Source organism: Gigantopelta aegis, chromosome 10 (assembly GCF_016097555.1).
Source record: "Gigantopelta aegis isolate Gae_Host chromosome 10, Gae_host_genome, whole genome shotgun sequence".
Taxonomy (NCBI): domain Eukaryota; kingdom Metazoa; phylum Mollusca; class Gastropoda; order Neomphalida; family Peltospiridae; genus Gigantopelta; species Gigantopelta aegis.
Genome location: NC_054708.1, coordinates 66,823,525 through 66,884,472, shown reverse-complemented (window position 1 = coordinate 66,884,472; position 60,948 = coordinate 66,823,525). Strand labels below are relative to the sequence as shown.

Below are 60,948 nucleotides of genomic sequence, written 5' to 3'. Positions count from 1 at the left end.
ATTGTCGATCGAGTTAAAGTTAAAGTTTCGGTTTCAACAGTAAAAAGAACTGTGAAAAATCTACGCTCTACGAATCCAAGCACAGAAATCACTGTTAAAAAACGCGACCGAAAACTCGTCGATTTATTTGATAAAGATGTTATTAGACGACGAGTATACAGATTTTATAGAGAGGGCGAATTACCTACATTACATAAGATTAACGTGGCTTTAAGGGAGGAATGTGGAATCAACATATCCATATCAACTTTACGAAGAACACTCCATGACCTCGATTTTAAATACCAACATATGTCTACAACCGGAAAAGTGATTTTTGAGGACGCCAATATATCACACAGGAGACTGTCCTATCTCCATGAAATATCCAGTTTACGAGAACAGGGGCATTTAATATTGTATCAAGATGAGACCTGGGTGAATGTCAACCACACAACATCCCACCACTGGACAGATATCCACCCGGGCACAAGTACTGCCAATCACCTGCCGAAATCAGACGCTGCTGATCGAGTTCCTAAACTTTGTTCGGTGACTGGGAAGGGAAAAAGACTTATTATTTGTCATGCTGGCTGTGCTAAATATGGATTGATAGATGGCTGTGAATTGATCTTTGAGGCTAAAAAACAGACGGAGACTATCATGGTGAGATGAATCATGACAATTTCATCAAATGGTTTGAAGAACAACGTATGCCTTCTCTACCAGAACCTTCTGTTATCGTCATGGATAACGCAAGCTACCACAACAAATTAACTGAGATTACACGATGTCCTGCACTAAACGCTAAAAAGGAAGAAATTCAGTCGTGGCTACGAAACAAAAATATACCTTTTGAGAGTAACATGACAAAGCCAGTTCTTTATGAACTTGTGAAAAGTAACAAATGTGCAAAGCAATTTGTTACTGATGGTATTGCTGAACGCCATGGGCACTTGTGTCTAAGACTGCCGCCAAGACATTCTGAACTCAATCCGATAGAACTGATCTGGAGTCAAGTCAAAGGGCACATAGCTCGTCATAATGATAGTAAAATTACCACGGTGCGGAGAGAACATGCACATGCATTGAACTCTGTCACACCTACACACTTCTCTGACGCAGTTAAACGTGTAATAAAGATCGAAGAAGATTTTAGAAAACAAAATAGTTTTATAAGAAATAAAATACCCCCTGTGATAGTCCCCCTTAACGAAGATAGTGATGAAGAAATGAGTTCGTCGACTGATTAAGTTATTTCTCCATACCCATCAGGAGTATTACTTTAATGTATGCATGAACTCTTTAAGACCAAAAACTATTTATTTCCATATCATATCACTATCAAACAACCTATAAACTAATCGACTAGAAATGCATATAGACTACACATACATACGAGAGAAATGTTTATTTAACGACACACTCAACGCATTTGATATACATTTATGTGGCGTCAGACAAAACGGTTAAGGAGCATTACGACAGTGAGAAAGAAACTCGCTACCGCCACATGGGCCACTGTTTCCGATAAGCAATAAGGGACGTTTTATATGCACCATCCCATAGACAGGATATCACATACCACAGCCTTTATACATCAGTTGTGGTGCACAGGCTGGAACTACACACAACCCAATGGGTCCACCATGTGGGATCGATCAGTCGACCTACCATGAGCGAACGCTTTACCTCTGAGCTACGTCCCGCTCCATATACAAAAGAAGCCTTAAGCAGGGTTGGGATTGTGCAGAGGGTCACACCTCCACCAATCGCATGCATACCATCTTCTTCTTCTCTCTCTCTCTCTCTCTCTCCCTATAACCATAGATTAAAATATGTTGAGTGCGTCGTTACATAAATGACGTCTCTCTCTCTCTCTCTCTCTCTCTCTCTCTCTCCCTTCAGCGCGCGCGCTTGTGTATTCCACAATATAATTATAATATTTGATACATATTTTTTTTTCAAACTGAGGTTTTGTCACTTGAACTCCCCACCTGAATCCGCGCCTGCTTCATGTTTACAGATATTTTCTTAAATATAGGTCATACTACGATTTGTGCGGATAGGACGATGGAACCGAACATTAGTTTGAAACGCACTATAGAATGATGCTTTTGATATGCAAATGACCGTAGTTATTTATAGGAGAAATAACGTGCATTCAAACGACACAGAGATTTTTAAAAAGTGGAATTAAGTCAACTTCGTGCATTTTATATGATGATTTGTATATAACACCTGTCGGGGTTTGGGTTTATTTTCATGTAAATGCAAAGAAAACAAATATCGAATAGGAAATAAACGTAACATTTGCAAAAAACTTTGGGTCTAAATAATTGAACAGGATAATAGTTCTAAAGCCAGGCCTGTGCATGGTAAAACTAGAAATGTAGCTCAGTGGTAGAGCTTATGCTAAAAACAATACAATATGTGGTGCTAACATATTTTTTTTTCTCTTACATTGACAACCTTAAACAGTCTTGAGCAGGTAGTCCAGTTGTATTCCACTTGATTTAGTCTTGGTTGAACACGGGTAAAACAAACTATGATTATCATATATATATGTATATGCATCGCTGATCAAAATCTACTAAAATGTTTAGAAATCATTTGTGATCAAAACAATACAACATTAGCCAAAAAAATAAAAATGTCTATTGACTGATTAAAGATTTTGACTTGACATGACGTGACATGCACAGCTACATTACAAGATTGCTCATTTGATCTCTAGGTCATCGTACAATGTAGCTAAAATAACAGAAATAATAATAGTTTTTCCCCCTTAATTTTTATGAACTGCTTGATAAAAACCCGGTCACCCATTTTTGGTCCGCGCACTGGATTTATTACATTGACATGTCCGCGATGGGTTACCTAAAAATTAAATGGGTTACCTGAATTTGTTTTTGTGTAACTCGTAAAGAGTTTTGAAATTTTTTAATTCTTAGAGGCCTGTATAAGAAGACGTGAGTGATAATGGATAACAAGTTTGTTTTATTAACATTCTAATACACAAAGCTGAATATTTAAACCTTTAATTCTCATATTATAAAGTACATAAAACATCAGTGACAATACACATTGTATAAATACAAATATTGTTTCAATATGACATTGTGAGGTATACATGGAAATTAATATGGTCTCGAGTCGAGGAAAATTGGGTACGTTACTGCTCTTCAATTGATCATTAAAACAAATGGGTGAAAAAGCAACTAAGCATACTGTTCAAAACCCTAGTTCAGTTATTGCAGTAGCAATATGTAGGTATAACTACCAAATAAACAACAGCATTGCACATTACATCACAGATGTATCATCAAGCAATCTACTGGATATGCTGTTTCCACCAACTGAATTTTTTAGATGCAGCTTGTTCAGTAGGCAACATCAGGGACCAATTTCACAAATCATTGTTAATCTAATTTTGCACGTAAGCGTAAATTTATTACTTAACCACAGTTCATATTTCTACTAACAGTACAACTTATATAGTTTTAAGTATATCTATATTTCTTCCATAATGATGCAATTTCTGGTGTGGAATGGATGTCCAACACATTTAAATATAACTGCTAGAATGGAATGAAATGAAATGTTTTATTTAACGACTCGCTCAACACATTTTATATGACGTCAGATATAACTGCTAGATTTACGATGTTTTGTAAAACAGGCTCCAGGTCTTGACAGAACAAAACAAAAACACAAACAAACATCCCATAACAAAAACTGTTTTGGCAATGGACTGGAATTTAATGTTTGCAAACACTAATACTGTGTTAAGATTTTTGATCTACACTTGACCTTATGTTTCAATTCACCCAAACACTATGCTTTGTGTGACAATACACATTTTATCAGCGGAAGAACTACACTGTACCTGTATCTTTATTGTCATATTAAGAATATAAATATTTACTAAAACAAATTTAAAACATATAACACTAAAATAAACCAATCAAAAAGTAAGATGTAATCTTAACATTTGAAAAAATGTACATCTGCTACAATATTTTATCTGTCTTGTCTTGTGGGTTCCAGAATTACTATATTGTTTTAATGTTGCAAAATTCATAGTTGATCACAATGTTATGCTTACAATATAGTTTTTAAAGAATAATTATGTGCATGGATCGGATTTACCCTCCTGTTATAAAATATTAAAGTAACTAGATATGAAAGTCCAAATAGGACGTACAGTTTGCATTCCAACATTTAGCAGAATATTCCATGTGACAATAAACATTTTGTCCCACTATAATTCAATATTTTACATTAATAGTTTTAACAAATGTGTCATAAACGGTCAAAATGAAAAATAGTCAACAGTACAACAGTCATTTCACAGATAAAAGTCAGACCTGTTTACACAGGCCACTGGAGTTGCTGAATGTGTTTTTATCAAGTTGGTCACTTTTACAAGAAAATAAAACAACTCAACACAAACATCTGATTATGGAAGGGACATTTGTGTTTGGAATGGTCATGCGTGTATGGAAGGGATGTATTTGTATATGGAAGGGACATATTTGAGTATGGAAAGGATTTGTGTAAGGAAAGGATTTGTGTAAGGAAAGGACTTAAGTAACATTTTAGCATGGAAGGGACATTTGTGTTTCGAATAGACATATTTGTATACGGGACATATTTATTTTTGTATGGAAGGGACATAAGTAAAATTTGTAAACAAAATGATGTTATACATAAGTGCCCTTTAACAGCCAATTCAACTGTACAGAATACCCTAACACACGTCATCCCAGGACTAAAATCGTTTTGGCAATGAGTTGACTAAGACAATTTCGAGACATTCGAAGACGGTGTGCGGGTCCTGGTCTGCATCACCCCAAACCTAAAACCGTTTTGGCAATGGGTTGACTATAACACTTTCGAGACACTCGAAGACAGTGTGTGGGTCCTGGTCTGCGTTGACGTGTTGCCCGTCCACGTAGAGGTCTCCCAGCTCTTCCACCTCCAGGTGGTACATGGCCAGCCTGCGCCGCACCTCGTCCTCATTGTCAGTCGGGTGCTGCTCCAGCCGCTCCTTCACCTCCAGTGACAGCGGCGGGTTGTACAGCAGGTGGAAACGGTCGCCCGTCACAGGGTCCGTTCTCCGCAGGGTCAGTCGCTCCAGGACAGAGTCGTTCGGAACGTCCAAAAAGAATATCCTGAAATTTATAGAGAGTTCCTAAAATCTGCACATATATATATTTTTTTAATTCTGGAAAAGACTGGTAGTATTCTCATAAAAACTACGTCAGCAAGACGACATTTTATTTGAAGGCAGAAAACTATCTTCACAAGGCATTGGAAAATGTATTAGCAACTATTACTGTAGCCTATCACAATAATTATGATCCCCCCCCACACCCCCACCATTAACCTTCTGACTACTGCAGGCACTATATCTCACCTGATATCACGCAGATGGACATAGTATAACTGTATATAGTGCATTCCCCAATTCATATTTCCCACTGTTTTGCACATGACACTCAGAGGAAATGATAATAGAACACAGGAAATAGATTAACTGAGAGTATGGCATCTTTTGTTTTTCATTTTTCAATGAAAAATACCTGGGAATTTTGAGTTTTGGCAAGTATTTTCATTAGACAACATTGGCAGAACGTCTCGGTCATTTTGAGGAATCAATAGCTGATTGTGACAGCTAATTTCATAATAAATTTAATAGTTTTACCAACTACGAAACTCACCACATTAAACAAAAATTCTGGTCAGAAAAACACAGATATTGAGAATAATGAACATAAATACTGGCCACAAATGCTCGTAAGTAAATGTGACTTTTAATGTTTTTTGCCTAATTTTAATCAACATTAACTGATCTAAAATGTAAAAATTAGAAAACCCCACAAAAATAATACTTATCAATTCAAATATGAAGTTTATGTTTTTTTTATATATTATCAAAAATTTAATATATATGAGTAAAAGTTATACACTTGTACCCACTCAGTGTTTTTTCAAAAATTAATCCTGTAGTCTGAAGGTTAATAAGCATTTTGCTGTAAATGTTATTTACCTATTTGGTGTAAATCCTGCCCGCTGAAGTTGTTCCCCTTGATCCCGTGTCCTTGGATATCCGTGCAGGACCCAGCCTCGTGTGACACAGTCCAACTGACTGAGTCGCTCTTTCAAGATGCTCATTACAATGTTATCAGGAACTGTATGGAAATCAAACAATATAGTCACTCAACAGGTAAATTTCAAAACCGAGCATTGTTTGCTGTAACTTAATCAACTTACTACACATTATTTTTCATCGACTATTGTTTTTTTATTTTAATTTCTTTCTGGTTTTGGTTATAATATGAAAATCACAATTGAAAAACCCCAACAACTCTAAAAGGACTTTTAAAATAAATAAATAAATAAATAAATAAATAATAAAGCCAAACAAGTAACTACATACTGAAATGTTTGGTCAGATTACAGAAAGTTTGTTAAAGGTTGGTCTTCACAGAAATATAACCAATGAAGAACAATGACATTGCTATCGATTCCCTAGATAAAAATACAATGCAGCACGATAAAAGATTTGTCGTTTAATAGTGAATACAATACAAACTTGGAAAATGTTTCTCTATGTAATTCTTTGCAGCTAGTCCAGATTTCTTCTCATCTACAATTGCTTGTTTAATCAGCTGACCACAAGAAACTAAAATAAAAAATACAAACATTAAACCCAACAAGCATTCTGAGAGTACTGCTAAAGCAATACATGTCTCCTACAGGGCCCAACAAATTTTTGTATCTCCTAAATTCAAGGGCTATCAGTGTTCAAGATTAAAATTTTTGGGCAGTATCCCAGTTGGATACTAACATTTCAAAATCTGGTATCCCACCTGAGAATTTAGTATCTCACTTAAATGAAATTCATAAATAACATCGTAACAAACTTGGACGAAACTGTTACTTAACTTCACCAGTAAATTACTACTTTCATTGTTTCAGCAAAAAATAAAAACTCAGGATTAAAAAACCCAACAACATTATAGGGTATCCCGGTGGGAAACTGGGTTAATGAAGCCTGGTATCCAAAATTAAATTCTGGTATTGCCGAAATATCGGGATACCGTTAATCTCGAACACTGGCTATAACTGTGCAAAAAATAGGTAAATTGCCATGAAAGTTATTCTGGATCTGTAACAGAACATGATAAAGCTATACACAAAATTAACGCATTGTCCCCCAAAATCTGGAAATTTTGTTCTGTAAAAATGTGTAAATCGTCATAAATCTCAAACTTGTTCTGTAATAGAAACTGATAAAGCTATGCACTAAATTTCAGCTCAATATCTTGAGGTAGTCTATTGCAGCAAAAAAAACCACTTCCAAGGGGACGGGACGTAGCCCAGTGGTAAAGCACTCACTCGATGCGCTGTTGGTCTAGGATCGATCCCCATCGGTGGGCCCATTGGGCTATTTCTCGTTCCAGCCAGTGCACCACAACTGATATATCAAAGGCCGTATTATGTACTACCCTGTCTGTGGGATGGTGCATATAAAAGATCCCTTGCTGCTAATCGAAAAAGTAGGCCATGAAGCGGCTACAGCGGGTTTTCTCTCTCAATATCTGTGTGGTCCTTAACCATATTATGTCTGACGCCACATAACTGTCAATAAAATATGTTTGGTGTGCCGTTAAATAAAACATTTCCTTCCTTCCTTCTTCCTAACTTCAAGGGACATAACTCTGTCAAAAATGGGTAAATTGCCATGAAAGTCCAACTTGATCTGTAACACCGGCTTTGGTGGTGTCGTGATTAAGCCACCCAGAGAGGGTTTTAACGACTCAATAGGTAGGTGTAAGACCACTACACCCTCCTCTCTCACTAATCACTAACAACTCACTGTCCTGGACAGACTGCCCAGATAGCTGAGGTGTGTGCCCAGGACAATGTGCTTGAACCTTTATTGGATATAAGCACGAAAATAAGTTTGAATGAATGAATGATCTGTAACAGTACATGATAAAGTTATATACAAAATATCCGGATGGACAGACATACAGATTGGCCAAATATTTGTGTTAAGTGATTGTGGAACAGCACCTATTTTTCTTTTGAAGACACTTACACTTGCGCTTACATATCATTCAGTACAACCATACAATCAAAAGCTAACATTACTGTAAAGCAAGTATTTTTCACTTTTAAGTAATATTCAAGATTATGACTGAAATATGAAACTATTTTGACATGAATAATAACTAGCTTTATTTTTTTTTATAACCTAAAATAAAATACAGTGAAAGAAACTACTATTATTATTCTAAAACTGATTTATATCACATGTAATTAAACAATATTTAAATCTGAAATTGATTATGTCATTAGCAAGAGCCTGTTCATTGTTGCTTGCAGTTTTAATTTATTAGTACGATGATTATAGAACAACTAGTGTAATAACAGATTCCTTATTTACTACAACTGTTGGGCCAAAAAAAAATTTCAGTCTCTGATCAGACCAAAGTTCCACAATTGATGCAGAGATGCGGCCTTTTTTTTTCTTCAAAAGCATGGATTGCACAGAAAAGGTGGATATATTTGATACCGAAATAATGAGCATATTTAAATTGAAATCAGAATGCACGTCCTAGTTCATGTGTGATGGCAATTTCGCTCCAAATTCAGTTTTACATCCTAGCAAGAAAAGCCCAGCAAAAATCGACGTCATACCGTGGGAAATAAAATAAAAATGTACAGATGCGAGGGTCAAAATCGATGTGGACCAGAGACCAGAAATTTATTTTGTTTGACCTTACTGTAACATTTTTTCCCAACAAGACCAATGAAATATTTGATTTATTTAAATTTGTTTACACAAAAATTAGTTTCAATTAAATTTCCATGACAGAATACATTCTGTGAAAAATGCCACAATATCAAGAAAAACATGAGATTCCAGTTTCAGGAAGCACAATTACTTGGTAGCTAATCAATAAATGTTGCCCATAAAAATCAGAGCATCACCTCATTTTGCTGTTACGTAACTTACAGCATTATAAAATCCACTCGCAACAATTTTATTAGTTAAAAGTTTTCTACTTCTGGTGATCAACATTATTTATTTTTTTTTAGTGTATTGGCAAAGCTATCGATGATAATAAAGCCAGATGGGTACTGGGATATATTGTTACATGCAAATATAATACTAACAGTTCACACATTACTTATATTAATAATAAAGAATAGTTGAATCCTGTTGGCTCGAACCCCCATGATGCTCGAGAAAGTGTTCGACCCATTGGGTAGTTCAACCTAACCATTCGGTCAACAGTGTGTAAGTGTAACTCAGGACTTCTTTTTTGGTTCGAGCATTGCGGTGTAACCGACCCTTCCGAGTTCAACCCAACAAGATTCTACTGTAGTTAAGGATCAGGTTCAATACTTACATCATGTAAAAGACTGAAGTAAAAGGTTTAGGTTTCTTGTGTTTACAAATAGTGCACATGAAAACAAATGCAGACTACCTGCTAAATAATAACACGAAACATACAATATGTACATGTAATTCCTCACCCTTAACAATATTATATTTAGATGCCAATAATGCTGCCTGTACACCCTTGCCACTTCCAGTTGGACCTAGCAAGATGATTCGTGGAGTATGTGGGGCATTTGTCCTTGGCTGACTGCACAAGAAGGTATATGCTAAAAAAACAGGAAATAAACTTTTATTAAATCATTGGTATTTGAACAGAATAAGTGACTTGAAACATGATAATGAGTCGCAAAAGAAATCTGTTCTAAGAAAAACAATTCAAATCAAAAGAGAATACAGGTACTATGACTGCTACCTATGTTTCGTATAACACCACCACTAGAGCACATTGTGACTGTTACAAATTCTTTATCAGTCTTCCACCCAACCCTCACTAGTCAAGATTTTACTTTTATAGCTTCTCAGAATTTAATACCATGCTAATTTAAATGACCATATTTCTAACAAGTAATGGTCAATGACAGACAGATGGAAAGATACTCTCGTAACAATGACCTAATATAATATGTCCAAAATACAATATGTGTCAGTAATCAATAATAATTATTATCTTGGCCATTACTGAATTAATAAGTGAATTAGTAAGTGAATTATAAGTGAATGATAAGGAGTAAATTATTTTACAGTAAGGTCTCACTACACAGATCACTTCCGGGTGAGAGTTCATTGATCAGAGTCCACTATAGTTCCTAATCGTGGCACATGTTATGGTTCACATATTCACTTCTAGGAAATGGTGAAGAATTAAAACAATATGTATGTTTAACGGTAAGCCTTCTGGCTGTATTTTGCCCATGTTATTTTGTAATATTGTGCATCGACCTTTTGGGACATGGGTATATAGCGCAAGTGACAGCCGGAGTGAATCGGTTGATGAACCACCTGTTCGGACCGGTACTACAGCTAGATGCGGTCATATAGCAAAAAACTGAGACGGAAATGTTCACAATTTTGGAGTGAATATAAATGCTTATATAATGTATGTTCACAATGGTGTATGTTGTTAGTGCCAACAAGAACCCGTTCTATGGGCAATCTTCGCTTGAAGTTGGGCAGTTTAACATGGGTTTCAATGGCAGATGACATCTGTGTAGTGAGACCATATACAGTATTTACAAAATGGTGCTAAAACTTGGTCAAATAAATGATCCGTATCAACAATCATACAATTATCAGTTTAATAAAACAGTTTAAAGGTCCTTCACCCTTAAAAGAAGGGTTAAAAGTATAGGAACACTTTTTTTTTTTTTAACAAGACCCCAATTCAAGATTCAATTTATGAGAATGAAGTTGGCATTACTATAAGTGCTGTTCTTTTTAGTTAGCTGAATATTTTAAACAGCCATATTCAGATGGACATACTATACCACTTCTCTAGATCCCACTCTACAATAAGTGTTATGGTGAAATACACACATATTACATAGAGTATAAACTTAAAGCAGAAGAAAATGAAATATCACTGAAGCCATCAAACATACCCTGAGAGAAGACATCAGCCTTGGGCTGATCAGCGTTGATCGTCTTGAAAACAGTGCTAAAGCAGCGCCGTATCCCGTCAATGTAGCGATGGTAGTTAACAAGTCTGTTAACAATTTCCTCCTCAGTGTTACCGACCACTTCCTCCAGCCGGGCCTGGACGATGGAGCTTGTTGGCCAGTCAAACGTGGTGTGGTACACATCTACAGCAGAGACCAATACGATGTGATATAATCAGGTATTCACCTCCATTTATGGTTTAGAAAATCAACAGATTTGGTAAACATCTACAATAGTTGCAATATACAACATAAAATAATTTGATATAATTAGGTGTACACCTCAAATTTTAGCAAGGCTGGAACCTAATCATACAGGCACCCATGAAAGTACCTTGTTCCAACCCTAACATCACCTATGTTTCTGGGGATGATAAATATTTATAATTGTTGTTTTTTTAATTACCTTATTCCCACCCAAATTTACATGGACGTTATATTAAAGTGTAGATGAGTTTCAGAATAGACACTATCCTCCAGTGTGAAAGCTTGTAAGCCTGAACCACATTAACAACTACAATAATTTACTCACCCACCTTTAATTACCTTTAGATTTCGCCAACATTTTGTCCAGACAGAAATTATTAAAAAACTATTGCAATGACAGATTCTACATACTAGATTTATGTCACATCGTTTGGAAGCTTCCATCTTTCTTGAAGAAGATTCCATAAAAAAGCAAAGGGGCAGAGAGAAACAATTCAGGCCTACATGCTTTTTGGTCCAGAATGATCTCAAGCTAAGTCGATATAGGTGACATGACTGATGTTTTTTTCATGATTTTTGTCTGGACAAAATGTGGGGACAAAGTAACAGTAATTAAAGGTAGTAGAGCAATTTATCATAGTTGTTAATGATGTGGTTCGGACTTTAGTCTTGTTTACCTACCTCCAGTCACTCTATCGAACCTCTTCCCTGCAGCCCGTTCAATGAAAACTGTATCTGGAGCCTCCAGTATAACTAAACAAGAAATAGGTAGATGTCATGAATTAGGTGTTATTAAACTGTATCTGGAGTCTCCATTATAACCAAACAAGAAACAGGTAGTTGTCATAAACTGAGTGTTATTAAACTGTATCTGGAGCCTCCATTATAACCAAACAAGAAACAGGTAGATGTCATGAATTGGGTGTCATTAAACCTGTATCTGGAGCCTCCAGTATAACTAAACAAGAAACAGGTAGATGTCATGAATTGGGTGTTATAAAACTATATCAGCCTCTAGTATAACTAAACAAGAAACAGGTAGGCTACATCATTTGATCAATTAGGTGTCTATGTGTTTGTCCACCTTTGTCTGTCTATACCATACATGTCATATTTATTTAAGTTGTAAAATATATCTGGCACTCATTCTGTATTTTAAAATTACTATAACTTGAGACATAACATATTAAGTGGTTTGATAATGATTTTGCTTTATTCTTATCAGGAAAAAACAGGAAAATGGAAGTACATTATTTGAAACAGAGATCAGTCATACTCAAGCAATAAAGTTGTCCAATTTTTTTTTTTTTAAAATCTGTTATACAGTTAAAATCTTCAACAGTACTAACTGCAATGTTTGGGATAGATGCCGTTCTCTTGAAGAACCTGAGCCTGATCTCGAGTCTGTGGGAAGCCCTCGAGAACCCAGCCTTTCTTCACACAATCAAACAGCTTCATTCTGGATTGAATTATCCTCAACCACAACCGATCTGGCACAGCCTAATAAAACAAAACACAACAATTCATCTGGCACAGCCTAATAAAATTAAAACCCAATTTACAATGTTTTTCCTAAGAAATAGACAGAAATATCTACCTGGTACTCAACATTTCAATTTTAGAATCAGCTACATCTGATCGAATAAGTATATTAAAAAAAAATTGTTTACAATAATAACAACATTGATGATTATCAATTCTTCAGAAACACAACTAAAACACATTGATTTATTAATCATCAGCTAGTGCATGTCAAACATTTGGTAATTTTGACTATCGTCTTAGAGAGGTAACCCGCTACATGTTTCCATTAGTAGCAAAGAATCTTTTATATGCACCATCCCACAGACAGGATAGCACATACCACTGCCTTTGATATACCAGTCATGGTGCACTGGCTAGAACGAGAAATAGCCCAAATGGGCCCACTGATGGGGATTGATCCTAAACCGACTGTGTATCAAGCTAGTAATTTACTACTGGGCTACATCCCACCCTTTCTTTCTAAGACAATGCTTACTAAAGACAAATAACTGACCTGCTTCCTGCTGATGAATTGTTCTGCTTGTTCTTTAACATCCACCTCTGCTTCTGCCACAAGATTCTCCATAGTCAGGTGTGCTGCACGGGTCTTGGCACAAACCAGTTTTGCAATGGATCGCTTGCCAGATGCAGGAGGCCCAAGAATAATCACCTGTGGAACTAAATAAATGATAGCCACAATTTAATTAAGTAAACAGTATTTGGCAGTAACAAAAATACAAATACTACCAAATCTGAAGAAAACCCCAAATACATGTTAATTAAGTAAACAGTATTTGGCAGTAACAAAAATACAAATACTACCAAATCTGAAGAAAACCCCAAATACATGTTAATTAAGTAAACAGTATTTGGCAGTAACAAAAATACAAATACTACCAAATCTGAAGAAAACCCCAAATACATTTTAATTAAGTAAACAGTATTTGGCAGTAACAAAAATACAAATACTACCAAATCTGAAGAAAACCCCAAATACATGTTAATTAAGTAAACAGTATTTGGCAGTAACAAAAATACAAATACTACCAAATCTGAAGAAAACCCCAAATACATTTTAATTAAGTAAACAGTAGTTGGCAGTAACAAAAATACAAATGCTACCAAATCTGAAGAAAACCCCAAATACATTTGTACTTTGTACTTTTGTATTGAGCTGCTGTTGTGTAATCTACTTCTGTTTTAAAAAATATGTATTTCTGTTAATATTAACAGATATATTGAGATCTTTTACTACATTATACAAATGAAGTAATAATTGGTCAACATGGACCGCTGCTTAGGCCTATATCTATTATACAAGAAGAATCTTATTTGATATGTTCAAGGATGCTAACAGAATTATTACTTAATTTAGTGATCTGTCACAATGCACAGCTGACAATATTATCATCACAGCATTTGCCATAAAAAGAGTTCCATATGAACACTAACAAGACAAACATTATCAATAAATAAGCAAATGTTTTACAATGAGTCCTACATATCAATTGTTAAAATTTGTTTTGTTTAATGACACCACTAGAGCATATTGATATATTAATCATTGGCTAATGGATGTCAAACATTTGGTAATTTTGACATATAGTCTACCAGCCTCGGTGGCGTTGTGGTTAAGCCATCGGATTACAGGCTGGTAGGTACAGGGTTCGCAGCCCAGTACCAGCTCCAACCCAGAGCGAGTTCTTAAGAGCTCAATGGGTAGGTGTAAGGCCCTCTTGTCTCTTACTAACTGCTAACCAACTAACCCACTGTGCCCAGGACAGCGTGATTGAACCTTAATTGGATATAAGCATGCAAATAAGTTGAAATGAAATGAATGACACAGTCTTAAACAGGAAACCTGCTACATTTGTCCATTAGTAACAAGGCATCTTTTATATGCACCATCCCACAAACAGGATAGCACATACCACAGTTTTAATATACAAGTCATGGTGCACTGGCTGGAATGAGAAATACCAATGGGACCACCGACGGGGATTGATCCTAAACAGGCCATGCATCAAGTGAGTGTTTTACCACTAGGCTATGTCCTGCCCCTACATATGAATTGTAATATGCCAAAATAATGTGAAATGACCATTTAGAATGAGACAGTGGAAGTGAAACTAACCATCACTGACTGTTCTACCTTTAACATAGGACTAGTACAAAATCCTCTTGGCATGCAGGTCAGAGCAGAATATCATTCATCAAGCTGCCAATATGTATCAAACATGGTAATTATGAACATGTGATCTAGAATATTAGATGAGAAACCCAGTTGCCATGTTTGCTACTTCTGTTGTGCAATAATACATTTTTATATGCATTATGGCTTTTGATATGCAGGTTGTGGTGTACTGGATGGAATAAACAATGACAAATAGCTTTAATAAGGAAAAAGTATTTTATGACCCATCGTACCTCAAAGCACTATTCAAAATAAGATATAAATGCTTTTAGGTTGTATGTTATTTATATGCAGGTCACCAATGTACTACCACAAAGTCTTACCATCATCATTTTCTCTTTTCAGTTGTTCAATTAGAAATGCTATTGGATCTTCTGGTTTATTGATAATCAACTGTTCAAGCAGTTTCTAAATTAAAAAAACAACATTACACAAAAAAAGAATCAAATAATCACTACTGGAACAAGAGTTTCTGTACTAATGGAATTATATAAAAATTGAGAAATTATATCAAGACTTAGTATATAATTTGTCTAAATTAAATAAACCATAAAATTATTTTTCTGTAAAATAGCTGCTCATTCCACTCCCACTCCCTAAATACTTATTAATCCATTTGTCTGCAGAAAAAAAAAAATAACTTTTTTCCCCCATATCATTCAAATGATTATGTGATGAATAGGGGGTGGGGGTGGGGGTGGGGGGGGGGGGGTTACACTGGCATATCCACCCATTTGAAGTACCCTTTTTAGAAAATTCATCATCCACAATATAGTGTAAACTTAGTGAAGAGACTATTTACAACTGGCCACGTGTAGTTCACCAAGGTAAACATCTACGGTCCTTTTTTTTTACATTTTGACATCTATTGGTCCACACAACAATAAACATCACAATAATAAATATCGTTTGGACCTAGTTTATCTTGATAAACTAGGTCATGTGATGACATATAATGTGATTTTTCAATAACACAAATTTTTATCACACAAAATGATCCAAATAGAACAGTAGCAAACAACACTAAATGGCCCTGAAAACGGACTTTAGAAGTTCACCTCATTTGCCTTTGACAAACTCAATCTTGCTCTTTATAAAATTTTGTGACCCCCCCCCCCCAACCCCCTTTACAAAATTTTATATCCGCCCCTAGGTCAGGATACTTATTTGTTCTGAACCCTGTCACAGCATCAAATAGTATTAAGTTCTAATATATTTTTTTCTAATCAGTTAGATTCTACATTATTTTCAATAATAATATTTTCAATAGTAAAACGCAAAGACAGCGTTTCAAAATTTTAGTTTTATTATTAAAACCTATAAAAAAGTATAAATCAAGGCTACGGCTACATTCGTTTCCAATGTATTTATTGTTACCTTATACATGTCAAATACTCCATTCTTTTCTGCATAATTAGCAAATTCTGGCGGAATTAACAATGGGCGTTTGGTTTGATCCATTTGTGCAAATAAAGATTTCGAAGAAAACCACCATACAATAAATGTTCAAGTGACAGAGTATGTTGTTTTGTTGCTAAGCCCTGCCAAAGATCTTTCTGCAAAATATAATTTGATAGGTTAAAATATCAGTTGGTTAACACAGGCGTCCTTTCATTGGTTAATTGTTATTATGGGGAGAGAACTCCGAATAGTTGAATGTAAAATGCTAACCAGAACGCGACTCCCGATAAATGTTTTACACAAGACAACGCCTAGTATTCCTAATTAACGTATTGAGTAATACAATGCATATACAAATTAATTAAGTTTCGTACTATTTGTTTTAAAAACAATGACTTTTATCACTGAATTTTAATTCAATTAATTTAATCATTTAATTTAATTACTAATTTATTTTTATTTATTTAATTAATTTTTACATTTATTCATTTAACATCTTTGAAGGATGCCAGAGGAAACCTTTATTTGGTTTTCATATTTATTTAATTAACTAATTTGGTTTTTATAATTAATTAATTAATATTTATTTATTTAACATCTTTGAAATACGCCAAACGAAACCTTTATTTGGTTTTCTTATTCTACATACAGGGATTTATCCTGGATTTTTTGCCAGGCTCCCGTATCTGATGAGATTTGGAAAAGTTAGTAAATCATTTGCAATATTTTTTCAGGCCACTGAAAGATGCAGTACACTACTGTTATTATTATTTTTTTTTTTACAACAGACATAATTATATATATATATATATATATATATATATATATATATATATATATATATATATATATTGGTGCCACTGACATATGGGGTTGAAATATAGCTCATATACCCTACAGACTTCTTCAATCCCTCTCTTTCTCTTCTTTTTTCTGCAAGCATATGTAGGTCTGTCATTAATGTTCTACATGTATGTGTAGTCTTGTTCAATAAATATTAAAAAAAACACCCCGAAATTAATTAGCTTGAGGGACCTCTACCGGGATTTATCCAGACGTTCTTTGATTCTAAACATAGGCCCTTTACCAATAGAAAGTTGCACTGAAAAATCCCAATACACATACATAGAGGTTATTACCAGTGTTTTTCGGTATCGTCAATATCATATATTAGGAATAAAAAGTGTATTATGCGAGCCTCTGGCGAGCATAATACATTATTTTTATTCCTAATATATGATATTGACAATACCGAAATACACGACGGTAATAATCTGTTTATCATATAAGCTCAAGCTTAATACAACATGTTTTTGTTAACTGTACACGCAACTTTAATTCCAGTCCGCCATTACTAGATATTCAAATGACATAAGAATATGTGGCGCGGTGTATTTTTTAATGGAAATGACGTCAAACTCGAATGACATCATTTTGGATGTCCTTACATCAAAATAAAGTTATGCCTAATCTTTTCTGTTTTCTGAACGCTGGACAGCTTTCAGTGTCAAATTGCCATTGAAATGTTTTTATTTGATGACTATGAATGCATACGTCAATCATGTAGTGTCACCCAAGTACGTTTGCTTAAATGTCAATAAACCTAGTGCCGAGACCTCAACTAATTTACGTCTAATTTGCAAAGTTATCAAATTCTTAAAGTATGTGATCTGAAAAATATCACATACTTTGATTGCACTGAAAATGTAAGATATTATATATGATAAAAAGCCGACAAAAGTTCTACCATTGTAATTATGAACAAAGACAGTTATATTGCAGAAGTCAAGAGACAGCTATCAGACGAACGATTTTACAAAAAAAACAGAAACAGACTTAACTGAGGCTCATATAAAAACTGTTAGCAAAATAATACATCAAATGCGCAATAATAAAGACATTACAGAGGATGTATTTAAATGTTTAAAACACGAGGAACGTCAGACTCCACATTTCTACATTTTACCTAAAGTACACAAAACTGTTAATAAAGACCTCCCTCTGGGATATCCAGGACGCCCAATCATATCCGGATGTAATTCACCAACAGAACGTATTTCGTGTCTTATAGATGACATTCTGAAGCCACACGTCAAAAAATTAGACTCATATGTACGTGACACATCGGACTTTCTTACAAAATTGCGTAATATACCAAATGTATCCAAAGAATCATTCCTCGTAACTATGGACGTTTCATCTTTATATACAAACATTCCTCACAACGAAGGGATTGAAGCAATAGAAAGAACTCTAACTGGTGATATTACAACTCCAACATACCCATTAAAACAATTAGTAAACTAGTTGCAACAAAATTAGAATCAAATAATTTTCAATTTAATGGTGAAAACTTTATCCAAATACAAGGCACTGCAATGGGTACAAGAATAGCCCCTAGTTATACTAATTTATTTATGGGTTGTTTTGAAAAAGTTCTGCTGAGCAAATGTGTTAGATCGCCGCTACTTTGGCTTAGATATATAGATGACATATTTTTTATTTGGGACCATTCTGAACAAGATCTTAATAAATTCATTGAATCTGCCAATCAACAGCACCCTACCATTCAATTTACATACACATATTCAAGGAATAAAGTTACATTTTTAGATGTCGATGTCATTAAAACAGATAGTGGGTCTTTTTCATCAACTGTTCACACAAAAGTAACAAACACACACCAATATTTACATTTCAAATCAGCTCACCCCAAGACATGTAAAAAAGGAATTCCTTTCAGTCAAGCTAAAAGGTACACTAGAATCATTTCAAACAGTGACACGTTACAAACTGAACTAAATATTTTGAAAAAAAAAACACTTCTTGAATAGACTTTACCCTCCTGCCATTGTAAATAATGCTATAGAAAAAACATTAATTGGACCCAAAGAAAAACATATCGAATCTCCTGCATCTACGTCTGAACAAGAAACAATAATACCTTTTGTCGTAACATACAACCCATGCCTACCAAATATTTGCCATATATTACACAGATATTGGGGAATTCTCGAACAGTCAAGTAAACTCAACATACTAGCACAAAGTAAACCAATTGTTGCTTTTAAAAGACCACATAATCTTAAAGACATGCTTGTTCATTCTAAACTACAATCTAATGATGATAATAAAAAGCACTCTGCATTAAAATGTGGTAAAAGCAAATGTAAAATTGACAAATTCCTTGAAGAAAAAACGCACTTTGAAAGCAGTCAAACTGGACGCGTTTATCCCATAAAACATACTATGACATGCTGTTCTTCAAACGTGATTTATCTTATCACTTGCACAAAATGTAGTATGCAATATGTAGGACAAACAGAGGGTAAGCTGTCTTTACATATGAATGGACATCGTAGCGACATCAATTTATATCCTAGCAAATCTACGTTGGTTAATACCCACTTTAATACGAATTATCATTCCATAACTTTTCTTTTATGCCTATTGAACAAGTATTTAGCAATGATGAACAGCATCGACTAGTTAGAGAAACTTTTTGGATACACGAACCGAGAACCAAAACGCCACATGGACTTATTGATAACGTTATATTTCATGTAAACACATCTTAGGCATTCAGTAACGTTATAAATATCCAATGCATTACAGTGACATTACTTTGTGTTTCCATGTTCCATAATTAATTAAATAATCTTGTCTTTATAGTAATTAAACAAAATTGCTATAAAATGCATTTTTACACTTATTATTACCTTTTTCTATTTAAAATGTGACATTGTTCTTTAAATTTTCAATATGTACAGTTAGTGGTCTAATGTCTGTTTTGACGGCTACTTTTCAATGTATTAACCTGCTGTTTTTAGACTACTGTTGTATCTACGCAGATCCTGTACAAATTGATAAAACAATATTACAATAATGGAAATGTGTATAAAAAATAAAAAATAATCTGTTTGTCTCAATGACGTCATGATGAGAATGACGTCAGGATGACGTTACGTCATCTTATTGTTAATTTGAAAAAGGCAATATGCCGAAACATGTCATTATTAAATAACTGAACTGTTGGTAGTAGTTTTATTATTATTATTTTTTTTAAATGTAATTTTGTTATATATATATATATATACATACATACATACATACATACATACATACATACATACATACATACATACATACATACATACATATATATATATATATACATATATATATATATATATATACATATATATATATATACATATATATATATATATATACATACATATATATATATATATATATACATATATACATATATATATATGTATATACATATATATACATACATATATATACATATATATATACACATATATATATATATACATATATATATACATACATATATACATATATATATATATATACATATATATATATATATATAATATATATACATATATATATATATATATATATATATATATATATATATATATACATGTATATACATATATATACACATATATATACATATATATACACATGTATATACATATATATACATATATACATATATATATATATATGTTCTAATAAATTAAGTTAACAGTGGTGTACTGCATTATTCAATGATCTAAAGAAAGATCCCAAGATTTATGTGCGCTAATTTTGCTAAATCTGTCAGACATGGGACCCTCACAAAAACTCCTTCATAAATCCCTGCCCTGTTTATTTGTATTTAAACAGAATAGGGCATGGTAATACTTGAGCTAAAAAGAATCACCTAACAGTAACAGTCTTCTCAAAGAAGACAAAAGGGTATAACCACCTCCCTTGACACCCTGCTAGGTATGGACCTGAATGAAATGTTGCAGGATAAATTTCCTTCAGTAGATAATATGGTTTTTTAGAGTTCCAACCAGTGCTCTATAGTCCACTCCATGGTCATTGCAGATTGTTTTTATCTCACCATATGTCAAAGTGTGTTGGTCTTCTTGTATAGTAGTAATACTAGTTGACATTGGGATCAGTACATCAAAATACTATGATTTTCAGTTGAACAATGCCACAATAAAATGCCTTTTAAATATTTAAACCTGTTATAAAAAATAAAGCATGGTTGTCACTGTGAGAAAAAAATGCAGCAGAAAAGTATACAAATTACTCAATATATAATATACCCCACCTTAGTTTCAACAATGAAACCCTTCTGGTATATAGAATTTTATTTTAAAAAAAATTGTTTAAATAAATCAATTCAAAAGATTTCTCCGAAACTTGTATAAAATTTATCTTTTGCTACATTTTCAAAAACATTTACCAGTAACATCCGATTCTGCTAGATATTCATGATCAAAATTGAACTATCATGTCATGATGTATAATTTTTAAATGATATATATATTTTTAATATTTGTGTTTGTTACTACGGGACTCAAGGTCACATGTATTACTTTATATTTCAACATAAAATTGCAAAATCAGTTTTCAGTCACCGAGATATTTTTTTATTAAATACTGTTACAACAGGAAATTAAATTAAAAAGTCCATACCCGTATACTGTAAATCATAAAATATTGATAATGGTCAAATGAAGTGAAAGTAAACTGGGAAACTTATTATGAGTGACATTAATCAAGATTTCAACCTTCAAATAATTGATAATAAAAAAAGCTAAGAATATTTGTTTGTGTTTTACATTATGTAAATGTTATTGATTGATTCAATATTAATATTAATATCAATATTGAAATTAAGGATTGGGGAGGGGTGGGAGAGGGCATCCCAACAACTAAATGGATATCAGCCAGTCCATCATATTTGTATGGCATACATATGCACAATAGTTACTAATTATGACTGAGATGACAAAACCATAACAATATGTTAATACTTTTTGGGGTATAAAATTGCCACTCGGACTGAAGCCATTCACCCTCAGTGTTCCTAAGTTTCACAATTACTGAATCAGAAGCTTTTTATTGGATCCCCAAAAAACCAACAAAAACAAATTATCTTGTACACATAGAGTTTGCATTCAAGACAAAGAAGAATCCAAATAAAAGTGTTAAAACTATTTACTGTTTGTATTTAAAATGATGTACATTTTACAGAATCTAAACATGGTTTAGTCTGTGAGCAACAACAAACCGTGTGAACAAAACCATTAGGAAGCTCTAATAACAGATGTCTGTTGACGCTGCTGAATATACATTTTATATAATAGTAATACAGTGCACCATGAAAATAACAACCTAACCAGCTAAGGTCTCATATTCCTGGAAATCCAGAAACATATTTTGTATGAGTACACAAAATTGTTGAGTGGTGTTATGACAGTGTTCTTTTGCCAGTCTTTTTAATAGGCTTGGGTGCTGGTTGTATATTCAGTTCACGCTGGAACTCATCCAGGTCTTGTTCCCAGTGTTTTTCAAAGTACACGGCCATCAAGAACTTTGCATTGTAGCCAGTCTTTAGTGCCCATGGCAAATAAATATTCAAATACTGATTTCGGTGTCTGCAAAACAGAAATTAAATTATAGTGTGACACATAATACAGAAATATTGTATGCATATCCTATAATTTTTTCAAATCAAAATACAAACATAACTATAGTTTTAATAAACTCATGTTGTTGTTTTTTGCTCTTGGCATTTCATGTTAACTGTTTTGAAACAACCTCAAATTTTCTTTGGTATTTAAACATTAAGAATATATTGTTATCCAGTTAATAATTTTAGCTATGATGCCCCATTACTATAAAGTACTAGTAGCTTTCTACTTCTAGTTTAGGTTACATAAAAATCCATTGCTGGTCATTATGTAGCTGAGAGAGTTTTCCAACTTCTGTTCTAAGCTCTAGAGATTTGGGTAAAACAAAGTCATTTGATAATAAGAGAAAATCTGGCATTATAAACTTGTTTCTTGGTACCATAATAAGAAAGAGTCTGAAATTTTTAATGTTAGTGTGAATAAATTAGTATGACTGGAGCTTGACTTCTACCTGGTAACAGCTACAGGAAAAAAAGAGGAGAGAACCTATTCATTGCAAGAACATAAACTTACACTGGTCTGAGACGAATAGGCCCACCCAGTGCCCCCAGTGCACACATTGGTAATCCAGTCTGGAGAGCCTCCACCCACTTGACTACGATCTCACCAAGCATGTTGGTGGGCATTCCCAGCAACGTGTGTAACAAGTCGTGAACTTGACGATAGCGGAGCATGACGTACATCAGATCAGGATCGTCAACAAACTGGACAGCCATTCGGGAATCGGGAGAAAAACCCTGTAAATACACACAATAATTATGGTGTTCTTTTAGTGCAATATGTAGAAGTAATGTAAGAATGTGATTTGATGGGTCACTTCTCGTTTCATGGTTAATAGTAACTTACATCCAGTTAATATTTTGATGTGTTCTCTTGGGAATACACACCATAGCTATCATGGCAGTCTGTCTGGTTAGGTTAACGATTAATGAGAGAAAAGTCAGACAAGTGGTGGGATCCTTCCATATGAGCTGTGCACTCACTCTGGGTTGGAAGACATAAATTTGCTACCTACCAGCCTTACACCTACTGTCTTATTCACTGTGTCACCAAGCTGGGATTGATTGGTCAAAAGATTACCGAGTATTGCTGTGTTTGGATGAGTAAATGTCCTACATATGTGTTAAACAGAACTATTGTAACAGTTTTGTTTTAATATAGAAAGAAAAAAAGAAAGAAATATTTTATTTAACGACACTCAACACATTTTATTTACGGTTATATGGCATCAGACATATGGTTAAGGACCACACAGATTTTGAGAGGAAACCCGCTGTCGCAACTACATGGCCTACTCTTTCCGATTAGCAGCAAGGGATCTTTAATTTGCGCTTCCCACAGGCAGGATAGCACAAACCATGGCCTTTGTTGAACCAGTTATGGATCACTGGTCGATGCAAGTGGTTTACACCTACCCATTGAGCCTTGCGGAGCACTCACTCAGGGTTTGGAGTCGGTATCTGGATTAAAAATCCCATGCCTCGACTGGGATCCGAACCCAGTACCTACCAGCCTGTAGACCGATGGCCTACCACGACGCCACCGAGGCTGGTCGTTTTAATATAGAAAGGCATCTTTTTAAGTATATACTACCAAAGATTTTAAACAATTACAAGCATAATGTAGCTTGCTGGTATAGCTTCTGCTATATTTGACTAATCCAGACTGGCTGTGTGATTTCCTATTATAACCAGTGATATATAACTTACATACTCTTGTCACAAAAAGAAATGCATAGACGAAATATTCATGGAATTATATCTTTAATACAAAGTGGCATAATTTCGTTATTTATGATTGTATCACAGTCAAATTTGACATGAGTATGTGACAATGTTCTTGCTATGGACTGACGGCAGTGGAGGCGTTTTCGTCACCAAACAGCGTCTTATGAGGGTGTTGAAATTAGTACCTTGTGTGGCCACCAGCAGCAGCAATCACTGTGTGACATCTCCTTGGCATAGACTGAATGAGTCTCTGAATACGGGCACGTGGAATCCTAACCCATTCTTCCTGCAGTGCATGTGACAGTTGCAGAAGCGTCTGAGGCTCCAGGTCACGCTGGCATACACGTCTGTCCAGTTCGTCCCATAGATGTTCAATGGGGTTGAGATCTGGCAATCTTGATGGCCATGGCAGAACATTAATGTTCTTATTCTGTAGGAAATCCATTGTTACATGTGCCGTATGCAGCCTGGCATTGTCCTGCTGAAAGAGTTCTCTTTGTCAATCCAAAATGGGAAGCATGTGACAGCGAAGAATTTCATGCCGGTAGCGTACAGCTGTTAGGTTGCCTTGTGTGAACACAAGTTTACTTCTGCCGGTGTATGAGATGGCTCCCCACATCATGACACTCCTTCCACCGAGTCTGTCAACTTAGGCGACGCAGTTGTTGGCAAAACATTCAATGCGGCGTCTGTAAACACGTTGTTGTCCATCACGTCGCTGTAGAAGGAAACATGACTCGTCGCTGAACCATACTCGCTGCCAGTTTCCAAAGTTCCACCCCTGTACATTCGTGCACCAGCAAACATGTAAATGTCGATGTTGACGTAAACCAGCTTCTCGAAGTCGGTTCCGAATGGTTTGTACAGACACCCTTCTCAAACCAGGTATGTGTCTAGCAGTGTTCATTGCTGTGGCAGTTTGGTGACGCAAGTGCTAAACCCGGATGTAGCGATCTTGTGCTGTAGATGTTATGTGAGGTCTTCCACTTCTGAGCCAGTCTTCAGCTGATTGAAACTGCTGGTACCTGTCCCAGAGATGTGAAATGGTGCTCTGATGGACGTTCATGTGGCGTGCGACTGCTGACTGCGATTCACCTAACTGGAGGTGGCTTATTGCAATGTTTCGATTCGGCAACTTGTAACTCGTCTACGTTGAAATGGAAATGAGGCATCATGGCGAGCATTGCAGCTTTAAATACCCATCACTACCCTAATCTTTTCCCCGAGTTTCATGTGATTTGCCAAAATCTGACCATTTCACGCCGATTTCCTGCTATTGTCGCACAACGTGCGTTAAATTTGTTTTAGGGTGCATCTGGGCATGCTGTCCCATTCCAGGAACATTAACAAACATGGTCATTCAACAACATTGTACAAAAAAACTATATTTTGTAAAATCAAACACTTTTCTTCTTTCCCTATCACCTATGCATTTCTTTTTTGACAGAGTATATATCAAAAGCTTCAAAATGGTATGGGTTGTTATATTAGTCAAAAATTCTTATCAGCAGCAGGTTTCATATCTTATCCTGCAGTTAGAGAATGTTAAACATACATGGTGTTCTGTATTTACAGAATGGTAAACAGACATGGTGTTCTGTATTTACAGAATGGTAAACGGACATGGTGTACTGTAGTTACAGAATGGTAAACAGACATGGTGTACTGTATTTACAGAATGGTAAACAGACATAGTGTTCTGTATTTACAGAATGGTAAACGGACATGGTGTACTGTAGTTACAGAATGGTAAACAGACATGGTGTACTGTATTTACAGAATGGTAAACAGACATAGTGTTCTGTATTTACAGAATGGTAAACGGACATGGTGTACTGTAGTTACAGAATGGTAAACGGACATGGTGTACTGTAGTTACAGAATGGTAAACGGACATGGTGTACTGTAGTTACAGAATGGTAAACGGACATGGTGTACTGTAGTTACAGAATGGTAAACAGACATGGTGTACTGTATTTACAGAATGGTAAACAGACATAGTGTTCTGTATTTACAGAATGGTAAACGGACATGGTGTACTGTAGTTACAGAATGGTAAACGGACATGGTGTACTGTATTTACAGAATGGTAAACAGACATAGTGTTCTGTATTTACAGAATGGTAAACAGACATGGTGTTCTGTATTTACAGAATGGTAAACGGACATGGTGTACTGTAGTTACAGAATGGTAAACAGACATGGTGTACTGTATTTACAGAATGGTAAACAGACATAGTGTTCTGTATTTACAGAATGGTAAACGGACATTGTGTACTGTAGTTACAGAATGGTAAACAGACATAGTGTTCTGTATTTACAGAATGGTAAACAGACATGGTGTACTGTATTTACAGAATGGTAAACAGACATAGTGTTCTGTATTTACAGAATGGTAAACGGACATGGTGTACTGTAGTTACAGAATGGTAAACGGACATGGTGTACTGTAGTTACAGAATGGTAAACGGACATGGTGTACTGTAGTTACAGAATGGTAAACAGACATAGTGTTCTGTATTTACAGAATGGTAAACGGACATGGTGTACTGTAGTTACAGAATGGTACACAGACATGGTGTACTTACATTGGTGGACAGGAACTTCCAGTACTCTTTTCCAAATGTTCCCTCAGGAAGATTTCCAAGCTCAGGTATTGATACAGTCTTTGTGTTTATTACAGGCTTCTCTCTACAGTACAAACATACAATGTATATTATTTCACAACTGCGACTAAACTTTAAAAAACCTTATATTTACCAAAGAATTTTTTTTACAATGAAATACCATCCTGTAGTAATTTTTATGTTCTTCCTGTAACTTATATTTTTTTAAATAATATATTTTGAATAAAATGACCTGCAATGTGGGTGACATTACTGATAGTAAACCAAATCATACAATGCCTTTATGGGTAACATGCTCTGGACTGCAACATTACATTATCTACAAAAATTTAAATTTTTTAACCCTGAATTTACTGAAATGTGATATTTTGTCAACTGATAGCATACTAGTAACTTAATATTTTTATTAAATCATGGATATGTTAATTACATGACACAAAAGTTACTTATCTTATAATATTTCAAGTACATGTATTAATAATGACTTTGCGATCCTATGATATGTAATGCATGTATTAAATTTAGCATTGGCAGATTGAGGGGATGCACAGGGTTGCCATGACCCCTCACATCCATTTGATGTGCCCTCTTTAATGACTTTTTAAAAGAAAATCATCCACGATATACAATACTAAATTTGTTCTGAAAATGTGTCGCTAAGCATCTATATTAAAAAATTTACAGGGGAACATGCTGTCGAACCCCCACAACATATCTCGATCCTTTTGGGAGCCCGGCTCATTTGCCTTTCACAACCACAAACTGCCCTTTTTAGAATTTTGTTACCTCCTCCCCCTTAAAAAATTATAAAATCCTGGATCTGCCCCTATTTAGTGTAATACATCTGACTCTAAAATCTGTTTTCCTGTTGGATCTTTTAACATCTTCTCTCTCATCCACCGTAGAGCAAAATAACCTGTGGTTTCCCCCATAACTGAGATCATATCTGAAAAAAATTAAATCCAATGAAGCAATATCACATTTTTCAAGACAAACATATGACCATAAATTATTAAAGGGACATTCCTGTGTTTGCTGCAATTTTTAAGATGTTATCGACTAACAGAGACTTTTTAACGATTGTAATTACATATCAAATATATTTTTCTGCATAAAATATTAATGACTGTATATTAAACGTGTTTCTGATCGTTCTAATATTTGTACTAGGTTAAATTTCATTTTATTTCCTAAAATATAGGTTTTTTTGTACGTACAAAATTATTTGAAGATAAAATCCAGATTGGGCTTTTTACAAATATTAAGATGACCAGAAACACATTGAATATATAGACATGCTAAACAAGAAAATATATTTAACATGTAAGTTTAATCGTAGAAATATTTTATTAGTCGGAAACATCTTACAATGCAGCAAACTCAGGAATATCCCTTTAACATACATTTTTACACATAGGTACAAATTAATTTTGTTTATCACAAAAGCAGATTTTCCTCTAGATACCAGGATATTACCACATCTAATTATTATTATTAAAGCTGCCATTTCAAGTGAACTTTTATTATTTAACTATTCAGAATAGATTATCCACATTATTTGTGATCTTCTGACATGGTTTTCTTTAATGTTCTTTTGATACACATCTTTGTTAATCTAGGTGATATAAAAAGTATTTACCCTCCATCAATGTTCAAACTGTGACATGCCTTTTACAGTTTAGTGTGTAACATTAATTTAAATTTTTTATATAGCAGGCCTGTGGAATTATAAAAATGTTTTATTGCCAGTCGGGCTAGTAAATAAAAATATCGACTAGCCCGCAGATATTATCACCAACCCAAGATTTTTCCTCAAATGTTATGACCACTTTCATTTGCCATATTTATATATAAAACAAACCATTCGTCAGGAATGCAGGTCAACTCACCCCAAAAACCAACTCACCCCAATGCTTGGACAACTCACCCCAAACTTTACTGTCCGTAAATAACTGTGACAAAATTACTAAACTTATTAAATGGTTTTATATTGGGGAGATCAGCGAACATTTTGTTCAGTATCGCGTCGCGAAACGCGATGCAGTTTCCGGCTATCGCTACACAATATTAAAACGTATCACTAAATGTCGCGGTGCATATTTTTGACAGTATTAAATTTTGAAGATCGTCCTTAACCCCCAGATATTCCACTGATAACATGCTAAATCTATCACTGTAATGAACTATTTATCTCGGTGTAGATTTCCAAGTTTCATCAGATATTTTCTTTTTTGCAACCCTCCAATTAGGAGCACAGCTTTTACGTGGTAAAACGGCTGTTCAGATATCCACCCACTGATAGACACCATAACATTATGACATTTAGCTCTTAGGTTACGAATATTTTTCAACAATTTGCAAACAAAAAATCGTGTCATTTTTTAAAAATAATTACGTGAATCTTTGACAAGAATAATTTTTAAAACAAGGTGAAATTAGTTAGCACATCGTATAGCGCATATAGTTTTGAAATGACCCCTTAATCGACCGTCTATTCCCAATAATTTTGACGTCATGCAGCAAACGTAGTTCGAGCAAGGTTGTTTTAAAAAACAATGGCGACAAAAAAGAGAACTCTGTGGACACTGTTGCATCGAAGACCAAACACTGCTTGCGAGTCATCCTCCAACACTGAGTTTACTGAATGACTCTAAATTTAATTCTGTTCTTTGGGGTTCTGAACTAGAAATGTCACTAAAAGTTGATATAAAGGTTGCAAAAACTATTTTTTTCATATTTAATGAACCATACTAATGTTACAGAAATCGCTAATCAAAATAAGTGGTTGCTAATCAATTTTAAAATTGATTTGCGACTGTCGCTAATCAAAATTTTTAAAACAAAATGTTCCCTGGAGATCTTAATATCAGATATTACAATGAACTGTCAAGCCTATTTTAACAGTGTTTGTGAATTTGTCCCTTATTTTCTTAAAGGAATTATCAGGCATGGCTTTTGAACTCTGACTGGATATTCAACAATAGTTAATACACATTATTGCTTAACATATTGGTAATGATAATCTAAATCGTAAGTTCTAAAGAACAGCTAACTAAAAGTATAAACTTTAGTCTTTAGTATTTTTATGTTGTGAACAACCAGATTGTAATTGATTATCTATACAATGAAGTACAGCATATATTCCCCAATGTAACCATTGTAGCACTGCACACAGATCACCAACACTTACCATCCCGTGCAGGGTTGTAGAGAGACATCCCTGCTGAGCCCACTGCCAGCAGTGCTTTCTGAAACAATGTGGTTGGTATGTGTCCAGGATAATTACTCTGCAGCTTCCCAGTCTCAAGTCTGTCTGCATCATCATCACTCTCTTTTTGAAAAAAAGAAACAAACAAATTTTAAGATAAATAAAAACTGAACTGAATATGTTGTGTACACATGTATGTACAGAATCTGATGTCATGTTGATTTTAAGCTGGTTTAAAATAACTCAGAAATTAGTTCACAGGATGAGTTAAGTTAGAGGATCTATAGGTCTAAGGTGATTAACACTGTTTGTTTTTCTAGGTGCCTTTAGTTTACTTTTTATCTTTGTCATTACCTTGATCCATTGCAAAGTTAGCTCGAAAGATAAATATCCTGATATCAGATATGGACATTGTTTACAAACATATTATAATAAAAAGGATTCAATCTTCAGGGAATTAACTAAATGTTTTTAAAAATAACACTCCACAGCCTTAGCAAAAATCTATATTGTGTATGTACTTCTCAAAGAATCCCTAAAAATAACAGCCTTAGGAGTTAGAGCACTGGTTGGAACGAGATTCGCATAATATGATTATCTTGAACATACTGCATACTACATACGACAATAGGTGTCCATCGTAATCAGGCACCAACACATACATTTTGTTAAATAATAACACAGCCACAATATAAATTATCTACCTTGACTTGCTATGGATGTATAACCTAAACTGCATTGTCGCAAACACAAAACATGCTTCGTCGATTGTCTTAAAATTGAGTACTTGCTATAAGTAACATATAAAAATCTTGAAATTCTGTAACCGGAAGCCATATTATTTGCACTGGTTCTCTACATTGTCTAAATAATATATGGAAGCGTAGCGATTATTCTCAACAAGTAAATTATTCTTTAAAGGATCTTCTAAACAACTATTAAACTTAGTTATACATGTTGAAGCGAATTTGTTTTCTCCAGGCAACACAAGAAATATGGGGCGGAATTTAGCTCAGTCGGTTGAGTGTTCACTTGAGATGCTTGCCTCACAGGATCGAACCACCTCGGTGGATCCATTCTACTGATTGTTTTTTTCTCGTTCCAATCATCGGTATGTGTTTTCCTGTCTGTGCGAAAGTGCATATAAAAGATCCCTTTCTGCATGAGGAAAAATGTAGCAGGTTTCCTCTGATGACTATGAGTCAGAATTACCAAATGTTTGACATCCAATAGCCGATGATTAATTAATCAATGTGCTCTATTGGTGTTGTGAAACAAAACAAATTTTAACAAGAAATATTTTGACTAAAAAAGTGAAGAATAATTACAAATGCTTTCAAAATCATTAAAATAACAACAACAAAAAGTATTCTGAGAGTACTGCTAAAGTAATACATGTCTCCCTGCCAAATGTCAACTCACTATTTTAAAAGATCACCCAAACAAACAAACAAACAAAACCCTGAAAACAACTTTTTGTATATCCTAAGTTCAAGTATCATAACTATGTCACAAATATCGCCATGAAATGTCAAACTCGACCTGTAACAGTACGCGATAAAGCTATACACAAAATTTAAACACAATATCTCAATTAAGCATTGTGAAGAAAAAAAACCCAGCCGGAAAACTATATGTGGGACAGATAGACAGACAGAAGGACGGAGACGAAACCTATAGTCCCTTCTGATTGGACCGGTAGGACTAATAAGGTAATATAGCAATAAATAAATAAATAAATAAAATGGCTAATTGAGTGGTGTATCAGTTCTTTATGCAAGATCGAATTCAGAGAAGTTACAAAAAAATAAAATAAAATATATATCCCTAAACATAGAAAAAAGAAGAAAAAAAAGTGCATTTTAAAATCACAAAACTAAACAATGAAAAATATCAAAACAACAACAAACAAACAAAAACAACACCCCACCCCAATTAGATTTGTTTTTAGAAAAGTTCGTTTCTTTAACGACACCACCAGAGCACAATCATCGGATACTGGATGTCAAACATTTGGTAATTATGACACGTAGTCACCAGAGGAAACCCGCTACATTTTGCCTAATGCAGAAATGGATCTTTTATATGCACTTTCCCACAGACAGGAAAGCATATACCACGGCCTTTAACCAGTTGTGATGCACTGGTTGAAACGAGAAATAACCCAATCAGCTGAATGGATCCACCGAGGTGGTGCCATCCTGCGACGCAAGTACCTCGTGCGAGCACTCAACTGAGCTAAATCTAGCCCCCCCCCCCCCCCCGATAAACCACAAAACATCGTGAACGTTAATATATTCCAGAAGAGGTTTGTTTCTACTAAAGGTAGTTAACTTACAAATAGCATAAAACTTCGTTTTGCTCAAAATAATACGGAAGTACTGTCTAGCATGCGTGTTTGTTTTTATTCGTATAAATTTGTTTTTCTACGAAACCGCTTGGCGGTGGATGATCAAAATGCCTTGTGTTAACGCTGTTCGATCTGTTACGACTCGTTCATTATTTAAAGCTAACGTTTATGCAGACATTCTGAACAAGACGGCTATTTGTGATTCATATTTGGTCAGACTGGGCTTACGCAATCCTAATTTCTGCTATAGCGATAGGGGACATGCAACTAAATGCAATGAGTTGGGAATTCACGGTTTCACAAAGACCGGGGATTATTCCAAACACTCATCTCTATCAAAAATATATCCAATACGTTGGAACGACAGTTCTACTTTAAAACATTATGGCATTACTAGCAGAATATGTTGCAAGAAATCCGATTTATTGGTTTCGATTAAATCGCCACTGCACTGTGAAAGTTGTGCATTTCATTCGAGATGTGAACATGGTTACGTTTTCGCGAAACATTCAGAAGATCAAGGTTCCAAACAAGATGAAATTATCACAAGCGAAGCCCAGCCAAATACTGAAACTGACGAGCGTTCAGTTTCGTTTGGTGGTGGTCAACAGGCGCTTGGAAAGCTCACAACCACACACATGCGCATATTATACACGTGCAAAGTGTGTGGTTCCAAAAACATGAACACGTTTTCAAAAACATCTTATAGACATGGGGTTGTTATTGTGACCTGTCAAGGGTGTAAAAACAACCATTTGATAGCAGACAATCTAGGATGGTTTGAACACATTGACAAACGGTAACTGTTCTTTATAATAAAATAATACATCTGATCACCATTAGATTACGCAAATGTTTTCAAAATGAAGCATCTCTAAGGATTTTGAAATAAATGCACAGGAAGCAACACTATATTTAGACATTTCTATTTCACATCAATTTAAAGTCGCAAAGTTGCATTGTGCAGATATCAACATATTAAAAGTAAAACTATTTCCGTCAGTTGACAAGTATAGATACATGTAAATGATATTTTTATAATAATTGTAATCAATGATTGGTCATAAGGAAAGGAATGTTTAAAAAAAAAAAAATCACAACTATTTAATAACATATCTATGGGTATTTCAACATAGTTATGTCGACCAACATGAGATGTACAAAACTGAACAGAGAAAGAGAGGAAACCTGCTTCCACCACATATGCTATTATCTATGATAAAGCAGAAAGTGATCTTTCCCATAGACTTGATACACCTGTTGTTGGGCACAAGTTGAGACAGGAAAAAGTGCCATATCCATTGAGGGTAATTAGTCCTGTGATTCATAGCATGTTAGTTGAACTGGATCACTGAGCTACATTCCTTCCATGGTCGTATGATCAAGTGTTGTTTTGTTATCGATACATATAGACACTACATGTTGATATATAACTGTTAGTGGTGAGTTGGTGAATAACGTATCAGTCAATGTTGGGTTCTACTAGTATATTTCATATTTAAACTGTTTTAAAAGGTGATACTGTTATATTATACCTTTTGTATTTCAGTTATTGATGAGTCATGTGAATAACTATTTTGATTGGTAAAAGGGTGATAAATAACTGTTTTAGATCTTTCTTTTTTTGTCATTTATTGCAGGAACATAGAAGAAATCCTTGCTTCTAAAGGTGAAAAGGTGAAGAACATTTCAACAGAAAATGATACACTGGAGTTTTGTGATAATGACGTTGATGCATAGTCGAGCATGCTTCTGTAGCATGGCATGGATTGGGTGTATGGATTAATTGCTATATACATATACATATATATTTATTTATTTTAGTTTGAAAAGACTAAGAACATATACGAAGAGGACTTAAACTAGTTAAAACCTTCACAGTATTATTGAACAAAAGAAAACCATTCATCTTGAATTTAGTTTCAATATATTTCGTCTGAAGCAACAATTTCTCCCCTTGATTGATTTTGGAAGTATTCACTCAGCAATCATCAGTAGTTACTATTTGGTGTCAGAAGTGTGATCGTACTTTGTCGCAGTAATCTAGAAAGATTCATTAGCTATTCATAAGTGCACATATACATGTACTTTGCACAACGCACCTGCATGATAGTTTTGATGCTGATCCGCAAGTAACACATAAAATTCTATATACACGTCCATGTATTTATTTAAACGACCTTAGTCGAAGATTGACATGCCATTTTGGTCAATATTATATTCTGTATGTTACATAATCGTATGACAATCTGCGATAATGCAGTTTCTTTGCAAAAAAGTATTTACGCATTTATGTAATAATTGTTAAACACATTTGAAGGTGTGTGTAGCATCATTACATACATACACGCACGGGTCACACACACATACACACACACACGCACGTTCAATTATGTCTGCATATAATAATGAGGTGAATAACACTTAACCGTGGCGTATTTTGTGTCGGTTTCTTTTTTCACTTCATAATATTTTCATAATATTTAAATAACACAACCATGCCAAGATAATATTTGTATTTTTGTTCACTCGTACATGTTAAATAAACGTTTAACCTTCAGTTCTGGGATGTTTCTTGGCTTGTTTGTCCCAACATTACTTTGTTCGTGATATCATTGTATTTGTAGATTGATATTTATGTGCTCCAGAATAAAACAATGTGGAAAATTGTCAGACTGATGAATAAACAACAATAGTGATTACAACTGTTATTGTTTTCTTTTAGTTTTCGTTTAATTGTTTATTATTATTATTTATGAGACATCTGCTTTTTGGCGTTAAGTTAAACAAACGTCTTGTCCATCTTCTTATTTTTGGTGTTTTAAATATGCCAAAGACATCCACTGTATGTAGAGCTACTGATATCGATTAATCGTCGGGCACATAATTATAGCTTCGATCGATATTTAATTTTTGTTGTAAATTCAATGTCTTACCAAATTATAAGTCCCTTCTTGGACATATGCTATACTTGACCAAAGTACATTAACCGCCAATTACCACATTAGAGGTTGATACTTGTGTAATGAATGGATGGATGTTTAACGACACCCCAACACGAAAAATACATCGGCTATTGGGTGTCAAACTATAGTAAATGCAAACAAATAAAGTGATGATCAACATCAATATAAAAATTCAAGAGTCAAATAAAAACACTGTAAAGAACTGTGCAAAAATACAAATATCACCGATACAATTAAAAGTTAGAATAAAAGTCAGTATCTCGAAGAAATTGTAATAAAAGGTCTGGATGGAATCGAAAATATATCTTTTCGAGTTTCTTTGAGATGAGGACACTTCACCAAAATGTGGCGTACCGTCAGAGTACACTAACAGTGCTCACAATGAGGTGGAAGATCTTTTTTCAAGATAAATGAATGGGTCAAGTAAGATACTTGTATAATGTCGCAAATTATGTGTACCTAAACGTGACACTAGACGCATTACTACACTGACCTGAGTTTGTTATTTGATTCGATGTATAGACATTCGCAAGTGAGTTTGTTATTTGATTCGATGTATAGACATTCGCAAGTGAGTTTGTTATTTGATTCGATGTATAGACATTCGCAAGTGAGTTTGTTATTTGATTCGATGTATAGACATTCGCAAGTGAGTTTGTTATTTGATTCGATGTATAGACATTCGCAAGTGAGTTTGTTATTTGATTCGATGTATAGACATTCGCAAGTGAGTTTGTCATTTGATTCGATGTATAGACATTCGCAAGTGAGTTTGTTATTTGATTCGATGTATAGACATTCGCAAGTGAGTTTGTTATTTGATTCGATGTATAGACATTCGCAAGTGAGTTTGTTATTTGATTCGATGTATAGACATTCGCAAGTGAGTTTGTCATTTAAAGAAAGAAAGATGGAAGGAAATGTTTTATCTAACGACGCCCTCAACACATTTTATTTACATTTATATGGCGTCGCACATATGGTTAAGGACCAAACGGATATTGAGAGAGTAAACCCACTGTCGCCACTTCATGGGCTACTCCTTTTCGATTAGCAGCAAGAGATCTTTTATATGCACCATCCCACAGACAGAATAACATATACCACGGCCTTTGATATACCAGTCGTGCACTGGCTGGAACGAGAAATGGCCCAATGGGCCCACCGACGGGGCATTCAAAGAAAGAACCGTCAAGAGATTGCGAGTTTTAACTGAAAACGATGGACAATCTTCTATTCTTGAAATATAGTACTCTATATATATATATATATATACACGTGGTTATTTCTTAAAGAAATATAATATTAAACATTGGTAACCTGTTGCAAGGTGCCTTGGAGATTGCGATGTTCCAATGCGCCATTTTGCGCCTCCAGTGGTTTTCATTGTGTTTATTTCCGACTTTGTATATCTGTTATTTAGTCTTTAATCTTCTCCTTTCAGTTGGTTTCTCCTTAAATATTAAAAATACTTTTTAGAGATTCAAAAATACGCCTGTATGTATAAGCGTACGAAAGTTATATTATATGAAAGAAAGAAAGAAATGTTTTATTTAACGACGCACTCAGTACATTTTATTTACGGTTATATGGCGTCAGACATATGGTTAAGGACCACACAGATATTAAGAGAGGAAACCCGCAGTCGCCACTTCATGGGCTACTCTTTTCAGCTAGCAGCAAGGGATCTTTTATATGCACCATCTCATAGACAGGATTGCATATACCATGACATTTGATTTACCAGTCATGGTGCACTGGCTGGAACGAAAAAAAGGCCAATGGGCCCACCGACGGAGATCGATCCCAGACCGACCGCCCATCGAACAAGCGCTGTACCACTAGGTTACTTCCCGCCCCCGTTATATTATATGAAGTCGGGGAGAGTAAACATCTGTGCTCCAACTAATTCCATGGAACGAAGCTTTGTTAGCGGTGTCACTCCGTTCTTGTGGTTAAAGTATTTGATTTGTTGTATTGCATGCGGTGTAATGTCATTTCGTATGAAATGCTGTCTAACTTGGCAGACTGACTAGACAACAGAACTAAAATACATACACTTACAAAGCCGTGCTCGGTGTGGTATTGATTAAGTGTCGCTGCCATTGGTGATGTGTTGATCTGTCACTCTGTTGACGACAGCCACGGAGACAGGGTGAAACGGAACAATATTGTTCTTTAAAAAATGTCAGTTTTTCACCCAGTGCGTTAATAATTTGTAGGATTATGTGAAAATTCACATTGTGTTGTCGAAAATTTCGATAACAATATTGCGATGCCAAACTTTTGTTTGATATATATACACTTTTGACATTATTGCTGCAAAAGTACTAATTATTTATTTTCTGGGTTTTTTTTTAGTAATTATATTTACAACATTTATTTTGGCCAACTGACATTGTGTTTTAAAGCTCCGGTAACATGTTTACATAGTACTACACTGACCTTTGAAAAGGTTAATTAATTAATTAATTAATTAATTATATGAGAGGAAGTTAGTCTATTGGCAGAAATTAGTCGCAATTTTCTCTGGCTCTGTCCTACATAAATGTCATCGTAGGGCCATTATTACTGCAATAGTGAAAACGTCATGATCAAACATAAACTCTTTGTGTTTTATTATTTTAATTTGACTCTTTCAAGATGCACATTCTTGATCAGAATAAACAATACAAAAACGAAATCTAACCTGTCTAATTCCTGTATTGCTGTTGCCAGGGTTCGTAGGGGTCATGGGAATCCTAGAAAGTCATGGAATTAGCAAATGCACTTTCCCAGGCTTGGAATTAGTCATGGAATTAATTATTGCAAACTGGTTGTTAATGAATTTTCCCCGATTTAAACCAACACCAAAAGATTTCAAATAATCGGATAAGCACATCAAAACGAAATATTACAGATTACAGTCTTAAACGGTAACTGAATATTCCTTTAAAAAAGTCATTGACATTTATGGAATTGTGTTGATAACAAGGTGTGCGAACCCTGCTTTAAGCGTATCGTGTTTCTTATTGTAACGTTTGTATTGGTCACAACACAATGGTTAACAATCAAGGACGTCGCAAACAAGCAACTTAAAGGTATTTGCAATAAGCTTTAAACAAATGTTCTAAAATATATGTTCTATATTTTAGACAAAGTCACGACAAAGTGTTTGGTTGTCTAAAATTGTACTTTTCACTATTTGACATTACCATAAGATTTAAACAGGGTAGGGCGAGGCGAAATTAAAAAGATTGGACAAGTTGTTCAAATGTTAGTTGACTTAACCAGTGGTTACCAGAAATTTTCCAAAGTAAGGACTAAATCAACAGAAACATTAATTGAATTACTAATGTACAAACGTGCTTTAGAACAACCAAAGGTATTCATACATAATGAAATATAAAGTTTATTTTGTATTTCTGCAAAAATAAGGGGCGGGATGTAGCCTAGTAGTAACGTACTCGCTCGATGCGCGGCCGTGGTATGTACTACCCTGTCTATGGGATGGTGCATATAAAAGATCCCTTGCTGCTAATTGAAAAGAGTAGCCCATGAAGTGGCGACAGCAGGTTTCCTCTCTCAATATATGTGTGGTCCTTAATCATGTCTGACGCCATATAACCGTCAATAAAATGTGTTGAGTGCGTCGTAAAAAAAAAAAAAATTAATAATAATTCTGCAAAAATAATTAAAAGGAAAGTATTAGACTAACCCAGAGTTAGCCCTAATTTAACTATATCCTTTGAACAACTGGGACAATGTCAAAGTCATCACAAACTTGAATGTTGGACATTGCTCTTGAATAGCCGCCATGTTATTGACGTTTTGCTTCACTCACGGTGGTGATGTCGGCTTCAACGTGTTAACACGGCAGCATGTGGAATGCCGTGGTACCAGGAGACCAAGTTGTCAGAAAGGACTGATCACTGCGTCGAAGACTCGAACGATGGCACTTCGTACACACTGCTGTTTGGTTTTCTAGTCTCCGTTGAAACTCCAGAAATATCAAACATACTTGGCAGTGACAAATGACTATAGCCTGTACTTTTGTTGCCGAAGTCTCACGACGCCCGTCAAAAGAAAAAGGAAAACAAAAAGGGATATGCTAAAATTTGCGTTTGGTTTGTGCAAAAATTGAAAGATTCCAAGTTAAGTAAAGCTAACGATCATACTATAATAAGCTGACGTGTTGACTGGCGGCAGAAATGTATAGGGGGTCAAGTCATGCTCCCCCTTAAAATTTATTGAAAAAAATAACATTTGATTGAGCAGGGAGGGTTTCGACCCCTGAAACCCTTCCCTTGCACACGCGCCTGATAAGAATGGGTGTGATGCTACTGGAGGGAATGAAGTGGTATTATCACACCCTAGCAGCATTAAAATATTGTCCATTTTGTCCCGTGTCTGTATTTAGGTATTTAGTACAAATTCAATCGACAACCACCCCTTTTATAAAAGCACAAGCCGCCTCTAGCGTCACTATTTGAACACGCAATATATGGAATCACACTTCCCCATTCCGCACAATTCACCGTATCCGTCTCTCAGCTGTGCATCACAATTCCCAGACTTTCTGTGCTCCCCATTACAAGAGGGGGGGGGGGGGGGGGGGCGCCCAGTGGTAAAGCGTTCGCTTGATGCGCGGTCGGTTTAGGATCGATCCCCGCCGGTGCCCCTTTGGGCTATTTCTCGTTCCAGCCAGTGCTCAACAACTTATGTAACAAAGGCTGTGGTATGTATTATCCAGTCTGTGGGATGGTGCATATAAAAGATCCCTTGCTGCTAATCGAAAAGAGTAACCCATGAAGTGGCGACAGCGGGGTTTCCTCTCTATATATCTGTGTGGTCCTTAACTATAATTATATCTAACGCCATATAACCGTAAATAAAATGTGTTGAGTGCTACGTTAAATAAAACATTTCCTTCCTTCCCATTACAAGAAAACATATATTTGTCCCAAGCTCACTACTCAGCCCTTCATAATTCAATTAAATTCACCTCGAAAGAATGTTTAATCGATCTCACAGTCCATGCCATCTTGCAAATGTTCGGAAAATCACAGCCTAACCAAATCAAACGTTCACTATTGCAAATCAACAGTTCACATCTTATAATGAACATTGGAATCGCATTTACCCAAACCACCGATCACCACGAAGGACTGTCGCTCCATCTCAGTATATGTCGTCTCACAAATGTTGCTGTCTCACTGTCCCACCCTCATAGATCAGTACAGAATCTCAATGAACACATCACCCGTGTCTCCGTCTTACACTGCGGACTTCCTACTCACGGGATAATCGAAATAACTAAATTTATGTAGTCCGTCCCATCCTCCTACAAAAATGTTTTTGTAAATAATTTCAGGTTTGTTTGACGTAAGAAGAAAAGTAAAACTGTTTTGGAAATAAAAAAAAAGTACTATTTCTGTGTGCAATTTAGAAACAAGCGGCTCAGAAATAAATAACTTGTAGTAAATTCCATAGCATGAAAAAAAGGCGTTCCCTGTGGGACGGACTATAAATAATTAGCAAAAGCGTCAGATAAGTCAGGTTCATGTGACGCACATTACAATTAATTAGATAATTAATAAAAATTGTTTTGTTTGACGACACCACTAGAGAACATTATAATTAATTAATCACCGGTTATTGGATGCCATACATTTGATAATTCTGAAACATGTTTTTTCAATTAGCAGAAAGGGATTTTTGAAAATAAGTATTCCTAAAAACAGGACAACACATATCACAACCTTTGTAATACCAGTCATAGGACACAGGTTGGTACAGGTAAAACCAATGGGTCCGCTGAAGGGATTCGACCCTACGACCCCAGGACCTCAGTCGAGCGTTCTGTCGATGTGATCTAGATCTCGCCCCATAATAAAAAGATAACGTGCATGTATTGTCATGATGTGCGATTAGTTTGACTGAGATACAGGTGTTCACGCTCAATCAGTATTCCCTATAATAGATAATTATTTTGTCTATCTGTCTGTCTGTTTATAAAAACATGTATTGTCCACCGACGTATCTGACCATATCTAAATCTTGCCACATACTCTTGATATGTAACATAAAATCTCACTACGTGTATATATGAGTAATGAATTTAAAATAAGCTGGGTCATATTCATCTTATTGCTGAGTAAAACTATGAATATAAATTTGTTATTATAGGTAGTTGAAAATAATGTTGTCTCTCGAGATATCAGTTTGTCTCCTAAAGTCAAAGAACTTGTCTGTGCAATCTATACCAGGCCCTTCAACCTAGTCAAAGATGAACTAATGCATAGATTAAAAATTCGCTTAAGTGTAAAAGCATCACACCACCATCCGCCGTGTCCATACTCCAACTCCAAACAAATTTTACATGCCCACATCATTTCAAGGTTCGGGCGTATTCCCCTGGTCCTCTGCATCTGGTAAAAACCACTGGCTTGGTCCTGAGCAGAAGCGGGAGTCTTGATGGGAGCAATTTTGAATTCATTATGAAAAGGGTGTATTACATTTTGAAGCGTCAGTCCAAAGTAATTTCAGTGGTATTGAATTTATTTATCTTTATTATTATACCATTTTGGAACTACTTTCAATTCTTTATTTTGGCCCTGGAGAAAAGTTCGATAAGGGATGTTGTTACTTGCAGTAGCAGCTTAATATAGTCCGGTTTAGGAAATAGTTCCTCATTAAAATAATAATATGAAATTTTGAAATGATTTGAAGTCTTTCTTTGATGATTACAAGTAGGTAATTATGTAAACCTTTGATTTGAAGATACTTGTTATATGTACTACTAATAACAATTGTGCAAGTGGTATACTGCTGTTTGTATAACAGCATAATGAGGCGGTGCTTGAGCATACGGGTGACTAACGAAAACTTCGTTTGGTCAACCTGTATTTGTGACCCTTTCAGTGTTTGGAAATACTGGGCTAATTCGTGAAACCATTTCAACAAACATGAAGCTAACCATACTGTTTCTTTGATGTGCCAAGGAGATATATTAATAAAATTAGCTGACATAAATAAAAAATCTGCACGACAGTGAAGTTTTCATCCGTGCACTAAGCTATTCACTAAATATGACGTTAAGTCGGCTTGAGTATTAAACAGTACCATTGCTTCTTATCAAGACATTAATGGAACGTGTGTGTGTGTGAGAGAGAGAGAGAGTGAGAGCATTAGTGCATAGAGTATTGTTAATTTAGTACATTTGGTGCATACTTAAAATTATACCTACTTATCAACTCAGACATTAGTGTTGACATAAACTATTGATTTCTACGTCAATGTTGTCCCTTACATGCACAGTTAGTATTACTGAATATTTACTGAAATTATGTTACAAGCACTTGCCATGGCCGTTGTGCCTATTAGATTAACCCCGGAATCAATTCATACACGAGTTATTAATTAACCACGTTTGGTCTTCACGACTATACCGGAAATCCCCGAACCAGACCGAAAAGGAAGCGAGAAAGGTATCGGTCTACTGTCGTCACCCATGTATTTTCTTTGTCCAAATGTGCTCTTACCCAGGCCCTCTCCATCTTCAAACTCCCAGCAGATTTCCAATTTAGAATTTCAAGTGGCTTTATTATTGAACCTAAAGTCAGCTACTGCATGAAAACAGGAAACACAACCTAGCCGAGATCCCATATTCGTGGTAGGAACAATCGCCAGCGAGTTTTAGTGTAAAACCGATCACGTCCGAATGTCATTTGCCGGCCAGTGTCGATAGATCAGATTCGTCGGCATTGTCCGTCCCGTGAATTATGTCGTGACTGCGCCGGGTTCTCTTCCATTCCCACCGAAGACTTGAACAAATCCTATGAGTTTACTCGTTTCGATCGCGATTGTGTCTTTTGACGTTGTTTGCTTTCTATTGCATATTTGTTCTGACAAGTGTTGAATTTGAGTACAAAAATTTAAATAAATAAAAAAAAGAGGGTTGGGGGTTATAACCTTTAACGCAGAACGTATAGAGCATATCAAGACAGACCCAGTAATAAGAATGATGGTGCCAGTACCACGTCCAGTGTATTAATTGTTCTGTTTGCCTTTCCACTTAGATGTTGATTTACAATTCTTCCAAAGAAGAGGTCATGGGATTTTAGCAAAAAAGTTTACGCACCTGCCAACATGTGAATTGAACAAACCACTGTTTTTGTTTTATCTTCAAGACGTTGAAAGAATAAACGTACTACTTGGATTTTTTCATTAATCAAAATGTAACAAGTTACTTTATGTTAAGTAGTGCATTGTTTAAAAACTAAAACCCGGTTTAGGTTCGTGACTATAACTTTATATCTGATGACAAAAATCGACGACCTGTAATATTTAAATACTGCTCCCTTTAAACTCTCTGAACTAAGTTCGTGAGGTACGTATCATTTCTGTTTGGAAAGGAAATGTTTTATTTAACGATGCACGCAACACATTTTATTTACGGTTATATGGCGTCGGACATATGGTTAAGAACCATACAGATATTGAGAGAGGAAACCCGCTGTCACCACTTCATGGGCTACTCTTTTTCGATTAGCAGCAAGGGATTTTTTATATGCACCATCCCACAGACAGAATAACACATACCACGGCCTTTGATATACCAGTCATGGTGCACTGGCTGGAGCGAAAAATAGCCCAGTGGGCCCACTGACGGGGATCGATCCCATACCGACCGCGAACGCTTTACCACTAGGCTACATCCCGCCCCCATTTCTGTTTGGAATACAGTTTACTATTTTAGATATAAAAGTTACTAGAAACATCAGGACCACAAAAAACCCATTTGGTTTGCCTAAGTTAATAATGTTCACAGTTAAAGAAGTTGTAAATGCCAAAATGATTTTTTTACAGCCTAATAACTGAGGTTAGTACCTTTAAAGGCATACTGTCACAGATTTAAGGACCTTATTTCTCTTTTAATGAATAATAAATAGAAATTACATTAATTTTTACAGACCAAATCTAACTATTGCATCACTTTAACTACATCATGATAGAGTAAAATCCATGTCAACCCTCTCAGCAATGTTAGTTTTTGAATTATGGACCATTACCATAATTCAATTATTTTTTACAAACTATCATTAATAAGTGGAGTATGGTGGTTAGGTAGATGGTTGAATAAAGTACGTTTAGGGACAAATCAAATATATATATTTTTAAGTAATACTTTGTTAGGCCATGAAACAGGTCAGTGGTCTGTGACAGTATGCCTTTAACAGGCTCTGTTGATACACGTTGAAACATCTAACGGTAACTACTATCTTTACTATCTCTTCCACCCTTTCATCAAATTCAAACTCAAGAACGCTATTGCTACCCTTGTACAGAATAATTCATCACATCTAAAAGTAAAACCATGGTAGTACTGATCTGTATTGAAAACAAGAATCACATAATAAAACATATATATGTATATTTAACATCTATGGATTCTTATATTTTCACATTGAAGGAAAATCACGTTTACACTTACGAATACGTGCATGTAGGTCGGACAATAACTAGCTTACTCCACTGACTTATTAGCCTTTTTAAAAGATAGTCTCGTTTTCTGTGCCCTGATAATGACTTAACAAAACACAATGTGAAAACGACGCACGCTACAGTACGTCTGCAGTAATCCGATTTCAGCCTGTAAAGGTTTGAGTTTAGTACGCTCGTGATGGCAATGTGTCTCTATTGATCCACATTTGTCCAACTGGAGACCAAGATAAAGACAATTTCAACATGCATTTAAATAGTTGCTACGGTAACCTTGATTTTATTTGAAACTTCATTTCAAGATGTTGACCTGTAGATGTGTTTTAGTGTAAAGCGAAAGAAATAATTATTACTCGTAACAATAGTTGTTGTTTTGTCCTGGCACTACTTAATTTACAACCTTCCTACGCTACCCTAATTTTGTGATATATATATATATATATATTAAGCTGGCTGTGAAGCTTTAATCTATATTAAAACTGGTTCACAAAAAGAAGACATACACACATTATCAATTTGTATTTGTAATCAAACATCATTGAAGGTTATTTGCAACATGTGTATGTTTTCTGAGGGGATGAGAGTGAGGGTCTTATGTTCCCCATTATTTCTTGGCATTAATACGAATGATATTTTAAAATGTATATCATATTGATAACAAGAGAAAGAGAGAGAGAGAGAGAGAGAGAGAGAGAGAGAGAGAGAGAGAGAGAGAGAGAGAGAGAGAGAGAGAGAGAGAGAGAGAGAGAGAGAGAGAGAGAGAGAGAGAGAGAGAGAGAGAGAGAGACAGACAGACAGACAGACAGACAGACAGACAGAAAAAGACTGACTATATGCTGGGGTGTTATTCTTTTTGTACCATTCAGAGGCACAATATGGGCTTTTAAGGAGAAAAACAAACACCGACAAAAATATCAACAAAGCAAGAACAAGAAAAGAGCCTTCATGTGCTAACGATTCTAAACGTTAAATTTCGCTGAAACTAGCTCATTTGTGTTAGAGAAGTCAGAACTGACAACTGTTAGAAAACGTCAAACGGGCAAGGCCTACAACAGATGAAATGGAGTCATAAGGTTCCGAAAACACTCGAATCGACTGAAACTCGGTGGATTTCTCCTGACATACTGACCACCTCTTGTCAGAGAATTTCACGGGATGGTTCCCACCATTAGAATCAACGCCAAACTCCACGCGGTCTGAACCCATTTTGTAACGGAATGTCCTACCGACAGATTTGCTATAAGTAAGTCATGTTTTCATAATGTATTATAATTATCTATAGTCCTTCCCTTTTTTAATACTATGGAATTTACTACAAGTTATTTATTTTTGAGTTGATTGATTTCTAACTTACACACATTTCCAAAACACTTTTGGAAAGAAAGAAAATGTTTTATTTAATGACGCACTCAACACATTTTATTTACGGTTATATGGCGTCAGACATATGGTTAAGGACCACACAGATTTTGAGAGGAAACCCGCTGTCGCCACTACATGAGCTACTCTTTCCGATTAGCAGCAAGGGATCTCTTATTTGCGCTTCCCACAGGCAGGATAGCACAAACCATGGCCTTTGTTGAACCAGTTATGGATCACTGGTCGATGCAAGTGGTTTACACCTACCCACTGTGCCTTGCGGAGCACTCACTCAGGGTTTGGAGTCGGTATCTGGATTCAAAAATCCCATGCCTCGACTGGGATTCGAACCCAGTACCTACCAGCCTGTAGACCGATGGCCTAACCACTACGCCACCGAGGCCGGTTAAAACACTTTTATTTTACTTCTTACGTCAAACCAAACTGAAATTATTTACACCCACCTCCCCCATTTTTGTAGGAGAATGGGACGGACTACAGGTTATCTTTGGAAATAATGCAAGAATCATGATTAGCAGTAACGGAGATACTGGGCCATGAGCTACATAGGGCTGTCAAGCACCCCCACTACTCTACTAAATCAATCATGTTTTTTTTTAGAAACATGAAACAAAGTGGTAACAGTGAAAACACTGGGATCCACTACTCATATGTGGCCAGTGTTGGAGGCATCGGCGCAAGCCAGGGTACCATTCCGTATACGTGGTACGAAATGCAGTAGAAATGGTACCTTCGCTTGCGAAGATGATGTTGGTGGGTACCCTAGAAAATGTTATATATGTTAAATAATCAAAACAGTAACACAGATCTGCCAAATGATCAAAAGGCTAATATAAAATACCTTACACTCTTGGAAATATTAATATTATTTATCTGTCTGACCCGCCTCCCTTCATCAAAAAGCTTTAAACCATTGTGCATTTTCAATATTCTTAAAATAACCCAGCCTCGCTGCTGCGTCCTTTAGCAAAACTGGGTCAGAGATAGATCGGGTTTCCTCTTGTCCTACTCAAATTAAAACTCACAATTTATGATGTAGCGTGGGGCCAGGGGATACTCGGACTAGGTTAGAGGAAATCTCAAACAAGGTTTATCTTTATATAATTTTTCTCTAGATTGTATGGTTATAATGAAACGATTGTACATAGGATCAATATCACAACACAAAAATTTAACTGAACAGACTGAAAAAACACCCACCACGAACCCTCTTGGGTCCCACCTAAATGATTGAACGGAACCCACCACACACACAAACACACACGCGCGCGCGCGCGCGCACTGGAATCTGGAGGATTTTAAAACATTTATAAGCAAATTAAAACATAATAAAAATGTTCTAAGCACACCTTTTTCAGAGTTAAATATTTTTTCTGATAATATGTATTGCATTTTGTTGTAATAACTTTCATTCTTTAAAAAAAAAAAAAAAAAAAAAAAAAAAAAAATGTAAAACAAAACCAAAAATACACATCCTCACAAAATATACAATTATACTATAAAAACTCATATCCTATGTGATTATTATTGAAAAGAGAACACACCTGGTTGTGCTACATCACTGTAATAAGAGCGCCATAACTGTCCAAATGTCCGTCTAGCTCTCTTACCGCCAGAGTATTCGGTTTACCAATTGACCATGATATACTTAATCACACATCATAGATTTGTCTGACAGTTATTAACGTCAGTTATAATTTTTATTTTATTTCTGTCATCAAAATAATATAGTAACCTATACGACGCTTGTTCTATTTTATGTCTCATTTTGTCCAATAAAAATCGATTGAATAATTACAAACATCTTTCCTAACGACTCCATTGTAAACTGTTTTCCGTTTGGATTACATCAAAAATGTTTGTAAATGCCAAGCAGCCAGCAGCAGAAGAACGACATGTGTATGTAGTGATTCCGGCCCTTTTACCAGCGCTCCAACCACTTCTGACGAAACCGTCTCATTGGCTACCAACATTGATGTACTCGTACCATGGTGGAATTTATCTTGTAACAAAAGGCGGGTAACTCTTGCCGTCTGTTTCTCACCATGCCTCATTGACTCCGTGTGCACATCGCATTGACAGACAACATGAATGAAGATAATCAACCGAGAGAATAAAGTAGAAGTTGATATTCAACTTGCTACCTCATGAATGTAATTTCATCGCCAACTGACGCTACACGAGTAAACTATGTGGATATTTATTACCGTGCCATCACTTTTCTCAGGTAGGTTTTTAATATATTATGTAGTATGTTAAATTTTAAAATAGTTTAATATGTTTTTAAATGCTTTAACTTATTTTTGTCAAAAGAGGAACAGATATATTAATATTTCAGAATAACAGTATAATATACTTGTATTTATAAAATCAAAAGAAAACCAGTTACGATGTTTTAGGTTATTAATTAACAAAAAAAAGTTTAATAGCAAAATAATTATTCTTCCTGTTTATTTTATAACATCGCTGAATATTCAACAAATAATGAAATACGAATAGGTAAGTATAACAACAGTCGAATATTTAAATATGATTAAAATATCCAAGTTTTACCTGACCATTGAGTTTCTAATAATTTACAAAAAGTCGCTTATACTGCTATCTGCGAACAGTAAATGCTGGATCAGCAGGAATGTTGCCAGACGTAAACAGTTGTTTTGTTTTTATTATTACTCCGTTTATGTGGAGACTTGCAACAAAAAATCATTTTCTAAACTTTTAAAGTGTAATGGCAAAAGATGTAGTTAAAGAAGGGCGTTTTATAGATTCAGGGTGAGTGTGTGTGTGTGTGTGTGTGTGTCTCTCTCTCTCTCTCTCTCTCTCTCTCTCTCTCTCTCTCTCTCTCTCTCTCTCTCTCTCTCTCTCTCTCTCTCTCTCTCTCTCTCTCTGCGTGTGTGTGTGGCTAAAACCTCTAGTGCGAACTACGTGCGTTCACTTCTGTATGTGTTTTTGATCGCCTGAGATATAAATATTAGTTTGGGGGGGGGGGGGGGGGGGGGGGGGGGGGGGGGGGGGGGGGGGGGGGGGGGGGGGGGGGGGGGGGGGGGGGGGGGGGGGGGGGGGGGGGGGGGGGGGGGGGGGGGGGGGGGGGGGGGGGGGGGGGGGGGGGGGGGGGAAGTTTATGTCTATCTTTAATCCATCCCACAGAGAACGCCTTTTTTCATACTATGAAATTTACTACAAGTTATTTATTGCTGAGCAGATTGTTCTCTCAATTGTACGTATTTTTTTTGTTATTTCGAAAACACTTTTACTTTTCTTCTTACGTCAAACCAAACTAACATTATTCACAAAAAACATGTTTGTAAGAGGATGGGGTGGACTATAAGTAATACGCTACTAGATACAAAGCTAAAGCAGTTATATATTGTCACAACTCCAGTTAATGAACATTGCATCATGGCTATTCTAATGTTAATTGACGTTAGTGGAGTTAAATTGGAGTAAGATTATTATATTTTTGGCCATTTACGATTTTTATAGAAGAATAAGGGGCAATCAGTAATCACTGGACGTTTGTACTTGAACAATGTAAGTGGGCGGGATCTAGCTCAGTCGATAGAGCGCTCACCTGAGATGGTTTGATCGTACGATCGAACCCCCACGGTGGTCCTATTCTATGGAGTTTTGCGTTCCAACCAGAACCCCTACGAGTGGTATATCAAAGGCCGTGGTATGTGCTGTCCTGTCTGTGGGAAAATACACACATCAAATTCCTTGCGGCTAATGGAAAGAATATAGCGGGGTTTTCTCCAGACTGTCATAATTACCAAATGTTTGACATCCAATAACCGTTGTTTAATAAATCAATGTGCTCTAATGGTGTCATTAAACAAAATAAACTTTAACTTTAGAACAATGTCGTAAGAACTCAAGCGATCCGACATGTAGTCAGGCGAAAAAAGCTTCAAAAAGAGAAAGGAAGTTGAATGACACGGAGAATGAAATACGTAAGAAAGACACCCGTTGACGAATTATCACAGGACTTAATGTGACATAAACACATTAAAAAATATACGGTGAGCGGAAACACTTCAAGTCGGATATGAATTTCTCGAAATAAAACAAAATCTCATAAAGTTGTATAGAAATATTGAAAGATATTATTTCAGACAATTTCACAAAAAAGGTTACATGAACTGCTATAAACATTATGACGATAATTAAATATTTTAAATTAAATGAACATAAATATATATAAAAAAAACCAACACGCTTTCTTTAATTATTCAATATGTAGTAATTATCATATACAGACTAAAATTGTGATATCGTATGCTTTGGTTTATGATATCAAATGCAATAATAAAAAAAAATGTCTGTTTGCCTTTTTCTCACTGTCTTTGTCTCTGTCTCTCCTGGAATATTCCACTTTTGTCATGTAAGATTGTCTCACTCTCTGTTTCTCTTTCTGTGTCTCTGTCCCTGTCCCTGTCTCTGTCCCTGTCCCTCTCTCTCTCTCTCTCTCTCTCTCTCTCTCTCTCTCTCTCTCTCTCTCTCTCTCTCTCTCTCTCTCTCTGTTAGAAAACTTGTACCTAATGCCTTTATCTTTCCTACAAGCAATAAAATATATTTCAATCAATCCAGTACTGACATTAAACGTACACATTCGATCAGTATATTCGCGACACCAGGTCGAAGCTACTCCAGTTTTATTACCTCGGTAAATTCTGGTTTTAGCTATTATGTTTTCACCTCCACGTGCGATGTACAAACACACTGTGTTGTGTGTCACACGCTGGGACCGTTAATGGCGGTTTTACAACCCAAAATTGAGATTTGTGGCCCATTCTACCAGACAAAAGGTGTGGAAAGATTTCTGAAGGAAGTGCTGTTCTAATTTCATGATCATGCATGTTGGATTATGAAGCAAACATAACGGCATTTCGCAGAGCATAATATCGAAATACGGCATATGTATTTGACTTAAAGGTGTAGTATATAGCATATTTCTAACACGTAAGTATTTACAATAGATCGTCCAGTTTCATTAGAACCGGCCTCGGTGGCGTCGTGGTTAGGCCATCGGTCTACAGGTCGGTAGGTACTGGGTTCGGATCCCAGTTGAGGCATAGGATTTTTAATCCAAATACCGACTCCAATCTCTGAGTGACTGCTCAGCAAGACTCAATGGGTAGGTGTAAACCACTTGCACCGACCAGTGATCCATAACTAGTTCAACAAAGGCCATGGTTTGTGCTATCCTGCCTGTGGGAAGCGCAAATAAAAGATCCCTTGCTGCCTGTCGTAAAAGAGTAGCATATGTGGCGACAGCGGGTTTCCTCTAAAAACCAGTGTCGGAATGACAATATGTTTGACGTCCAATAGCCGATGATAAGATAAAAAATCAACGTTCTCTAGTGGCGTCGTTAAATAAAACAAACTTTACTTTTTTAAAGTTTAATTAGACGAGACTATACTTTACTTTCATGTTTTGAATGCACGTTTCTACGTAGTTTGCATAATAATACGTTGTTAGTCACTACAAAACACTGACACCGGACCTCTTCTAAGCTGTTTAGTTGTTTTATATCAATGAAGATATTCGCAAATATCAAAACCACACTTGCATTTTAATACATTTAAAAAGTTAAAAGTTGTTTTTTGTTTAACACCATCCACAAGAGCAAATAGATTTAATAATCATCGGCTATTGAATGCCAAACATTTGGTGTTTTTGACATATAGTCTTAGAGAGGAAACCCGCTACACTTTTTCATTAGTAGCAAAGGCTATTTTATATGCACCATCCCACAGAGAGGGCACCACGGCCTTTAATATAACAGTCGTGGTGTACTGACTGGAACAAAAAAATAGCCCAATGGGCCCACCGACGGGAATTGATCCTAGACCCCTTAAACAGCAGTTATTTTTGTGTTTTGAATGACTGCAAAATGTTACTGGATATAGGCGAAACTACAGCGTTAACACGGGGAACCACTAAACTCTAAAACTAAACTGACCTCTAAGTGAAACCACAGTTGGAATGGAAGGAAGTAAATGTTTAAATTAACGACGCACTCAACACATTTTATTTACGGTTATATGCCGTCAAACATATTATGGTTAAGGAACACACAGATATTGATAGGGGAAACCCGCTATCACCACTTCATGGGCTACTCTTTTTCAATTAACAACAAGGGATCCTTTATATGCACCATCCCATAGACAGGATAGTACATACCATGGCCTGTTACATCAGTTGTGGAGCAATGGCTGGAATGAGAAATAGCCCAATGGGTCCACCGACGGGGATCGCAGTTGGAATGGTGAATAATGAATATAAGACTTATGAAGACTCACCAATATAGAAGAATCATATCGAAATGTGTGGACTGATGGTAAATATTGGATTATGTTTGGTGATGTGTGTAGCAATTACATAATCATATGAATATTATTCTTGTTGCAAACACACGCTCACGCACGCACGCACGCACGCACGCACACATACACGTTTTCAATACTGCGTTTTCCATCGCATAATCTCGCGATACATGCAATTACAAAGTTTGTGACTGCATATATCGCGAGATTATACGAGATGTTATGACAAGTATGGACGTAAACAAGTAAGAGTCTTTTTCTTTCGATATTGAAAAAGTCAAGCTACCAATTTTATGTTTTAATTATAATACCATACGTATACAGGCGCGCGCACACACAAACAGACACAACAAACACACTGCAACCTTAATAGTGTATTCATTTTCATATACAGTGAAACCCCCACCTGACGACCACCCCTGTTCTAGGACCACCCCGCTATAAAGACTAATATTTTAAAGACCGGAATATGCCATCGGATATAAGGCTGGTAGGTATTGGGTTCGCAGCCCGGTACCGGCTCACACCCAGAGCGAGTTTTAACGACTCAATGGGTAAGTGTAAGACTACTACACCCTCTTCTCTCTCACTAACCACTAACAACTAACCCACTGTATCTCAAGATATTGTGAAAAAACATCCGGAAAACTATATTTGGGACAGACGGACGGACAAACAGACAGAAAGACGGAAATAAAACATATAGTCCCCTCCGGTTGGTCCGATAGGGGGACTAAATTAAAACGAAGAAAACCCATCTTTCATGAGTCCCTGAATATCGAGACTCATCAAAATCTTAAAGGAACTCTGTGAAAGTTGCATAACGGTGACTTTCCGCCAAATGTTTTATTATGTTTGTTTTAAAATGTAAAAGTTATACATCAACTACATGCCCATACATTTTACAATCAAATAATTTTATTTATATAGTGGATGTTTTTGGAAAATGGAAAATCTGAAGGATGACCCAACAGTTTATACGCTTCACTTCACAGTTTTAGACTTTAGTTTTAGTTTTGCACAAAATGTCTATCCTAAAACAGAAAGGTGTAAATCAAAGTACTTAGGAAAAGGAGGCCGAAAAAATCATCTATCGATTCTGCTGGAAAATGTGATGTTGATTTTTGTGTGATTTTTTTTCTTTTTTTTTCTCTTTTTTTTAACCTAGGATTCTTAGGAAAACCCCCAGAACTTGTTGTGAAAACAAATTGAGGGGAGTGATTAATTGTTTCCCTAACTTATTTTGCAGAGAGCCATTTAAGATGTTACCATATTGATATCATATAAATCCACATGCTACCCCCCAACCTCTTCTTGAACTAATCTCAGGGGAGTGATGGGGAGCGAGAGCAATAGCTCCCTTTAAATGGCGAGATCTAAAACCACAGCGTGGAATCGATTTTTTTTTGATCCATAGTTATTTAAATCATTACAAATACATGTACCAAAAAACTGAAAAGAAGAGAAATGTCGCACTGGCAACTATAATAATGGACCTTTAAATAATGTTGATGAAGAAGAAACTAGCTATTACTACGGGTACACAATGGTCACTGAAGACTAATTTTACTGGTTATTTAAAGGATTTAAAAGGTTGCTTCTTGTATTTGCTATTTTGCTGAATGGCTGAAGTGTGTAGCAGACGGCAGATCTGTGTTTGCAACAGACGTGAGATTTGTGTTCAGATCTCTGCAGCTTAAAGCTCGACTCTTCCAAGTGCTGCTGGATCTGCGACTAATCCGATTGATTAGATAGGAGCTTTCTAATCCACTGAGCCTGATTAGATCACACGCTGTCTAATTTCTCTCGCCAGGGCGCGCTCGCTGCTCGGTGTGTTTGGCATGCGAAAACTATAATTTTGCGTGTTCCTTTTTTATTTCTTGTCAACAGCCTTGGTGGTGTTGCGGTCAGGGCTGGTGGGTACTAGGCGTATGGTTCGCAACACGGTGCCGAGTCCCACCAAAAGTTAAAGTTTGCTTTGTTTAACGACACCATCAGAGCAATTTGATGTATTAATCATCAGCTATTGGATGTCAGGTATTAGGTAATTTTTGACACGAAGTCGTAAAAGGCAACTCGGTACATTGTTCCATTAGCAGGAAGAGATCTTTTATATACATATACTACTGCATTTGATATAGCAGTCGTGGTGCACTGGTTGGGACGGAGAAAAAAACTACAATCATAGAATAGGTCCACTGAAGTGATTAGATCTTACGACGCAAGCACCTCTTTAAGAAGGTATAAAACCTTTACATTGTCTAATTTGACTTTGCCGACCTCGGCGGCGTCGTGATTAAGTTCTGTATTTATATGTATACACGTTTGTGTGTTTTAATATTTAATAACGTGCAGCGTCTTGTAATCCAGTCTGAATATATGAACGTCTATCAGTGCAAAATATGAGTAGGTCTATGTGGGTAATGTATATATGAGGTGATTAAAAAAAGTCCCACTTTATGAAGTGAAACAGGAAGGAAAGTATGCATTGCAGAACAAAACAAATTGGCATAATTCAAGTTGAATACGTTGTGTACTCACGACAACATTTACATTTTCATACGTGGCTTACGTTTAAAATTGTGCGTTATTAGTAACAAAAAACGTTATATGACTATAAGAACCCACTCAACATGCACTGTACGTACTAAAAACAGTCGACTGTCCAACTATGTTATTGTCCTACGTCCCATAGTCTTTTTTTCTCGGATAAAATACACTTGTTCATTTCTTCAAGTATAAATGTCCCACCCCATTCAACATTTTGAGATTTCCTTTTTTCTTGTCCCCCGACTGCGACAAGTATGGGACTGTCTTTCCAAGAAAGTCAAAAGAGGGTCGTGCGTACAATTTCACGGCTAGAAGAGTTTAAAGTGGTAATCTTGAGTCGTTGCGGCAAACTAAAACTCAAAGAAATAAACAGGTATATAATATCCTAGAAAAAAAGACTATCGGCTGTATGACAGTAGTGGAACAATCGACCGTTGTTTTTAGTACGTACATTAAATGTTGAGTACGTTTCAGTGGTATAGCAATATTTTGCTGTTTTGTATCACTCACCATTTTAAAGTCATGTATAAAAACAACAACAACAACAATTACACTCAATAGATAACATATAATGGACTGATTTTGTGCAAAATGTCAGTGAACTTTTGCGCTATTCAACTTATAAAAGTGGAAGGTTTTTATTTGGATCATACGATATACAGACGCGAATACACATATTTAATTGTACAGTATGTCACAAAACAATAACATTAGACGAAACTCTACGACATTAATCTGAACATAAACATATTTAGACATACATGTATTTATTATTTTCTTCGTTCTTTTTTTAACATTTTTAAAGAAATTTGTTAAAAAGGTAAAATACAATCGTAATCTTAGATCTAAATAATAAAGACACATACATATATTCGTATTGTATTTGTATAGAGCATATTTAATGCCCCCACCCCTGTAAATATTAATATGCAACATCGTGCATACTATGGTGAAAAGTGCAATATGATAATTACACAACATATTGTATTTAAATTTGATTCATGGTGGATCATTAATTTTCACTGCTGCTTTTGTTTTCACTAATTGATACACATGCATAATCTGGCCCATTGGTATCTCACCAATACTGCAGTCAGCGGAAGAAGAAACGTGACTCTACGTTAATAATCCAGATTGTCTGGTGTCATGTTATAATATATTCAATTAAGATTTTATTTTAATGATAAACGATTTTACAGTAAACGGAATGTGTTACGTTTCTTTTAACATATAACGTGGAATTTATGTTTTCCCTAGTAGGAGTTAGGCTAAACCTTTACGTCTGTACCTCTCCAACCCCCTTTCCTCCCCCGACATATTCTGGGTGAGAGAGAGAGAGAGAGAGAGAGAGAGAGAGAGAGAGAGAGAGAGAGAGAGAGAGAGAGAGAGAGAGAGAGAGAGAGAGAGAGAGAGAGAATTTTGCCCTATTACCACTATCCGTCTGTTCCAGCGTCTATGGTATGTAATGAGTAAACGTTTTAAAAAATAGAATTATGCTATTAAATTCTATCAATTGGTTTTAAGTAAGTTATAAAAAGACAAGTGTCTTTTGATAATAATTAAAACACGTATGGGGTGGCACGTAGCCCAGTGATAAAGCGCTCGCTTGATGCACGGTCGATTTGGGATCGATCCCCGTTGGGCAGTTTCTCGTTCCAGCCAGTGCACCATGACTGGTATATCAAATGTCATTCTATGTGCTATCCTGTCTGAGGGATGGTGCATATAAAAGATCCCTTGCTACTAATGGAAAAATGTAGCGGATTTCCTTTAACACTATATGTTAGAATTACCAAATGTTTGACATCCAATAGCTAATGATTAATAAATCAATGTGCACTAGTGGTGTCGTTAACAAAAAAACCCCACCCAACAACAACAATTAAACAACAACAAGAAAACAAAAAACCCAAATAAAATCCCGTATATTATATCATGCCTTTAGTCTCTTCTTTTCCTTCTTTTGTTTTAAATAAAATTAGCGATATTGGATCAAAGGGATAAATTCTGTTTCATTATATATTTTGTTATGGCTGGTACCCTAGCAGCGAAGGACATCCGAATGAAATTTTAAAAATATTTTTATTTGGCCGGAGTTGTCCTATATGTAGTCACAGTAGTCAAACAACGGCAAATTGTGTGCTTTTATAAAACATCTCACGATTCTTTACTTAAGACTACGGAAACAATTTATCGTTGGGCCAACTTTTAAAACAATTTGTTCAATACGACATTGCCATTTGGTATTGTATTTCGTAGTTCTAAGAAAATGTCCAATCATAATGCAACACGCACTCCAATTGTTGTTACATTATGCTAATCTAAAACTACCAACTGTCACGGCGGGTTTGGCCAACTCGCCGATCTGACGACTTCTACGACTGTCCATTTGTTAGTCTGAGCGCTCTTACAACTCGATTCTCGTCGTTTACAACTCCTACGTCCGATTAGTTGATAATCTGAGCGCGAGTTCAGCGCAAGTCGGGAGTTGAGGAAATTATAACGCAACCATCGAGTTGGCCAACTTCGTCGTGCCAGTTGATAGTCTCACTCTAGCATTATAATGCTTTTTACAGTTTGTAGAATACATTTTAATTGTGACTTTTAAATGCATGTTTTCAAATAATATATTTTCTGGAGTCTGTTTGCAATCAACGACTATGAACATATAATGTTGAAGGTACTTTAACTGTATTGCACATGTCGATGATCACAGATTTCTCTCTCTATCTGTTGTAAGACTTGTTGAAGGTGTAGTATGTCACACTGGCGTGTTAAAATCGGGCTCATTAACAAAGCATCTGTGAAAATCTATGGCTGATGAATGGTATGTCATCCGGGCCTTCTAGTCGCCCTGACAACGGCGTGATGGAGAACAATGGCTATAACGAGCTTCAAAATTGCCGGCACTGAACGGGTCCCATCGGCCCGGCAGGATATGTTCAACTTTCACGAACACCTGATGTCATCACTGTCTTCTTGACAGTGAGTTATTAGCGCATGCTTAACGATATTGTTAAAACCTTTTTTAATCCTTCGATTTTAACTTGCACAGAGGTAATATTTAAAAAAGTATAATTATATGTTCGTTTTTTGTTAGTAAATTGTTAATTCCCATACATTGTCATGTATCTTCATATTTTCCCCTTCTGTAATGTATTAAACTATATATTAAGATGTTTGGAAATATATGGTAATACAGTTAGTATATATAATAGAGTGGAAAAACATTAAAATGCATGGAAATGTATGGTTATTAACCATTTATTAATGAAAACGACAAACTAATTATTCTTTTTAAAGGGACATACCCTAGTTTCAACCCGTGAAAATTAACACTAAGTTTAGTTAATCTACAAACCTGTGACTGTGAAATGGTGAAATACCCTCTAAAATAGATTAAAAGTCGACTCCATAACTGTTACTTCTCAGACGCACGTGCGTTTATAAAAATATGAGAAATGCATTTTGTTGTATTAAAAACACCAGGATGACCAAAAACACTTCGAATGTACGGAAATGGATAATCTAAACAATAAAATCTAAGTAAAGTATGATTTCAGTTATCAAAAACGGCTTTAATGGTATATAAAAAAAAAAAAATGCCTTAGTGTTTAAAAACTAGGGTATGTCCCTTTAAATATTACATCTGTGCGAGTTAAAGGGACATTCCTGAGTTTGCTGCAACTTTTAAGGTGTTATCGACTAACAGAGCCCTTTAAAGATTGTAATTACATATCAAATATATTTTTTCTGTATAAAATATTAGTGGCTGTATATTAAACGTGTTTATGGTCGTTCTAATATTTTTACTAGGTTAAATTTCATTTTATTTCGTCAAATATTATTTTTTCGTTCGTACGAAATTATTTGAAAACAGAATCCAGTTTGGGCTCCTTACAAATACTAAAACGATCAGAAACACACTGAATATACAGACTGATATTTTAAACAAGAAATATATTTAATATGTAAGTTTAATCGTAGAAATATTTTATTAGTCGGAAACATCTTACAATGCAGCAAACTCAGGAATGTCCCTTTAAAGAGTCGAAGGATTAAAGAGTGTTTTAAAAATAAAACAGTGGTAATACCTGGTGTTCGTGAAATGTTTTTTACAATTGATCTAATGATAAAGTAATATTGATGTAATAATTATTTTAACAGCTTTCTATCCTTTTATATCAGTGTATTCTTTGTATAAATAGAACATTAGTTCCAGTGTTTTGCATCCACGAAATGATTACATTTCAGAGCGAAGGTTTAGTCATATGGTCAATGCTCAAAAAGTGGATGGTGCGTAATCAGTTTGCATGTGTATGTTGGTCTGAACATCGCCAATACAAATATAAACTCACCATGGCCATGTTCAGGAGGGCGAGGTGGACTTTTTTTGCGCCTAACGTTAGACAGATGGGAGTTGGTAAAAGACAACGGTACCTTGCTGTTAATGAACAAATGTAGCAAGTTTCCTCTAAGATCTCGTGTAAAAAAATGACCAAATGTTTGACATTCATAAGCCGATGGTTAATACATCAATGTGTGTTAGTGGGCTCGTCAAATAAAACAAATTTAACTTTGATAATAAAGTGATGAGGGTAGGTGACTTGTATCTAGAACAAGCTTAGTGACTGTCCTGTTTGGTCGTATACATTGTACATGACACCAATAGCCAATGTGTATTTTCATGCTGGAGTGTCACTAAAGATGTATTCATTGATTCATTTTATGCAAAACAAAAAATGATGGGCATATACATCTGAAACTAGAATCAGTGACGTTAAAGGGACATTCCTGAGTTTACTGCATTATAAGATGTTTCTGAATAATAAAATATTTCTACGATTAAACTTACAAATTAAATATATTTTCTTGTTTAGAATATCAGTGTCTGTATATTCAATGTGTTTCTGGTCGTCTTAATATTTGTAAGAAGCCCAAACTGGATTTTTCTTCAAATAATTTCGTACGTACGAAAAAATATTTTAGGCATTAAAATGAAATTTAACCTAGTACAAATAGTAGAACGATCAGAAACGCGTTTAATACCCAGCTACTAATAATATTGTATGCAGAAAAATATATTTGATATGTAATTATAATCATTAAAAAGTATCTGTTAGTCGATAATATCTTAAAAATGCAGAAAACTCAGCAATGTCCCTTTAAAGACAAAATAAATTTCGAGAATACTTTTTACGGTTTCAATAGGTAGACAATAAAAAACATCTAAGATTTATGCAGCTTAACTTGTTTTATATTTTTCATTTAGAATGAACCACATATTATTATGTCGTCATATAGTATTACCCATGCATTACACTGTCTAAATTGTTAGTTCTTGTGTTCTATGAAGAAAAACATTTAACTGATTAAATCAACAACCGACATATTTGATGTTTGATTTACATTTCTGATCGGACTAATATAG

At 35.5% G+C, this 60,948-nt stretch overlaps 3 protein-coding genes across 3 annotated transcripts; 1 reads left to right on the top strand and 2 right to left on the bottom strand.

Annotated features, from left to right (window-relative positions):
- Positions 1-3,004: 3,004 nt before the first annotated feature.
- On the bottom strand, positions 3,005-16,768 carry LOC121383406 (adenylate kinase 8-like). Its single transcript, XM_041513414.1, has 10 exons — positions 16,361-16,768; positions 15,307-15,391; positions 13,304-13,467; positions 12,615-12,765; positions 11,947-12,018; positions 11,002-11,202; positions 9,538-9,669; positions 6,581-6,670; positions 6,035-6,176; positions 3,005-5,156 (listed from the first exon to the last, which is right to left on the bottom strand). The coding sequence occupies exons 1-10, from the start codon at positions 16,442-16,444 to the stop codon at positions 4,841-4,843; spliced, it is 1,437 nt and encodes a 478-aa protein (XP_041369348.1). The 5' UTR covers positions 16,445-16,768; the 3' UTR covers positions 3,005-4,840.
- Positions 16,769-22,405: 5,637 nt separating this feature from the next.
- Positions 22,406-31,314, bottom strand: LOC121384396 (ubiquinone biosynthesis protein COQ4 homolog, mitochondrial-like). Its single transcript, XM_041514778.1, has 6 exons — positions 31,163-31,314; positions 30,441-30,581; positions 28,100-28,196; positions 27,212-27,314; positions 23,410-23,633; positions 22,406-22,860 (listed from the first exon to the last, which is right to left on the bottom strand). The coding sequence occupies exons 1-6, from the start codon at positions 31,293-31,295 to the stop codon at positions 22,674-22,676; spliced, it is 885 nt and encodes a 294-aa protein (XP_041370712.1). The 5' UTR covers positions 31,296-31,314; the 3' UTR covers positions 22,406-22,673.
- Positions 31,315-32,837: 1,523 nt separating this feature from the next.
- On the top strand, positions 32,838-35,508 carry LOC121383220. The gene is made up of 2 exons (XM_041513105.1): positions 32,838-33,607; positions 34,449-35,508. The coding sequence occupies exons 1-2, from the start codon at positions 32,907-32,909 to the stop codon at positions 34,546-34,548; spliced, it is 801 nt and encodes a 266-aa protein (XP_041369039.1). The 5' UTR covers positions 32,838-32,906; the 3' UTR covers positions 34,549-35,508.
- Positions 35,509-60,948: the final 25,440 nt, after the last annotated feature.

Excerpts from the sequence above, each read along its gene's own strand:
- LOC121383406 (XM_041513414.1), bottom strand. The coding sequence starts at position 16,444 with ATGGATCAAACCAAACGCCCATTGTTAATTCCGCCAGAATTTGCTAAT. Across the intron at positions 6,671-9,537 it reads TAAATATAATATTGTTAAGG|TTTCTTGTGGTCAGCTGATT; the intron begins GTGAGGAATTAC and ends TTTTTATTTTAG. Across the intron at positions 5,157-6,034 it reads GCAGGATTTACACCAAATAG|GATATTCTTTTTGGACGTTC; the intron begins GTAAATAACATT and ends TATAAATTTCAG.
- LOC121384396 (XM_041514778.1), bottom strand. The coding sequence starts at position 31,295 with ATGGCTTCCGGTTACAGAATTTCAAGATTTTTATATGTTACTTATAGC. Across the intron at positions 27,315-28,099 it reads ACAGGAAAACAGATTTTAGA|AGAGAAGCCTGTAATAAACA; the intron begins GTCAGATGTATT and ends TTTGTACTGTAG. Across the intron at positions 23,634-27,211 it reads GGAAGTTCCTGTCCACCAAT|GGTTTTTCTCCCGATTCCCG; the intron begins GTAAGTACACCA and ends GTGTATTTACAG.
- LOC121383220 (XM_041513105.1), top strand. The coding sequence starts at position 32,907 with ATGATCAAAATGCCTTGTGTTAACGCTGTTCGATCTGTTACGACTCGT. Across the intron at positions 33,608-34,448 it reads TTTGAACACATTGACAAACG|GAACATAGAAGAAATCCTTG; the intron begins GTAACTGTTCTT and ends CATTTATTGCAG.